General features: G+C 41.7%; 2 protein-coding genes across 9 annotated transcripts in view; one reads left to right on the forward strand and one right to left on the reverse strand.

Annotated features, from left to right (window-relative positions):
- Nucleotides 1-15,108: 15,108 nt before the first annotated feature.
- mapk10 (mitogen-activated protein kinase 10) lies at nt 15,109-39,855 on the forward strand (the record flags this gene model as incomplete). Of its 6 annotated transcripts, XM_080756161.1 has the most annotated exons (13): nt 15,112-15,177; nt 16,662-16,831; nt 20,855-20,984; nt 21,628-21,686; nt 21,853-21,991; nt 24,750-24,915; nt 26,103-26,174; nt 30,545-30,727; nt 31,978-32,102; nt 32,997-33,023; nt 35,707-35,770; nt 36,123-36,200; nt 39,713-39,855. In XM_080756161.1, the coding sequence occupies 13 exons, from the start codon at nt 15,112-15,114 to the stop codon at nt 39,853-39,855; spliced, it is 1,422 nt and encodes a 473-aa protein (XP_080612287.1). The 6 variants fall into 6 exon arrangements, with proteins under 6 accessions (XP_080612288.1, XP_080612287.1, XP_080612289.1 ...); XM_080756162.1 differs by lacking the exon at nt 32,997-33,023 and having other exon boundaries at nt 15,109-15,177; nt 31,978-32,129; XM_080756163.1 differs by lacking the exons at nt 26,103-26,174; nt 32,997-33,023 and adding an exon at nt 28,843-28,914 and having other exon boundaries at nt 31,978-32,129.
- An 11,849-nt stretch (nt 39,856-51,704) lies between these two features.
- arhgap24 (Rho GTPase activating protein 24) overlaps nt 51,705-72,089 on the reverse strand; it is an 89,919-nt gene continuing 69,534 nt past the window's right edge. For all 3 annotated transcript variants that reach the window (XM_080756151.1, XM_080756153.1, XM_080756152.1), the window contains 7 exons: nt 70,748-70,870; nt 64,904-65,111; nt 60,624-60,756; nt 56,565-56,638; nt 56,358-56,479; nt 54,092-55,376; nt 51,705-53,911 (listed from right to left, as the gene is read on the reverse strand). In XM_080756151.1, coding sequence (XP_080612277.1) covers nt 53,647-53,911; nt 54,092-55,376; nt 56,358-56,479; nt 56,565-56,638; nt 60,624-60,756; nt 64,904-65,111; nt 70,748-70,870 — 2,210 coding nt within the window. In that variant the 3' untranslated portion in view covers nt 51,705-53,646. The remainder of the gene's footprint in view (nt 53,912-54,091; nt 55,377-56,357; nt 56,480-56,564; nt 56,639-60,623; nt 60,757-64,903; nt 65,112-70,747; nt 70,871-72,089) is intronic.

A 72,089-nucleotide genomic window follows, 5' to 3' on the forward strand; every position in this document is an offset into this window, starting at 1 on the left:
CCATCCCAGGAGTCAGGAAGCAATTCACTGCTGAGTACTTCCTTCCTCTTGGAGTGCCATTCTTCCATTTTTTACTCAGCCTTCGCCATCTAGTGGCTAACAAACAGCATTGCATTCAGTGTATTATATAAACAGTAGCCTACCAGTTGCTCATGGTAGCCCTCTGTCGTGACTCGTGAGAACCCATGTCCTTGTGTGTGTGTGTGTGTGTGTGTGTGTGTGTGTGTGTGTGTGTGTGTGTGTGTGTGTGTGTGTGTGTGTAAGCAAACAATTAAAACATTATTGATGTTGTTGCTGTTAACTATCAGTCAATTCTGTTAACTTTCTGTAAGAAGAACGGTTCCATTTGATCTTCTTGAAATTTTGTTATGATGTAATTAATTTAGATTTTTACTATTCCATGTCTGGGTTAATGGATTGCTCTGGTGTGTGTGCACTGTGCACATAGGCTACTGTTTGAGGATTGCTCCCATGTGATGTGTAAAGTAGGCCTAGCTAATTTTGGCATTGGTTCCTGCAGTGGTGTCCAGCTAAATGTTTGTCAGAATAGGATACACACACACACTCTCAGACACCTGCCTTTACACTCAGAGTTGTGATTGTATAGCTAGGACTAGGTCTAGATAGATTTGGGTCCAACAAGAGATAAAGTCGTATCAAATGGGTGTCAGTGGCCTAACGCATATATCAAACTGGAGGTCCATGAAAACTAAACCGGTTCAGAGGAATCACTGCATTGATTGCATTCGTGTTCACATTCTGCGCGGGACGATGTAGGATCAGAGAGAGGCTTCTCCCTTCCCTCCCAATCCCCATCCAATCCACACAGATCTCTACCTCTTCCCAGGCTTTGACGTCAGATGTGCTCCCTTTTCGGTTGTCATGGCGACATATTTCCCTAACCCCCTCCCTCCCTCTCCTCCAGTATAGCTCCCACAATGGTCCAGCCAGCCAGCATCTTGCAGCACAATGGTTGCACTTGCAAGGTGGTGAAGCGCAGCGCAGCGGGGAGTGATTCAGCATCGCTGCTAGCCTCGGCTCCTCTCCCCATCCGTTTTTTTGTTTCCTTGTCGCCGTTAAATTTTTGTTTTGGATTTATTCTCCATCTTTTTTTTGGCTTTTTTTTCCCTTTCAAACTCAAGAAGACAAGACATTTTTTTGTTTGTTTTAAACATGTTTCCCGTCGGAATGTTTTGAACGTGCAGGACTAGTAGGACTGTCACCCCTGTCACCGGACTCCGGATCGTAACCAGCTGGCACGGAATGGTAGGTCCGTGGATGCGGATGCGGTAGCCTGCCGGAGGAGGGTGGGGTGATGAATATTGATTACAAGTAAGGTTAATGAAGTCGACTTGACAGTTGAAAGGGACAGCAGCAATAATAAACCCCATTTTGATAACTCCACCAGGCACCAGCGCGTCGAGTAGATTATTATATTATATTATAGGTTATTGCAACAAGGACTGCATGCGAGGACATTTTAGGGTGGCGTTGAACTGTCTTGACCCGGCGGATAGTGTTATTCTGTCAGCCAGGTTAATATATAGCCTACTCTATCCATCCTATAAAGACAACGCTAGTCGGCTATTTCCGTCTATTTCCCGACATGTTTCATCCAGGACATCGAATAGCCTATCATCATGATGATGATGAGACAATTAATTTGGATTTTTAAAAACAGTCCGGGTTCGTTAGCCTATTTCACTTTGGGAAATTGGGTTTTGTCGATAGCCTATCCTCAACAAAATGAAACGTAACACATTCGTTTCGCTGCTCCCCTGAATTTTACTTATTCATTGATTTTTAGGCCTATAACGTTCCTGATGTTATGAAGCCTGGCGTTATAAGCAATCTGCATATTATTAGATTCAAAACATAGCCAAGCCAGCCTTACGACCCTTTATAGTTTGTCCATAAACTGAACATGCCGCCATCGTTTCCATCAAGGTCTTCTTCATCCCTTCTCCTCCCCCTCACAAGTCAGCTGCGTATCTTGAACATGCAGTCTTTATTTCTCCCATGCAGTCTCATCTCACCTTAAATTAAATAGAGGAAGAAAATAGAGGAAGATATAGCCTACTTATCCTCATAGTCGTTGCATAAATGTATAGGCCTATAGCAGTATAGGCCTACATGACTCCTAAAATAAACGAACCAATTTAATTCATTCATAATTATTGTCAACATTGTTTAATATTGGTGATAAGACTGCATGATGGGCCTGCAAAGAAAAGTAAAGTTTGCATGGTTTATAGGTTAAAGGTCTTGTGCAAGGCTATACCTCATCAAAATCAAATGAAACTAAATTAGATTTTGGGATCAAGCTGCCTTTAAAATTATTTAATAGGAGGTAGAAGTTAACACACTGCAGATCAGGCCTAAATACCCAGTGCTGCTAATGCACCACCATAATGGAACAACGAACAACCACAGGAAATTCAAATGCTAAGGAAGGAAGAGCCATGTTAAGTCTTTGGCAATTGCTTGATTGTCTATAAATTATGTTCAACATGCATAGGAAAGACAGACTGTTAAGTTATTATGTCGATTTCACATAGCCTATATGTAAACAGGACCACTGTGAACAGAACAGACTGCGTTCTGTTTAGCTGCATGATTAAAACATGTTTGCAAATTTCCACATTGTCACACTTTTTATGTGGCAGTGGTTCTCAAATATTTCCATGTCAAGGACTCCCAAATAAATTCTTATTTCTTTCATTAGAAAATATTTTGTGCCAGGGACCTCCATCAGAGTCAGAGAAGATGTTTGTTGTTCGATTAGATCTCGTAGCACAGGTCTCCACCAGGTCAAGTACATTTGTGATGTGTAAGACAGTAAGAGTATTATAAACAATGTGTTTTTGGGGGCAAAAAAAAGTGACCTGACAAAGATGTGACTGATACATCGAAAGGTCTCTTTTATACTTGCACCCTGATAATAAAATGAGTTGCTCCAGTGCCTTCCTTCCACCTGCAACCTGTCCTGCCTCTTACATGCACCAGACTGGTCTGCCATATAGGCTTGATGCGTGGTTGGAACTCCCTTCTGCTTAAACATTTTACACATATGTGCATGCAGTTATAGGTAAAAACACAAATCGGACTGTTATAGCGCTACCATGAGGCTGATTTGAAAAATAATTGGCATTTCTTCTTCAGCCATAGTGGGAATGTGTGCGCAAAACTTCACAGAAATCGTGCGCTGTGTTCATGATTTGAGGTATTTTTTTCAAAACGGACCAATCCTGCCAACTTTGGAAAGCAATCAGGATGGAATATGGGAAATCGGACAGATCCGTGTTGATCACATGACTATAGAGATCGTGTGTACCGATTTGCGTGATGTACTTTATACAATCTGGTGGTGGCGCTACAGGCCGTTCTGGAAAATTTGGGTCAGAGATTCAGAATTGGCATCCAGGGAGTGTGAGTGTGTGAGTGTGTGTGTGTGTGTGTGTGTGTGTGTGTGTGTGTGTGTGCACAGTTTGGCAGTGCCGGAGATTAGCTGTACATGGACGAAGTGCAAAACATATCTTCCCATGCGTTCGGCCTGGTGGAGACAATTAAGCAGGCATCCCTATTTGAAAAATAGCCGTAACAAGCTCATGACATTGGCGATTTTCTCTATATTTGATTAAGTACAAAATAGGGCTTACATGGTTAAGCTGTTCCTCGTTTTGCTGGGAACCCCCTGGAACTGCTTCAAGGTCCCCTGCAGGCTCCCCAGACCCCACTTTCATGGATACATGCCCAAAGTCATTCACAAATAAACCAGTCAGTATGTGAGAAGTGTGATGCCTTGAAGGCAGGAAGGTTTTCATGGTGTTTGTCACCAACCCCTTTGTTAAAAGAAAAGGAAAAAAAGAAACTGTGACCTTGCGTGTTAATTGACTGAGCAGCAGCCTTCCATAACCCTGAAGCTGCAGCAGCAACAAACACCCTTGACAAAGCTTGAGCAAATATATGTTTTCCTCCTCCTACTCCTTCTCCTCCTCATCTTCATTCACACCCTCCTCATTTTGAATTTATCATCAGTTGTGTGTTGCAGAAAATAATTAATTGCCTGGTGGTAAAGTGTTAAAGTATTTCAGCATAATTGTACAATATCTAGTCTTCAGAGGTTTATACAAAACATCTGTTGATCACTGGTATTGATTTCAAGGTAGGCTGCTTGTTTACCAAAGCGTCATCAATGAAAAAGGTCAGAGGTAGAGTGTTCTCTGACAGTAGCTACAGTAAGGCCTGTTTTGGCTGGGAATCAGGATTATGGGATAATCATCGCAATATTAATGCTGATTTGTTATATAACACAATAATATAATTGTGGAATTGGAGTGCAATACATGAATAATGCATTTCTTTTTTGCCATGTTAGGCTGAAAGAGTGAGAGTACCGTAGGCAGCAGTACAACATTGATGTGCTGCTGTGTAATTGTTCGAGAAGTTATATAAAATGTCTTGGAGCACAGTGACAACCTTTCAACTCACACCACTTACTAACAATCAAGACCTCAATTTTAAGAACATTATCATGAAATTAACCACATTAACCCTGGTGTCCCTATTCGGGGCATGTCATTATGTGAGATGTATTATATAAAATTGATCCCATATGGGGTCATGGTTGTCAACATACTGGATGTCTGTATCCAGGTATATAATGGATGCAGTAACTGTGTGGTGTTTTCTTTTACAGTTATATAAAACAACAGTTCTCATTAGAGATGGATGAGTATACAGGGTCAGGGACTGATAATCCTGGCATATTATAGCATGTCTATACTCACTATCTTCAGTACACTGACCATAATATCACCATAGTCCTTTGAATATGTATTCAGTGGTGGTGGACAAAGTACTCAACCCCAGTACTTGACTCAAAGTATAGATACTCCTATAATACTCAACTACAAATTTGCAGTGTCAAAAGTTGAAAAAAAAGAAAGAAAGGAAAAAGGACATGTGGTGGAGTCAAAAGTAATATCTGTCTTTGAAATGTAGTGGAGTGAAAGTCATGAATACAAAAGTACAGTACTCAAGTAAATGTACTTAGTGACTGTCTGACCACCACTGATACATGTTTTGACCTTCCGCGTAATAATCACAGCAATGGTATGAACAGTTTGGTAGGCACCAAAAGAAAGGAATATAGGGTTGGAGCAAAGAGTGTGTGTGGTCCAGGAATAATAGTAAGTAACATGTAAGATATGTAGAAAGGCGTCATTTAACACTTTTGTATACGTAACATAGACTGTAAAAAATATGGACAAAGCGTTCCCCGGGTCTAACATGAATTGTAAATCGCCATCTTTCTAGATCCGTTTGGGCCCAGCTGGCCCATTGGCTGGCCCAGACAACGAGGCGGGACTTCCCCCCTTCTTCTCCGTTGGTTTTTATTTTGACTCGAGTGGGTGGGGGATCCCGATCATAGACTGCAACGGTAGCCACGCCCCTCAGAACATACGCGACTTTATGGTCATTTCTTTAATAAATGGGACCATAATTTTCCAAAAAGAATATTATGACATTAGAAATGAGACTTTAAAGGTAGAGTAAGTGATTTCACTCAAAAAACCTTAGGTTTCGTTTTTGGCTGTGGGACCTAAGCCTTCGTCCAATCAGGATAGAGAGTCAAAAACGAAACCTAAGGTTTTTTGACCCCCAGGGGTTAACTGGGGACAGGGAGGAACTCCTTATATGGTCAGCACACTCTATAGTAGAGAGGATTATCACAACAAAACAAAAAAATAAGTGATATTTGAATTAAGTGAAATCACTTACTCTACCTTTAAACTAGTGACTGGAAGCAGAAAGTATTCATGACCATGTTTATTAAGGTAATAGTCTAGGTGAAGTTGGGCCCAAATACATGGACTTCTATGGGGCTATGGGTTTTTTTGGGCCCAATGACAGCGCCACAACAGGCCATTATATGAACTTTCAGGAAATCCCGATCTCCTCAGTGGCTTCACAAAATATCTGTCTGACTGCTCCCCTGATACGTAATGACCACCACCAAGGATTATGTGAGTTTGAATCCACTGTGGTGCATCCGGCTTTGTCGAGTATCAATACGAACACAATTGGCCCGCGCTATAACAGGCCAATGTGAAAAGGGTGGGATATATTCCTCAGCCTAGTAGGACTGTCTGTGAATTGAGGCTTTTGATTCACATAATGCATGAGGCAGCAGGAGGTTAATTGCTTTACTGATAACTCTGATACTGATACTAAAATAATTATCTGCAAGGAATTACCTGACAGGAAGTAGCTCATAACATGTCTACGGTGGACTTTTATGAAACAAACACTATAAATAGAAAGAGGATAATTCAAGCTTTCCGTACAGCTGCAATGTTGGTGAGTTTGACGTTGTTTAATACAATTAGATAGGACTTTTCTGTTTGGATAAATGGGCTGTCAATGGGAAGTTGCACCTAGTTAGCACCTTGCTGGCAAGATGGCCACGGTCTGCATAAGGTCACGAGCAGGACACGGGTGTGTGTGTGTCTTGCAACGACGGGTCGCGTGCACGTGTGTGCGTGTGTGTCAGACCACACGAGCTAATAACAAAACAAATAACAAAACTCTATGGCAATGACAGGGACTATAGGTGTGTGTTTGTGTTGTGTGTGTGTGTGTGTGTGTGTGTGTGTGTGTGTGTGTGTGTGTGTGTGTGTGTGTGTGTGTGTGTGTGTGTGTGTGTGTGTGTGTCTCAGAGAGATGTCTGAGTCCGAGGAATACACAGAACCCCACAGGGAATACTTTGCGGACCACTTGGGGGTCTGCAGGGGACTACATGCCTAATAATGATATGAATGTTGTGACCATCCCAACTTCCCAGGCTCATCCCTTAACAACTCCCTCCCCCAGCCCCAGACTGAGTACACCAAAATACATACCACAATAACAATCAAAATTAACAATTATTTTGTAAAATTGATACAAATCGATTCATTTGTTCAACTGTTGCACCTATGCTACTGTATACAGCTGGCCAACCTTTGTTGATGCTCGGGTGCTACAGTGTTCTTTAGCTTTCACATTGGAGACTGGGTTAAGAATTAAGTCTACAGTCTGGCTATACTCAATAATGTAATGTTCATTAGCTTTCTTTCATGTGCACTTTCCAATGTATCAACAATGGACGTTGATAACTCTCAGCTTTTCAGATCTTAGTTTCGACTATAGTGCCTATAATGTCTCCGCCACAGTTTCCGCCTAAGGCCGGCGGAAACTATATATTTCACTCCTGTCCGTCCTCCGTGTGTGTGTGTGTGTGTGTGTGTGTGTGTGCGCGCATCTGTGAACAGTTCTCCGGCACTGTTCAGCAGGAAACTTTGCGCGCAGTGCCGCGCACACTCCCAGCAGGCTAGGAAGAGCCTCTGCTCTAAATGTTTCAAATTGGCCTCAAGGTGGCGCTTCACATTTTAGCCCAGAACTTCTAGTAGCATACAATCCAATATTTTCCTCAGTATTCCTTGGCTCACTTTCTGGCTGACAAAAGTTTCTGCCATTAATTCTCCTACAGATTTTGTCCATAACTCACACAAATCTGTACATTTTATCCCCTGGTCAAATTATCAAGATGTATCTGTCAGATGTTTCTTATTCCATATTGGCTACGATTGGCCTTCAAAGCTCTGTTCTGTTGAAGATGAAGTTGTAACATCCTACACAACGATGTTTGGCCCGATTAGCTGTATAGCCTAAACTCTATCATATCATTATGATGTTAATACACTCTTTCAGGTTTGATTATACAAAATGCATGCAAACTAAATTAATTTCTGAAATGAACGCATAATACGACATGCAACTGTTACCCTAGGCTGCAATACTGCTTACTGCGATGGACAAACCCAGCCTAGTCAGTCGCATGTATAGTCTGCATAGTTACATAAATGGATTTGATCTGATGTATGGCTTTCATTTCTCTGTAGTCTGTTGAGGGCTGGACGTTAAGCTTGTGCTGCTAATACAAATTCAAGCAGAGTTGCTTTGCAAAAAGCATCACATCTGTAAAGAGAATTAAGAGTCACCCAGGGTCAAACAATTTAGCAACATCCGAAGCCATCAAAGGATTTATCAGTCAGGGAGTATTAATCCTGGACTAATGACAATTCTGAAAATCTACCTTGTATTGAAGTGCAGATACAGTGCTGACCTATTGTGATTGGTTTTGTATGACTGTCTAACCATTCCTTAGTTTATTGGGAAAATGTGATCATCTATCATTGTGCCAATGAGTAGATAGCAATCGTGATATTTTTGTCATCATGCCACAGTCCGGGTATTTTAGTCCAATAAAAGTATGATTGCTTATGCTTACCAAAGCAAGCTACTGTACCTTATAGTGGTAGTTTTAGAATAGATAGCAATTTGTGTATTGATTCTTTACAACAAAAACAACTACACATATACACCATCAAAACATTTTTAAATGTGCATCTTTGTTTGTGAGCAGTCTGTAAGAAGCTGGGCCAGAAAAGGGCTGAATAGTCTCAGCACGATGCCTGCAACTCCCATTGTGTAATTTGTGTTCCTCAATTTGTTGTTGATTAAGAGGTGCTGCAGACTAGATACTAGATAAATGAACGCAAAAATCCTCTGCCACTGTGCACGGCATGTTAAGTTAACCATCCAACCAGTCTGGAAACTGCAATGTCAGCAAGTTTTCATCTCACGAATCCTTTATTATGTAAGCAAAAACAAAGGATGGAACAGAGGAAGACAGAAAGCTCATGCTTTGTGTTATTTTCACTCATAAACAAACAAATCAACAGATCTCGGTGGCCATTCTGGTTGCCACGGCATGTAGATGCGGCAGCAACTCAGAGTGTCAGTGTTGTTGTGTGTTGTTTTTCCTGACCGGGCCTACAGCGTGAAGCCCTTCCCTTCCCATCCCCTGAGCCCAGATGGGAGGCTGTGCCGCGGTTGGCTCGGCCTCAGACTGCACACTAAGGGAAGGCTGCATAGTGCATACTGCAGGAGAGCTGCTGAACCAGGCACTCACAATGGAATGCTGAGTGAGGGGGAGGGGAGAGAGGGTTGCAGTCAGGGTGGAAGCTGGGACCTGGGATGGTGGGATGGGGTGGCTGAGAGAGGATCTGTGGTCCGTGGATGAAGAGAGGGATGAATGAATGAGCAAATAAATAATGAGAATGTAGCTGGGGACGTTCTTTGACATTCATGTAATAATGTGTTGCTGAACTCGAGTCTAGCTGCCTCAAGTGTGTGTGTGTGTGTGTGTGTGTGTGTGTGTGTGTGTGTGTGTGTGTGTGTGTGTGTGTGTGTGTGTGTGTGTCACTCGGCAATGTAGAGAGAGAAGAGCTCGGAGGGATGTGAGCAGAGAAGATATGGAAAACATGGAGCTTACAGAATTTATATCAGACATTTGCAGTACATACTGTAGTTGGAATAGACAGTGAGTGTGCTTTCCCTCTGCTTTTCTAGCACTTTATCAGCTTATTCACGGTCTAAGAACAACATTATGCAAGATGTGTACGATCAATTGACATGCTGATAGATAAGTTGTCTCACAAAATGTTCTGATGTTTCCGTTATGCTTAACAGGATGGAAGTGCTGAAAATGCAAAGAAACTGCATGTAGCTCTCTGTAGCATTTGGTTGTGGAAGAGTTGTCTGTCTTGCAGAGACTCATGTAGCTGTCTACAGTCTGGCTATACTCAACAGCTGGATACAGTAAAATGCTGATTCATACTTCATTGTACGACGAGTATAAATTACAGTGGTTTTTAGTAAACCTGAAATAGTGTATAGTATGGTACTACTCTAATCAACTGACTGCCAAACCCCAGAGTGGTTGACTTGACAAAGATATTGACGCAAATATTCTAATCGACAAACTGTGTTAGTCGCAGTAGTCTGCTAAATATGTGCAGAATGCACTCTAATGCAGGCAAATGACAGAACGGCTTTTCTATAAAGGCATACCATAGGCTACTTAATTACCATACATATCAATTTAGGCTTCGATCTCTGCATCTTTGGACTAGGAATACTGCTCTTTTAATCTATCAAGAATAGAGTATAGAATAGATTCAGACCAGATGGACTGCAGGATCACCTCTTAATCAGCAGATGTCTTGTACATTGGACGCAATGCTTCTAGTAAACATATCATGGAGGAGAACTGGTTTAGGTCACTGTGATATTTTAGCCCATGCTATGAGTTATCGTGGCCAGCAGGGCGCTGGTGTAACGCAGTCCTGTTCCCGTGCTCCCTGGTGTTTACTTCTTTGACTTAGCAAGGACACAATCTGAATAGCAAGTAACCAGGATCCTACTATCCTACTCTCTCTCTCTCTCTCTCTCTCTCTCTCTCTCTCTCTCTCTCTCTCTCTCTCTCTCTCTCCCTCTCTCTCACACTCTCTCTCTCTCACTCTCTCTTTCTCTGATCACTCTATCCCTCTCGCTCTTTCCTTTCACAGACATGCTACTCAGCAATGGCAGGCCTATACACTTAAAGATTAATGGGCCTCTCTATTAGTAATAGGGTTTGACTTGATCCTGGACCATTAAAAGGTCCTTCATCCTTTTTTTGTTACTTCATTCTCACTCAGTTTATTTATTTTACTCCAACCATACAAAAGCTGTTGTCTTGTGTGTGTGTGTGTGTGTGTGTGTGTGTGTGTGTGTGTGTGTGTGTGTGTGTGTGTGTGTGTGTGTGTGTGTGTGTGTGTGTGTGTGTGTGAGATTAGGTAGCAGTTTACTCCATGTACATATACCTCAGTATGCTGCTGACATGGCAGTTTCCTTCACATGTCTTCATTATTTTCTGAATATCATCCATTTCTTACTTTGGTTGCAAAAGAGTTTCATAATGTGATGAGTAATTGAGCACTATAATAACCATCCAAAACCAAATGAGGATTTGGGGGCAGTATCATTTCATATTTGATCTAATAATGTGATTATATAAAAATAAATCCTCCATCTGGCCAGATTATGAAGAAATCCCATTTAATCATGGGGACTGTGGCAGAGGGGTGATAATCCCAGCGATTGACCTGTCATGCTGGTGATATAGGCATTGTCCATAATGACTACATTTTGATTAACTTCACGTTCTTTTCTTTTACACAGATTCCTGCACTAGGTAGGAGTTAGTGGTGTGCTTGCTATGACACACCCACCTTTGCCACCGACAAATAACAATCAAGCTGAGTTGTGTTTTGAAAAGCCATTTTTGCTTCTTATTCACCTGCTAAGATATGAGATGGTCAGGTACAGTATCGCTACTGTAGGTTATGGAAGATTACATAAAGTAGTATGAAGATAGAAATTATAGGCGCTACAGTATGAATGAACTACATATGCACGGACACTCACAGTACAGCAGGAAAATGCCCTGGATGGCATCTATACACAAGAATGCTACAAATAGCACTTGATGGGTGGACTGTATCAGAACCGTGGCCCTCCACGGAGGCTTTCCACAGGTCAAGGGTCAGAGAGAGAAGGATGAGGCTAGCAGGGCACTGCAGTGTCAGACACCCAGAACATAACATTGAGTGAACTGACACTATGGGCCAACACAGGACGCACGTCAAGCACCTATTGTATTGGTGGGGAAATACATGTATAGGCTCCCCACCTACGTAGACCCATTTCATGTAGACCCATGCACTTCAGTGTGACAGTGCAGGAGCTAGCAACACTGCAGGGCTCCGGACCCTCATGTTGGATAATATTGGGAGTGGAGGGCAGCCATCCAGGAGTCCTATAAATTGGTGGCTATAGTCCACACTCTCGCATCTCATCGCATAATATAATCTATGAAGTTTGTATCTTATTTAGAGAGAATAGAAATTGGTGAATAGCTGTATTAGCTGTAGCCAGAACAGTCTCTTTTCTCATGTTGTTGATGTTACACTTTTTTGACGATGGCACCATGGACAATGTACAAACTCACAGCTCATATAGTCATACGACGCATTGTGAACTTTCTGGCAATTCGCCTTTTCCCCTTTTTTGCGGGACACCAGGTTGTAAATTACTATTCTAATTTGTAATTTCTTACTCAGCTTGTCCTGATTAGACACCATGCAATCAGAATGATGCATTGTGGTGCAGACTAGACTACCAGACCAGCACTTAAACTCAGTCAGCAGGTTTTAGTTCAGGGAGGGATAAACGAGCCACCTGGTGTGTTGTAATGATAAGACTGAATCAACATTAGGAGGGAATGAAACTATAGGTCTGCAGGTCACTGACACATTATACACAATTCTAGCTGTTATTGCTTGAAATATATTTATTGTGAAACATCTTAATGTAGCTAAGTGTAACACAGGTAGTGCAGCGGTGACTGACACTGGCAGCCGTCGAAAAATAGAGTTCTCAACAGGCCCGAAAATTAACTAATTAGCACAAATTATACGCCCTATACCCGGACCGATTTTTTTAAATTTATTTTTATGTCCATAATGGGCATTCCCAGACCTGTCGTTTCACCGCGACCTCGCTTCTCGCCCTCAGGACGTCTTACTGGTACTAATTATGGTGAATTCATTTTCATAAAACAATATTGGTAAATTGGTGGAGGAAATGGCAACACCTGTCCTTAATGGTTTGTGTTACTCTAGAGACTGCTGATCACTGTACTCCAAAACACAGTGGTGGATGAAGCAATCAGATTTTTAACAATAATATACTAATCCAAATAAAGGTGGCTGCACACTGGGCCCGTTTTTCGGAGAAACGCAGCTAAAAATACAAAACCGTTAAAAAATAGCCCTTCTACAAGCTCACAGTGCATTGCATTGCAGTGTTATGAGAGCTGTATTTTCTATTTGATGTGTATGTCAAAATCAACCAAACTTTTCCAATAATGGTAGTGGAGTAAAAAGTACAATATTTGTCACACATGACATAACTGAGCAACATGATACCAGTTACAACTGAACACTAGTGGTGTGCAAAGACGATGAACTCAGCATTTTACAATGTCATATCTCATAGTCATACTCAGAGATCAAATGTATCATGTAGGGGTGCCCACACTTTTTTGACTTGAGAGCTACTTTCAAAATGACCGGCTCAACAAGATCTACCCACCTAAAGAATTATTAAACCATTGCTGAAAATAGTTTAAATATGTACCTGAGGTGGCATTGGAATTTGGAATACCGACTATTTGTAATGCTACTGACCTTTGTGCACAGCGAAAACAAAATATTGCATTGTGGGTTTGAGCTGAAAGCCAAAATGTCAATTAAATATTCTTTAGGGGCATGTCATGTGATCTACCTGCACAGCCTTTGTAATCTACTGGTAGATCGCGATCTACCTTTTGGGCGCCCCTGCCAGTGAGTACAGTATTTGGTCATTACTGTATAGTCTTCAATCTAGTACAGCAGATGTTGACCTGTGTAGCGTTTTTATTCCATCTTCATGGTGTGTAATTCCATCAGTCCATAACATTGTGAACCATTAGCATAAACAGATGTAATGTAGCAGGTCCTGGAAAAATATATCAATACAGCTGGAATAAATATATTAATCTGAACAGAAATAGAGCTGTAGGAAGTGCAAATTTTACATAATTCACATTCAGTTTCTGTTTGTTTTGTGAAGTGGACAAATTGAGATCACCCTGGGAGAGGGCAGTCCAGGGATGGTTCAGGGGTAATTCAAATCATTCCAGTTAATAATCTTGTAAGACAAACAATGTACAAGTTTCAATATCTTATGTCCACACATGGGACTGTGTGGAGTCAATGTTGACCTGCTGGATTAACAGCAAATATTGAGCTATGTGCTGGCGTGGTGGTGGCTGTAATGTTAGCCATGCCAAACATACAGCTGTGGTTCAACATTCTCTTGGAGGCTTGCAGAGTGAACTGACTTTTAGCAAGCATACTGTACATACATTTATGCAGCCAAATAGCCTACTCTACTGTATACCTATGACATTCTCTTTGGCCCACAACAATACGGCCCCATTTACACTGGCAGCTAACTCTAGCCTGAATCCAGCCTGAATCACATCTAGCTGTGTCACATCCAGAGTATTTGTCACAGATCCATTTGGTTCCATTTGTACACTCTCAAAGTTACAGAACTATAAAGGGTTCATTTGGTTCCAAACTATCATTTAGCTGGGGACCCCCTGGAACTCCCTCAAGTACCCCTGGGGTTCTCCCCACTTTGAGAACCACTGGACTAATGAATATGGCATAAACAAGGGCTTTAGAGAAAGTTGAGAGAAGGGAATGTAGACAAACAAGCAGTCATACACTGTCACACATGCTCAAAATAGAGACACCAGGGTCAGGAGGAAGAGGTACTTAGGCTTCATTCAGACTGCAGTCACATCCAGTCAAATCTGATCTTTTGGCCCATTCACACTGCATTTGCAAGTGACCAGATCTGATCTGCGTGTTCAGACTGGCAGCCAAATCCAGCCTGAATCAGATCTGTGGCACATCCAGATTGGAATCTGATTTGTTTAAATATAGCCTGTACTTTTCAACCACAGCAATTGGTTGAAATTTTGGTATTTGTTAAAATAATTAAGAATTGGAATGAACTTAAATTAAAATGTATTATTGCATTTTGTAAGTAAGAAATAATAAGTGTATGAAAAATGATGTGCCAAATATTGTGTAATAGTGTGTCACTTAATGACAACCAATGCAGGTTATAGTATTTGCACACACGCACGCACACGCACACGCACCCACACCCACACACACACACACACACACACACACACACACACACACACACACACACACACACACACACACACACACACACACACACACACAGTTAAGGTCAATCCAATTCAACTGAGGTCTTTCTAAAAACCTAAATTAATTTCTAGTTCAATCGTTTGGTAAAAAAAAAAGCAAGAAAATAAGATCACATAAATTAACGATCCGTCGGAATGACTTCCAGAAATGGCAGAATGAACAAAGACAAATGACCACACCGTTGCAACTAGTCCAATTACTGTTCCTGGTGGCTGTTAATCTAGACCAGTGATTCTGAAACTTTTTCATTCATTTCAAGAACTCCCACAATTTGATATGCAAAACGTGTGTTCTCCTGTGCTTCTGTCTTGTCTTGCAGGTATTTATGGGTAGACATTTCTTATATAACTGCAGCCAACCAATCCTGGATGTGAAGATAGCCTTTTGTCAGGTGTGTGTTCCGTACAGGTAAAAAAGGTACAGTATACACTCCCTTCCATTCCCCTTCCATTGTTATGTGTTCATGAGGTTGACACTAACGGTTGCCACGCTGCCTGTGGCAAGTAAATAAAATGTTCGGGCAAGTGTAGTTTGCAACATGCTTTCAGGTTGCCCGAACAGGCAAGTACTGTATGTTTGAGTGTGGAAGCAATCGTCTTTAGTTTGCCTAAACACTTGAAGATGACCTTTGGGCAAGTACAGGGAACATGACTTGTATTCACCCGATGGGCAAGTGCCTCTGAGACCTTATAGTGTCAACCTCTGTATATGAACAAAAGCAACCTTTATTTATAAAAAGAAAGTGTCACAAAATTATTTAATTTGTCGGTGTGCTTATGGCAAAAAAAAAAAGGTTCTTACTTCAGAAAAGAGTATTCAGGATGATGTAACCATATTAGATCAAAGAGTATTCAGGATGATGTAACCATATTAGATCGGGACTATACCCATACCCACAAAATGCATGATGGGAATAGACTATGATAATCATCAACAATGCACTGGAATCAATGTGCTTTAAAAGCATGTATGTTTCCCTTTAATTGATCTGTATTTGAATTGTGTACAGTATTGTGTACATACTGTAAGGATGTTTATATGAAGGGCGCATTCTATTAAGTCATGTGTGAGAGATGGTGTGCTGTTGGAATTGCATTATACTGCTCTGACTTGAGGTCATTCTAAAGTTATTCCGTTTCAGTTCATCACTGTATTTAACTGCATATTTTGGCAATCACAAATTTGAACTTGATATTGCAATAAATAATGGATAATGCTATTAGAAGCACTACCTGGTTATTACAGAATAAGTATAATAAATAAAAGTGTTGCACCTCTGTATGTCCTGTCAATTGTCTTGTTCCCAGGACCATGCTCTCATTTTGATCATTGTTTACACATAAATAGTTTTTATCTGTCTCTGTCGTTTGTTTTTTATTGATTATATTGGAGTAACAGGTAATTAAAGCAGCTATAAGTAATACTATATCACAATTTGAATTACATTTCATTTTTATTTATTTGTTTTTAGGGGCCTGTTGAGAGTCTTTCTGACCCATTTGAGATTTTGAAGTTGATTATCTTTGCCAGTGAAGCTCTCAGAAGGTTCCCTGACTCCCTTGACTTTTCCTAAATATTTGATTCAAATCATCTCTGTTTAGACATAATTATACCATCTGCCTATTCGTTTTCAGTCAAAATGACCCCTGCCACCCTTCCTTACCCCACGGGAGTGGATTTCACACCTCCAGTCAGAAATTAGAAGTACATAGAAATCTGTTTGTGCATCTGTTTTGTGCACGGTTATGGCCTTACCTCTATATTACTGCACAAAGTGATACCATTTTATGCTATTCAATGAAATGTAAACCAGCTACTCCATTGTAGTATTAAGCTCTATTAATGCATGCCCTCCATTGTGTTTGCTTCATGCAGGGTTTTGGTAAACAAGTGGATGTGTCGTACATCGCCAAGCATTACAACATGAGTAAAAGCAAAGTGGACAACCAGTTCTACAGTGTGGAAGTGGGAGACTCCACCTTCACAGTACTGAAACGGTACCAGAACCTAAAGCCCATTGGCTCTGGGGCTCAGGGGATCGTCTGGTAAGAATTCAACACTGAATGATGTTTGCTGTTGTTTTGTCCCTCATCATATCATCTTATGATTGTTGTTTATCTCATCATCATGGAGAAAATGTGAGAAATTATCCTCTAGTTAGCTTAATCTTAAAATAACGTGTGGGTGGATGATCCTAACAATTATAGCACTTGGATTCACCAGTGTCACCTGGCTTTCAGATGAGTGGAAACACGTACACATACATGGGTGGGGCATGCATTCCCAACTAGCATCGTTCCCGACTTGCATCGCTTCCAACTATAGGTGGTAAAAACAATAATGCAAATAACGGCCCAATATGATCCGAGTACCTCTGTTAGAAATGACTATGAGCCCATATCTTGCTGCTTTCCACCTCTCCTCTCTCATCATAACTCCTTCCTCAGCCGCCCGTCACGTTCTTCTCATGGCCTCATTCCATCTCCTAGTCCCTTCCAAAGTAATTGTATACATTTGCAAAAGAGCTTAGACAAGCTATGACTGCTAATGTGTGGGTCAGGTCTGTTTGCGGGACGTCGGCGTGTTGGATGGCAGGGAGAGAGAGAGAGAACCAAATCTAATTGAGCCTCCTCTGCTCCTGATCTCTGCTCGGTGCTGCCCTCGGTTATACGCAAAGCTGTCATTCTGTGTCATATGTGATGCTATTATAGGACGACATGAACTAAATAAACCTCACTGACTGACATAGGCTACTGTACATGCATTTAGATGGAAAGAGGCCTCTTAACTACTTACGCACTATATACAAAAGTACATTATTGTACATTTGTACAATGAATAAGCAAAAAAGGTATTGTTAATGGTGGACACTCTGAAAATCAGAAAAAGAAAAATAATTAAGGAGTAACACTGTACATACTGTAGATGCAATCTTGCAGTAGCAGACTGCCAGGGGAAACGGGGTCTGATAGGATGTGCTGCTAGACTAATATGTTTTTTTATGCTGTTGTTTTTCAGTTTAAACAAAAGCCTTAGAATCCTAGAATAAACTACTCATAATATGTCCTTTGCTGGAGGTGTGAGATACCCTCCAGGGTTTTTCTAAGCTTTCTATCCACCCTCTATTCTTAGTAAAAAAATATGGACCTTTGTTACAACAACTGCTTTCGTCCATCTCTATTTTCTACAGTCTATGGTCAATCTCTTTCTACAGTCCATGTGGCATGCCATCCAGCCGTCCATCTACACCAAATCTCTGCCAAAAACAGACAATCTACAATATGTAGAAAGTAGAAACGCCTATATCTATTCTACGTCTGAGCATAGACATTGTACCACCCCGCCTGGCTCTGATTGACCTACCGATACTGCCAGCCTTTACCAGACTTTCCTCCGAGGTGGATAGCTACTGTACATGCGGTAGACTATATAGGATAGTCTGCCGCGAGGTTACTCCGTGGTGGGAAATAATACAAGTACGATATAATACAAGAGAATGACGCGCGACATGTCTATGCTCGGACGTAGAATAGAAACACAGCGCTGGGTTCCAAGTCGTTATCAACATTCAAATACGTATATGTCCTTAAATCTTTTCAGATTTCAATTATTTTATAGTTTACAATTGGCATTTAATAATCTGTAATAATAAATGAATGAAAATGTCCCTGCATCTAACTGTCCTCATTGCAGTACAATCTATCAGGCCCTGCCACAAAAAAATTGTTAACAGCCAAGGCCCAAGATATGATGCAAAGGTTTAACATACATAAACATCATTATGCCTCATGTCATGCTTCCCTTATATGTAACGTAAAGCCCAAGAAACGTCCAACAGAAACGGTAAACAGTACTTGTGTCTTTGAAACTGCCGAGACTTAATCTGGTAAAGTTGACCCCACACAATCAGCACATAATCGGCATGCCTCTGAAGGCTTGGTCAAGGCGAGCGGCTTCATGAAGCTGTTTAAGATGGAGGGATGCGTTAAGGAGTTCACCTGCTACTGACATCATCTCTCACTACTAGGCTTGGAGAGCTGGGAGGATTTACCCAAATCCCTATTGGCTCAATGCTTTTCCAGGGTTCTGCTGTTTCCATGGCCACACAGCATCTCATCTCTCCATAGAGACAAGGAGCTGCACTGTATTCTATACTGTATCCTCCTCTCCCACACGCACCCACCCACACACGCACGCACGCACGCACACACACACACACACGCACGCACGCACGCACGCACGCACGCACGCACGCATGCACGCACACACGCACACACACACACACACATTCCAGTCACAGCATAAAAATAAGTTCAAACCTTTACCAGGTTGAATTCGCCAGAAGATTTGCAGATTTTCCTGAGTTATCGATTGTGGAAGGCATCGGTCTTCTTCATATCCCGTGTTGTGACTCGCCAGCATTCTGATCCATACAACAGCACTGACTTCACATTGCTGCTGTAAAGTCTGATTTTGGTTCTTAGTGTGTACAGTTTGGACTCCCAAATATATTGGAGCGTGGACATGACCCTTGACATGGCCTCAATATCTCAATAGAAACGTGTGCTTTCTCAGAGTGACAAATGCGCCCTGAAAGAGCTGCCGGTAAGAACAGTTGAGCCCAGCATCATGCAATAATGGGTGTGTGCGGATGCATATCCGAATTGGGGTCCCAGAGATATTGAAATGGTTTTAAACGGGGGTCTCTGGCCTAACGCATATCAAACTGCCAGTCCTTGAACTAAAAAGGGTTGAGAATCACTGCTCTATCTACGCTACTTTAGTACTTCCTTTGGAGAGGCAAGTAAATTAGTGTCATGACTCTCCGTGACTTCCTGTTCCATATCTTTGTGAAACAGACTGAAAGGATTCTGTTCTGACACTTTCCTCTAGATGAAAGCAATGAGCACTGCGGGAATTCAGCTGTGAAAATATAGTGAAGGAAATCGCGACTTTCCCTTTGCCTTACATACATACGGCAAGCAATAGCTCAGGATAGGGCAGGTCGATAATTATAATGTCTGGTTTGCAATTCACAAGAGGGTGGTAGTATCTCTGTTCTCCCTGAAATTGCAAAGTGTTCCATTTACTCTACCTGTAACATCAGCAATAACGAGACGGCCTGCATCAAGGCGTTCAAACTACAGTCCCTTATCGTTTCTAGTCCTCTGGCAGCACTTGGGGATTGAGAGAAACAGTTGTTCTCTAATCGCCCGTAGCTAGAAAACATTTCGTACTAAGTTGTTATATCAACAGTAGTAAAGTAAAATACAGTATTAAGTATACTGTATTTTACTGTAATTACCCTGCTGTGTACTCTCACACTAGGGTCTAGAAATTGCACTCAATTCTTCAATTCAAAACTTCTATTATTAATATTACATAATTAATACTATTCATTTTAATGGTCTTTATAGCACTGCCTGGTGGTTATTGATACACTCCAACTATTACTACTATATTACAGAGTGGGTTTACACATAGAAATTATGTCAGGTCATACTACAGTATCTTGAAGTTCTTAAAAAAAACACAAATCAGGCATTGGGTATAATAACATTTCTATGTTTTCTATAGTCCAAAAGAAGAGATAAGGAGTTAAATGGGGGGAGAAATTAATTGGCATAACAACTAAATTGGGGAGAAAAAGTGGTAAAAGTAAAACGCTAAAAAGAATACATCCATACGTCCTTTTGGTTATATTTGTACACTCTCAGAATTTTTTATTTTACCGTGTAGATGAGTTAGCTGCACTTGTGATCATGTCATCTTGAAGGTTGTTAACGCAATGACAGACACCGTTATCTCTCTCTCTGAATGTCAGAGGGAGACATATTAAGATATATTAAGCTTGACATATATTTTTTTATCCCATCATCGCTATGTTCTTGGCCCCTCTGCTTTATGCATTGTGAGTACTAAAATTGCAGGTGTCTTTACTCTGTACGGCAGCTGTAGTTTTTCACCCTCAGTGTCACACTAAAGGTTCTCTCTCACACTCCCTGGCTGATTCATTATGTTGTCCTCCTGCCTTCTCTTCTCTTCTCCATGTTGTTGTTGTGTTGCAGTGCAGGCTATGACGCCGTCCTGGACAGAAACGTCGCCATCAAGAAGTTGAGTCGGCCATTCCAGAACCAGACCCACGCCAAGAGGGCGTACCGAGAGTTGGTGCTCATGAAATGTGTCAATCACAAAAATGTAAGTGACTGTGTGGAAGACCGGCGAATGAGTCAATAGATGACCTAAAATAATAGACTTCAGTCTCTACACGGTAAACGCTACACTCAACTAGAGAGGATAATCTCACAACTTTTGTTGCTTAAACGGAGTGGAAACTCACAAAATGTGTGAGTTTAAATTCTTAAAACCAAATCAAATAGATAAAAAATAGCCTATTTATAAGGCCATAATGCATTATGTTGCAATACTGCGTTGTGAGCTTGTAAATCTGCTGTTTCAACTGAATGTAACATTCAGTTGAATGATTGATTGTTCTAAATCTTTGCTGAATGTCTGCCTATTATGACATGCTCAGTTCAAAAAAAGGCAGAACCAATCATTCATTATTGGGACGGTGATATGATTGGTTTTCAAAGCCGTAGACATTATAAGTTTGTTAATAGCTGTTCTCCAGCCCCTGTTTCACTAGGAAATATGTCACTAAATGTTCATGAAAAAGCCATTCGGAGAGTCAGGTGTAAGGACATTTGGGGGTGGGTGCACTTGTTCTGAGAAAAAGGTTCTCTTTCATTTGCAGTGTCTGTGCATTTGTGCATTTGTATCCATACTGTATGTGTACTGTATGCTGAACCTTTTCCTTCTGTCTCCTCCTCTCTTACAGATCATCAGTTTATTAAATGTTTTCACACAACAGAAATCATTAGAGGAATTCCAGGATGTGTAAGTACATAAACTAAATAAACAAACAAGATTAAATCTTTTTTTAAATATTTGATATGTAATGTCATTCTATGAGCGTTGATGTGTTCATAACTCTTGGATTATATTATCATGCAGAGAAATTAGAGTCTGTCTGTCTGTCTGTCTGTCCTCTCCTCTCTACTAGGTACCTAGTGATGGAGCTGATGGATGCTAACCTCTGCCAGGTGATTCAGATGGAGTTAGACCATGAGAGGATGTCCTACCTCCTGTACCAGATGCTCTGTGGAATCAAACATCTGCACGCAGCTGGCATCATTCACAGGGTAGGATACATATATAAACTAGGGATGTGCTGATGAGACATTTTGGCCGATATCGATATTCGATGTAATTAATTGCTTTTATGGCCTGTGAAGTTGCCCGAACGGCCAAGGCTCCAAGAACAGTCAGAAATGCAGTGTAAGGGTCTTTATTTTCCCCCTGAACTCCTCCACCAAAGTCCAGTACAGGTTCAACAGTGCGAAAACAGGACAATAACAATAATACTGAAAAATGACTAAACTAAATAAACACTTGAGCAAACACTACTGAACAAAACCAAACTGGATTAAGAGCTCTCTTCAGGCTGTACCTTGATCACACAAGGCCCTGTAGCTCTCCCTCAGGGATGTTACCTGTGTTACTGATCACACAAGGCCCTGTAGCTCTCCCTCAGGGATGTTACCTGTGTTACTGATCACACAAGGCCCTGACGCCCTGTAGCTCTCCCTCAGGGATGTTACCTGTGTCATTGCCCACATCTAACTAACTAGCCTGTTCCTGCAGCCTCCTTTAAATAGGAGTGGATCCTACCACAGGACATCGAATCAATTAACAACATTTCTTCTCAAATACTTCCATAAATAACACCTTGAATACAAAGTAACCTACACATTCTCAATAATGCGTTACAATTAAACAAGTATAAATCTGCATGAAACTCAATGACAATTTCTCAAAGCATAAGAAACACCCCTCTCCTGCATAGCACATGGCCACTTCCTCATCAAGGGAAATGCCAGGAGAGAAAATTTGCAAGCAATCAGCGAACATGTAAATACCAACACACCAGTTTAAAACATTAGTCCTTTCATGTTATAGAGAGCAGTTTTATGTATATATAGGGCACGGGTTGCCCTGTGACATGGCCGATAACCGATATTACCGATGTCGATATGATATCATTCTGTATTGAAAAGGTTGACAAAATAATTTTGTCCATTTTGAAAAATACATGTAACATGTCTGTCTGCACTGCAGGCTTAGGCAAGTCAGATTTAACTTAAATACCTTTATATTTAATATTGTGAGCTTGTAGATCTGTTCAAGCTGTTACTTTGGGCTTGTTTATCTGTAAAGACAGACCGATTAATCGGACGGATTAATTAATCGGTCTGATTGATTAATCAAACCGATGCCGATTAATCTAAACTCAAATGGTCCGATACCGATGTGTTTGCCGATTAATCTCCCATCACTAATATAAACACTGGAGGTATTCATTTCTAGTCCATCCATTCCCAACCTGTGGGCCGTGAGGATATTGTAAGTGCGCTCCCAAACAATTAGCAAAACACTAAAATAATAATAATGTAATCTCTCAAGACAGATTATTGAGCTATAAGATTGATAATAATTTGACATTTTGTATAAACGAATGTCTTGTTGTGAATGATGTCCATTGTGACACTGATAATTAGGAACTTAAAAGTGTACAGTGTTAGTTCCACTGATACAAGCCGGTAACACAATCAATTGATTGATCATAATTTGTGCAAAAATCAGTGCTATTGAACACCCTTTATGTCTGTGTGTTGGTTTAAAAAAACATTGAACCAATGAAGTCACAAAACGCACTTCGGACAAAACATCTTAACTCCATTGGACCCTCAAACTGTCTGCTAAAGCAGTTACTGTACCTCCACCACCTCTCCCCCTCTCGTGCAAGTAATTGACAATATATAGGGCTATGCGCACCGGGAATGTGGTCAGTTTGTTGAGTGTGGTGGGCGGTGACGTCACAGAGTGCGTTCAGTGTGCCTTATTTACGAACGACCAGTTACAACACACCATTCACACTGAGCAACCCTACCTCAACGACCAGTTACAACACACCATTCACACTGAGCAACCCTACCTCAACGACCAGTTACAACACACCATTCACACTGAGCAACCCTACCTCAACGACCAGTTACAACACACCATTCACACTGAGCAACCCTACCCTCAGGGTAGGGTTGATCAGTACAACACACCATTCACACTGAGCAACCCTACCCTCAGGGTAGGGTTGCTCAGTACAACACACCATTCACACTGATCAACCCTACCTCAACGACCAGTTACAACACACCATTCACACTGAGCAACCGTACCCTCAGGGTAGGGTTGCTCAGTACAACACACCATTCACACTGATCAACCCTACCTCAACGACCAGTTACAACACACCATTCACACTGAGCAACCGTACCCTCAGGGTAGGGTTGCTCAGTACAACACACCATTCACACTGATCAACCCTACCTCAACGACCAGTTACAACACACCATTCACACTGAGCAACCCTACCCTCAGGGTAGGGTTGCTCAGTACAACACACCATTCACACTGATCAACCCTACCTCAACGACCAGTTACAACACACCATTCACACTGAGCAACCCTACCCTCAGGGTAGGGTTGCTCAGTGCGTGCACTCGGCACACCCGGTGCGCCGCGCACTGGATTTTAGAACGACAACGCACTGAGTGCACTGAATAAACGAACGACAAGAGAGCACACCAGTGCGTTCAGGGCGCATTTCCGAACGCGCCCATAAAGTCACAGCACCAACTTCGATGAGTCAGTATTGCTTTGTTTTCTAAATATAAGGTTTTCTTCGTTTCCTGAAATTTCTATATTTTTTATTTCCTGAAAAATGAACATTTTGGAGGTAGGTGGTTTCTTCCCGACAGCAGAGATATCAAGAAAAGTTTGGGAACCGCTGTTCTAATCCAACTAATGAGCCCTAAATGTGCATTTCAATTTCCTCCCAAGGACCTAAAACCAAGCAATATAGTAGTGAAGTCAGACTGTACCCTGAAAATCTTGGACTTTGGCCTAGCCAGGACCGCCGGCACAAGTTTCATGATGACCCCCTATGTGGTGACCAGATACTACAGAGCCCCAGAAGTCATTTTGGGAATGGGATACAAGGAGAATGGTGAGTGTGGAGTGAGTACTGTACATACTGTAATATTCATGTCATACTGTGCATATTTGTCACTGTTAAGCAGAAACCTTGTATCTCCATCCATCCGCTTTTATGATTTTTCCCCTCCGTAAATACCCTATTAATATATTGTGTTGTGATGCCATTTGGGACCTCAGCACTGCCTGCGGGACATGTTAAATTACCCACCTCTCATTTAGTAGTTTGTCTTGCTCAAGTTTATTATAGTTAACTACATTTTAAACATAAATAAAAAATAAAATCATTTGTGTTAACTTAACTAAATAAAAACTATAATAAAAAAAACTAAAACGATAACTAACTGAAACTGTATTGTGTGTTTACAAAACTAATGAAAACAAACTGAAATTATAGACAAAATACCAATTTTTCTGGTTACCACTAGTACCCGAATATACAATTTTAAATGGTATTTTGTTGAGTTTTTATTACACAATAGGACTACTTAAGGTGGTTGCACACTGGACAAGTTTTTCGGAAAAAGAAACGCTGCTAAAAATCCGAAAAACTCGCTCAGTGTGCAGGGACCTTAACTCTGACCTTTTTTAATCCTGCACCTGACCCAAAATATGAATACATCTAAAACTGACACTAAAACTACCGTAATACAAATTTTAACTCAAATTAAAGCGATTTTAAATTAAAACTAACTGATTTCTTCTTTTTTTTTGTCAAAACTAACTAAAACTAAACTATAATGAAAAATCCCAAACTATTATATTACCATGGTCCTGCTTTGACAACAATGTTAATGGATGGATGTGCGAGGCTCAGGCTTTCTCTTTTCTTCTGCTGCATTTCCTTCTGTCTAAACAGTATCTCCTTGTGTGTTTACGCACACACACACACACACACACACACACACACACACACACACACACACACACACACACACACACACACACACACACACACACACACACACACACACACACACACACACACACACACACACACACACACACACACACACACACACACCTGTGCTTTTCATAATAATATCATCCTTCTGAATAATGCTTTTCTCCCACACTGAATAACAGAGACTGTCTACTCACTGTTTCATCCCTTAGTGGAGTAGACCTTTATCTAACACCGTATTAACTTTTCCTGCGTTGTCTCTCTCTCCCTTTTCTCACTCACCTCCGTGTGTGCAGTGGATATATGGTCGGTGGGGTGCATTATGGGAGAAATGGTGCGCCACAAAATCCTCTTCCCTGGACGGGACTGTATCCTTAACAGACAGCTTTGATAATATGTGACTTTATCTGATGGCAACTGTTTTTTTTTTTTTTTTTTTACTTGTTAATCTCCGAAGCCCGAGAAATGTACAAAAGCATTGCAAAAATGTCAAATACTTTTCTAAACATCTTAATCTTAATAATTTGAACGATCAAAATAGGGACATCTGGGTTAGAGGTTAGGCAGTAATTTCAGCATAGAGAAATATGTTTTTTAAATTTACAATAACAGAACAATAATTAGCATGGGGACTGGATTAGCAACGCGGTGCCTCAGGCGTGCAGGGCATGGTGTTCTTGCTACATTAGTTACTTACTTACTGGTCAGGGTGGAGCTAAGAAGGATATAAATGTGTTCTCCCGTTAGCGTTGTGCCCTCCTCTGCTGTCAAGTGGCAGCTGGTCACTCCATGTGTACCATAGGAGGTGGTTGTCTACCCTGCACCCTCCCCCTGGTCTATGGTGGGGGCTGGTCACTCCATGTGTTAGGAGGTGGTTGTCTACTAGTCTGCACCCTCCCCCTGGTCTATGGTGGGGGCTGGTCACTCCATGTGTTAGGAGGTGGTTGTCTACTCTGCACCCTCCCCCTGGTCTATGGTGGGGGCTGGTCACTCCATGTGTTAGGAGGTGGTTGTCTACTAGTCTGCACCCTCCCCCTGGTCTATGGTGGGGGCTGGTCACTCCATGTGTTAGGAGGTGGTTGTCTACTCTGCACCCTCCCCCTGGTCTATGGTGGGGGCTGGTCACTCCATGTGTTAGGAGGTGGTTGTCTACTCTGCACCCTCCCCCTGGTCTATGGTGGGGGCTGGTCACTCCATGTGTTAGGAGGTGGTTGTCTACTAGTCTGCACCCTCCCCCTGGTCTATGGTGGGGGCTGGCAAGCAGTGGCTGGCAACCCCACTGTGGTATTAGCTCCCTTTTCAGCAGTTATCGAGAAATGATCTTATTTTAAGATATTTCTTTCCATACAGTATTTTGTTTAAGAAACCGATATTGTCTAAATATGGACTAGTAGTCTATGTAAATATCTGACTGTTGCCCTATATTTAATGGTACACTGTCACACAGTGTTTTCTTCTTACATACATATTTTAGGACTGGTGCTGTAAAAGAGGATAAACAAGGTCCGATTATGGTTTTAAAAAAATAAAATAAAATAAAATAAAACAATCTAAAAGGATTGTGGATCATCATTGGTTCTGCACAACGATAGATACTGTCGTCTCTATTCAAGATGGTTTGGCATGAACAGAAAGAGGAAAGCTAGATGGCATTCCAACCATCCATGATATAATGTGACAGATGAAATTAACCACGAAACAACAGCATTGCTGTGGAAATTAAGTGACAGGGTGAATTGGAGAAATGCATCATCTGGGCAAGGCAACACAGAATTATGATGTTTTTGTACATAATCATTGCAAATTAATTATAATTAATTACTAGTTGCCTTTTACATTTGTTTTATCACCCTTTGGAGTGGGTACAATAATTTCGAATGATTCTGTCAGTACTGTTACTGTACCATAAGTTCACTGTCCCAACACTGAGGTGTATAGCTGTAGTTACTCTAACCCAAACAAACTCACACTTGGCTGACTTTGTAACATCTCTTTCAGCATCTACTTCTACTGATCTTTTAATCACGCAATAACATGCATCATACATTAACATTCAGGCATGCAGTCAGTCTATTGAATTCCCTGTTTTGTTGTGTGTGGGCGAAGCAACAGTTGTTGCCTCCGATCCATTGTTGCCGTTCTTTTGGCAGGAGGAGCTCATTTCCCTTTCTCGAGCTCCTTCCTTTGCTCGCGCACTATGAATATTAATGGTCCGTTGTGCTAATTAGAGCATCTGCAGAGAGCTGCCTATGTGTGGGATGTACAATATACCTTGAGGTAGAAACACTGCTCTGTGTGTGTGTGTGTGTGTGTGTGTGTGTGTGTGTGTCCTCCTCAATTTGTTAAAAATGGAGTGCCGTGATTCTTTCCACTCTAAACATGATCATCAGGTATTATTATTATATAGAATTTAGAACTTCTATTATATAGAAGAATTGTAAGTGTACAGTATTTGTTAAAATTAGGTTTTTTATGTGGACATGCCCACCAGTTCATTAAGTATGCCTGGTTTGCCTGGTGGGTGGTGATGGGTGATGCTCCACCTGAACTGAAGCCGCACCAACAGCTTTGTATGATAATTGATAAAGGGGGAGGGGTTAGGGGAGGGGGATGATATTGTGATGTCACTATATCACTGTTCTTTTTCATTGGCACGTTTGACTGTCAAGGTTTCAGCCTCCATGGAAGAAACCCTAAATACAAAGGGAAGACATCATTGCACATAACCCCACCTAGATGAAGAACTGCTACCTCATAAACACATGGGGGGGGGAAATGGAAAAAATCACGGCACTCCATCTTTAAATTACCACCTTGAATTCACAATACACCTAATATCACTGTCATAATGTGAAGGACCGCGCCTACGTCTTTGCATTGACCATGCCCATGAACCCAAACGAACAGATTTTTGGCCTGACTTCAAAGAACAGGTCACAAATGTGTAGTGTTGACAATATGCCTGTGTGTGTGTGTGTGTGTGTGTGTGTGTGTGTGTGTGTGTGTGTGTGTGTGTGTGCATGTGCACGAATCCAGTGGACATGTGGTCAGTTGGATGCATCTTTGGAGAGGTGATAAGAGGAACAGTGCTGTTCCCTGGAACTGACCGTATCCTTATGCCTGTCCCCAAACTACACTCCAGTGGTTCTCAAACTGGGGTCCTTCATGATTTATCTGATTACCCCCTAGAACCCTGTAAGGTTCTAGGGGGTTCTATGGGGTTATCAGGTAAATCATTGGTCTGTGGCCTATACCAAACTGGGGGTCTTGAACCACATACAAGAGTTGAATTTACACCGGGAACTTTGCTTGTACAGTATGACTCCCTCTTTTGTTCACAGTGCACACCCGGTTTTCCCCTATTCCACCAGAGGGATGTAAAATCATATCAAAAAGTATACCATCTGAATCAGAACCTCAGATCAGCAGGAATTCTAACTGGGTGAATCCAGCAAAGTGCTTCACAACCATGGATAAAACATCCTGTATATAAGAACCCCCCTCCCTCTCTGTCTACATAATGTGTTTCTCTCTCTCTCTCTCGTGTGCACAGCCAAAGTGCAATGGAGACTAAGGGAGAGGTGGCAGTGTGTGACTGACGTTCCAGTAAGATGAGGTAATGGGGGGGCTCGCTGGCAGTGCTGGCAGCCTCCCACCTCTACTGGCAGTGTCTGTGAGAAGGCAGGATGGGAATAGTGAAGGATGTTTGAATGGGATGAAGGGGTGTATGAGTACACAAGTGCGCACACGCGCACAGCCGTACAAGCCAACATGCACGCGCACGCACACGCACAGACACACACACACGCATGCATGCACGTTCTTGAATGCAACTGTCTTGAATCAATTTAAATAGACACGCAAACGTGGACAAATGGATTGATGGACGGACACGCACTCTGTCACTCAGTTTCCGTGCAATGCAAGCGCGCACACAAAATGATTGTCTATCCATGGGTCCTGCTTTGTTGTAAGATGCTAATCACTCACATTAGTCTACTGTGTGCAGCTGAATTCATCTCTCATTTGTGAGACTATCAGTGGGTTCATCGTTGGGACATCTTTGAGCTTTTGGCCAAACACAGGATGTGACATCTTTAAACAAGACACATGCAGGATGTCTGGCATTTTATAGCACTTTAACCCAGTGGTTTTCCACCCTTTTCATATCAAGGTCCATTATTCACTCAGCATTTCCACGGACCACCATTTCATGACATTTAGCATGACCCAAAACTAAAATCATTGGATAAGATTTTGTCCACAATCCCATGCTGTATTGATGTTGGTACAATTAGGAGAGATTACAGGCAAACATTGATCAAAATAACAATGATTCTACATTCTCTAATTGTGTAAGACAGGGGTAATATATTTAGATTTATAATATGCAACTCCAGCACCACTATTCCAAAGGCCTCAGGTAACTTTTTAAACTATTTTCAACAATGTCCTCTTGACAGTTGAGACTGATTTCAGGACACTGTTGTGGCGCCAGCTAGCCTACTTTAAAAATGCTAGCCTACTTTAGAAATGTAAAAAATTGCATCACGTACAAAAATGTTTTGTACGTGATGCGGTTGGTAATGTGGCTGTCATGTAATGACATTAAATAACATATACTGCACTCATATCAGAATAAATCTGTGGTATTTTATGTTGATGTGCCACTGAAAATGTGAGTGCATTATAGGCAGCTGTGTGTATGTTTTTTCTTTAACCGCACCCCTCGCTCCAGACATTGACCAATGGAACAAGGTGATTGAGCAGCTAGGTACACCCACACCTGAATTCATGAAGAAGTTGCAACCCACCGTGAGGAACTATGTGGAGAACCGGCCAAAGTACGCTGGTCTTACCTTCCCAAAACTATTCCCTGACTGTCTGTTCCCTGCTGACTCCGAACACAACAAACTCAAAGGTGAGAACCTGTAAAACTGCTTGGCACAGTACCATTTTGAGGTACTTTTACTAATTGAGCTTGTAGATCTGCTATTTTGGAAAAAAGCAAAGGTACTCACCTTTGAAAAATGTGAGTACTTTTAATCCAATTTAACACTAATGGTGTGTATTGATCTTAACCATACTAATCATACTAAATGTAGAGCCTAAAATTATTATACTTTTCTACGTACTACGAGTACTTGAACCATATTGCAGATGTATTGATGCCTTAATTCTTCTGTGCATATGGTTATGTGGTTTTGTGATCGAGACTTATTCAATAATTCAAGCATGGAGCTTGTGAGATATATAGCCACAATGCAGAATCAGTTATGATAATAATCCAATGTACTGGATGGGAAAACTGAAATAGATTGAGAACAATATTGTGTGTTAACTGAACTACCTAGGGAATAGGTTGAGCCAAAACACCTCCCTGACTCATTTGCGATTAGAGGGATGTTTATTATGGTAGGCAGCCCATTTCTAAATGTGGAAAATCCAACCAAGAAGATAATGAATACCGTATGCTCCACTGCGCTCGCATCAAAGCCTTTATGTGGTAAAACTCTCAGCTAGGAATCACTTGTATTCTGGCTGCCTGCGCCGCATGCTGGGATCTCGGTGGTAAAGAGGAAACACACCCACTGAGAGAGAGAGAGGGAGGCGGGGGAGGAATGGAGATATCACAAGGTATCATTTTGTATTGAAGACCTACAGTATCAGGCTATGTATTTCATGAGTCGAATGTAAGGAAGAGTTAGTGTGGAGAGAGAGGGGTTCCAGAAGAGAGAGGGGGGTCCCAAATCCCTGCGTGGCCAGGGGAGATATTTTCTATCCTAGTAGGAGTAGGAATGCCACCTCCAACCACAGATGTGCTAACGTACGTTGCTGTCGTGCAGAAACCCCTCAGTCTATTTTTGTCCTACACAAACACAAATTCCTATTGACAATAAATGGAGAATTTATGCCATGTATCTGAGCAAATCGGCATTATACCTACACAATGTAGACGAGCAAATTGGCTATTTCGGTCCTACACAAGTAAATTCCCATTAACAATGAAGCAATAGGTTGCACATATGAGGTTTCCATCCGACAGAGATGATATGTTATATATAGTATTATTAACATTAACTTATATAGGCTACTACGCCATACAGATTGGTAGAAATAATTAATTAAATGTATCCTTTTTCTGTTTTGTTTCTGTTTTTCCAACCGCAGCCAGCCAGGCCAGAGACCTGCTGTCTAAGATGTTGATCATTGACCCTGCTAAGCGGATCTCTGTGGATGAGGCCTTACAGCACCCTTACATCAACGTGTGGTACGATCCCGCTGAGGTGGAGGCGGTGAGTTGCCCTGTTGCTTTTGTGGGGGTGTGTCAGTATTTATTGATGCTCGGAGTGCATTTGTACAGGTTTTTTCAGCCAGCCATATTGACAATAAATAGTCGGCTAATCACAGTCGTGTTGTCAATGATACTATTAAGGTTCTGTTCCATAGTACAGTCTTTTGAGCCAACATTATACAATGGCAGCACCAATTGACTCGGTTTGACCTGAACAACAGGTTAACACCTACAATTTTACCCTACTATTTCATGTCAAAATGGCTGCTGTGAAAAAAAAGTCTTGTAGGTGGATGACCACATATCAAATTCACTCTCTTACCCTGATCTTCGTTTGTTTAAAGCTTTGGTGACCCCTAGACAGCATTTACACACTCAAATAATCAGTGTTCATTTGAATACCCGTTTATGAGAATTAACCATTAACTGGTAAGCTGATGGCAGCCATTATCCATAAATATATTCTTGCAACATAGTAACACGATAGCGTTATCATGTTTGCTGACTTATACAGTATAGATGTACCAGGGAAATAACAAACCTTGTGTACTGTAACAGGTGTTGTACAGGGGAGACATCTAGTGGCTAGTGCCCCTTTAACTTCTGAGTGCACACCAAAATACTACCTTCAGGGTAGTTCACATTCTGATTCATAATTATGGAAACCAAGCATGATGTCTCAGTTCTGTTGTTGTAGTTAACCTTCCTCCAAATACCAGCGACTACTTACTAAGCTAGCTAAGGATGTGGGTGATTGGTTATTATATATATAAATGCATTTCCATGTTAGCACTTAAGGCTATGTGATGTATTTTGGCCATCAATGGCATTTCTCCTTCAACACATTTTCTGCTGTTTTTCCCCCCTCCCTTAATATCATTTCATGCTGATGAAGGCAAGAGATCTCGTCCAAATATCCATGGTAAATAGCCACCGCCCGACATCAAGGAAATATCTCATTCTGTGTGCATAAGTCACATAGAGGATAAACACAGTTTATGTGCTTTATGTTAAAGGAAAATGTGTCATATTGTCATCCTAAATCCCATGGTTTTGATGTGAGGAGATTGTGGTGTATATCTCTGCGAAATGTTGACATTGCAAAACAATGATGTCAAATGCATCATTTCACAATATTGACCATGTAGAATGTAAGTGTTTATAATATGCTTTTTGCACCAGAAAGTCACTGCCTTGACATATACGTGACAAATACATAAAAGATATAGGGCATTCTTTTGCCACACTTTAAAAATGATCTCCTCACTGACTAGAACAATGCCCTTTAGGTTGGAAATCAGCTAATTTCCCTTCAAGTGATTATTGCCATTAATAGAAGCCCTGCTATATTTTGCATGTATTCAGGAAATACTATGTAGAATTGTAGATTAATGATTCAGAATGCATGCAACTTTTCTTGAACACAATGGGCTATATGCACACAGAATAACTCTTCCTACTTCCATACTTTGGGGCCGCTTCCCTACTTCCTTCACGGGTGTTACCGATGATACTTATTAAGGCTCTGTTCCATTTAGGAGTGGTTCTCAAATGTTTTATTTTCAAGGACCCCCATAACTCTGAGAGTGTACAAAATGTACATACACACATTTGTACACTCTCAGAGTTACACACCCGTACGGAGCCATTTGGAACTCACTCAAAGGACACTTTGAGACCCACTGGTGTAGCAGAGTGAGCCAACGTGCACGATAGCAGCACCCTGACTCTGTTTGGCCAAAATGGAACAGCCTTAATTTGTATTATTATGTAACACCTGTGAAGGAAGTAGGGAAGGGGCCCAAGTTCTTTCCAAAATGGCGTGCATGCTTATATAGCCCATTGGCCCGTGTTCGGGGAGGGTGATATTTGTCGCTGCACGTACTCTGACGGGCTGGGGCGGCACCTGTCAGCGGGGAGCGTTGTACGGGAGGAGTAGGACGGAGGCTCAGGGACAAATTAGCCATTGGGCCAGTGGGGCCCTTGGCTCTCAGGGGCCCTTCGGGGAAATTGGACTGCACGGTACTTGGTTTGAAGACCTGAAAAAGGGCGTCTGGGGCCCTTCATTGGTCATGATGGCAGTGACAAATGTGTGTGGGGAGGAATTACGGTAATTGGCATAATGACTAAAACTGGGGGGGACCCTGTACCCTAAACAGACAGACATACATACAGTATAGGGACAGACATTGCTGATCCTTGAAGTGGTTGTACCACTTAAAAAAATATCAAAAATAAGAGTCCATACACTGGATCATGCTCTCACAGATAAATTAGATTATGGTAGTTATAATGAACAAATAATTAGATACCGTAGTTCATTATTTTAAGGACCACAGTGGCAATAAGCTCAAGAGCTTTGTTATGTTTCATCTTTTTGACAGATAACAGTGATTGTCTGAGGAAGAGCTAGAGGCATAACAAAGGCATACCACCTTTGGTGGTATTATAATAAATTACCTATGGGAACGTGATGCAGTGTGCCGACTGCAGAGTGCCGACTCTATTTTTCTATTTATGGGAATCCAACATCCACTGAGACTGAGGCAGATTCAGAAGAGCTAGACTGGATAGACATTCAAACTAGACTGAGGCAGGGACAGCACTGGGCCAGGTTCAGAATGACTAGCTTTGGACAGCACAACAACACTGGGACAATTGGACAGGTTCAGAATGACCAGACTGGGACAGGGACAAACAGTCACACTAGACTGTGACAGGGATACAATAACCAGACTAGGACAAGGAAAAACCCAATAGACGTCAAAATAGGACATGAGCAGGTGGTTGGACACCTGGTCAGAGTTATGAGGTTTTGAGTTGCTTCATTGTTGGCTATGTGTGTGTGTGTGTGTGTGTGTGTGTGTGTGTGTGTGTGTGTGTGTGTGTGTGTGTGTGTGTGTGTGTGTGTGTGTGTGTGTGTGTGTGTGTGTGTGTGTGTGTGTGTGTGTGTGTGTGTGTGTGTGTGTGTGTGTGTGTGTGTGTGTGTGTGTGTGTAAAGATATCAAGGGTGGGCCTGTTTCCTGTCAAGCTACTATATCTATCAATAAAAAAAGGCAAAAAAGCCCCAAAAATATCTTAAAAGAAAAAATATATATATCAAGAGTGATTTTAATGAACAAATACAGTGTATTAAAGCTCGATATGTCATTTGTATGATAAATAATCAAGGCTATTAACTGCTCATTTTATTTCATTCACCTCAAATTGTTTTCATTCTAATTAAGTTCTTACAGCGTCAGAGTGCTCTACTGCCACTGAATGTGACATTTTGTCATCCCTACAGTATTAGTAGGTTGTGAATGAATAAATGAAATCTTTTCATTTAGCATATTCTGAGGATGATGCATTGTGACTGCACCCAGTCACAGTACTTCCACAGTGGTTGTAACGTTTTGAACAAAGCAGTTTTGTGTAACGGGGTTGTTCATTTTTGGATGCCTTTAAAGAACATTCTGGGACTACAGTATTTAGTTGTCTAGTTGTCTATCAGTGTCACGAATTTCATTTTTTTTGTACTATTTGAAACAACTAAGTTTAATCTGTGACGTGTGGTTCGTCAACCAAGCCAAATCTAAATGTGTTCTATATTCTATTCTCTCCAGCCTCCACCTGCGATCTATGACAAAGCGCTTGACGAGAGAGAACATTCCATTGATGAATGGAAAGGTAATGTTGGCAAACTTGGCATGGGAAAACTCATTATATTAGGTGGTTATATTAGTTCAAACACGGGGATATGTTATGCACAGTTTGCACACCCAACTTTGTGCATCGAGTAGGGATGGAGCTCGAAACCCGATACACGAAAAGACCCGATAACAAGCTTATTGAGTACCCGGTATCAATAAGCTTTGGACTTATCAAGCCTGTTATCGAGCATAGTGGCCCATATGACGTCATGTTTAAACAATCAAGACAAGAGGCGATCAAGAAATACATTTGAGTCAAATGGAATTTGTTCTTGTTCCATTCACACTCCTCTGTTACTATGTTTGAATGCTTTTCTTTTCCTTGACAGAACTAATATACAAAGAGGTGATGAACTTTGAGGAGAGAACGAAGAATGGCGTCGTGAAGGGACAGCCTTCACCTTCAGGTACTCTCACTACATAGCCCTAATCGCTCTGTAAGTGAACCTACTATAATAACTTGGAGTTATTACTCTTGTAACCAAAGAAAAAACACTGTCCATTGCCCATATGTCTCTGTCCTTTTCATCTTGTTTGTTTGATTGCAAATTTGTGCAACGCTATAATGTATGTAAGGTTAATTTACACACTGCATTACAATAGCAATGTTTTGAACATTTGTGCCTATAGCTATTGAACTTGTCGTCGTAGTAAATTGTAAATAAATAAATTAAATTATTCATGTTTATCTAGCTCTGGTCCATAGCCCTAATGCCCTTTGCTGCCGTTGCATTAAGGCTCTGCCACGCTTCTGGCCTGAAACGCATGAAACGCAGACCAGCCTCTCCTCTGTAGCGGAAATATTACAAAAAACATTTTACCTACTCACCAATACAAAGGCGGTTTGTGTAATTAGAAAGCCTACTTTCCTTAGTGGACGCACTCTGAGTTACAGACGAGAGGCTGGTCTGCATTTATGCAAGCGTAGAACAGTTCCATAGCTCTAATGAAGGCATTAGAGCTATGGACCAGAGCTAATGTTTATCTATGTTTCGACATTTCATGATTTAAGGTTGGGGTCCTGGATCAAGTACAGTATACTGTCTGTGCTGTAGTTGGTCTGCTCTTAATGGCATTATTCCACCAGTTTTGGAAAGTGAGTGTAATTCTCACACTTTGCCACATGAGTGCAGTATTGGTCATAGTGGAGTGAATCACTGCTTTAATGGGCCACACAGAATCCAGTGCTGATAACAGCTTCTTAGTGCCTAACATTTGAGTGTTGACTCAGGAAAGGGAATATGTGTTGCTAGTGTGCTTCACCTTTGTTCCTATGCAGCCATTCATGGGAACTGTTGAATGTTGCTCGTGTGTTCAGTTTAGGTTAGATTATCCACAAGAGAAGATAGTTTTGCTCAGGTCAATGCACAGGCCTACATTCAAGACAAGACAATATATAGGTTCTTTTGATGAATCTATTATATCTCTGTCTCTCTCTTTCTCCATCATTTGTAATCAAGCACATGCTGAGACTACTCAACACAGTACTGTAATGCAATGTTTTTCAGGATATTGCAGTGCTGCACTCTGTACTGTACTGATAATTTGTAAAAAGCTGAAAAGTGACTCAGGCCTACATGACTTAAGTCACATGCAGTGCAGCGTAGTATTGCCGCGCAGTGAGTCAATCCAATGTATTGCAGTGCAAAGGCTGGCAGTATGATTTTAGAGTGGTTGTTCAGTAACAAGGGTCTCTTTTGTCTGCTGCTCATTGCTTTTGTTTCATCACTTCCAATTTCACTTGTTTATCCTGTATGCGTTCTCTCTCCTCATTGGATGAAATTGGTATGCCAAATGTTCTATTTAGGCCTACTGAAGTTCTGGAGAGACCACTGTGACTGAACAAACAATGCACTTAAAGCAATCAAATAGGAGACAAAGATACAAGTGATCTTCCTGGGCCGAGAGAGAGCGCGAGTGCATTTCCTTCTGCTTGAGCCACCGCACAGTACACAGGGACGGCTCTAGGGGGGCGGGCAAGGGAGGGCTTTAGCCCCCCTCCAAACAAGCCAAATTGACTGACTTCTATATGTAAACCAAGATTCATTAGCCCCCCCCCTCTAAATAGCCAGCCCCTCCATAGCACCCCCAGTCACAATTTTCTGGAGCCATCAGTGACAGTACGTTAGAGCCCAACCGATGACAAGATTTTTGGATGATTCTAAACAATACAGTGGTGCTCATCGGACCCGAACCTTAAAGCCTGATTCATACTTCACCGCAAGACAGCGCCCAGACAAAAATAGACGACCTACAAGCTCATAACGGGTCGACTCGTGTGTCAGGGTATATTAATTAAGTGCAGACAGCAGAGCAGCATCCAAACAAACAGGCAATTGGTTCAAATCAAAAGTCAAAAGGTTTTAGTTAAATTTCAACTAATCAACTGAGCAGACCCAAACCCTAAACAACAACAATATACCTTATACAGAGCACAAACACAAAATTCACAAACCACACTGGAACAACAAACTAACAGATACACTGGAAACAGGTGAACATGAAACATTACACAGGCTTTGAACTTCCCATTGCAATTAGAACTGCCGACTCACCCCCAATCTTCCGCTGTAGTCTAAAGACTCACCTCTCCAGACCATAGACTGTAAACTCCAGACGCACCTCTTCAAACTAGCACTTGTCGTAGCACTTGCCCTAGCCTCAACGACTTTGCAGGCTTATGCGAACACTGAAAATGTAATTTAGAATTTCGATAGCACCATCAGAATCAACTTTGTTGTCACATGACGGTTTTACAAGTAAAAGAGTGGCTGAAATTTGTTTTTGTGGGAAAACAGGGACAAAACAGGTAACAATTACAATGGAAGACAGGAAACACAAGGCCGTTACTACAAAATAAACACAGGAACATGACAGTAAACTACAACCTGAATACACCACAGAAAACCGGAAACAAAAAAAGATCACTACAAAATAAAACACAAAGTGACAAATCCTGATAGTTTTGAGCTTGCAGGTCGGCTATAATTAACGCGGTGCTGGCGTGGGATGGTGCATAAATTAGGCAGAGTTACATCACTGTTTGTAGCTGTTATTGGTGTTTTCTGTTGTTATCTATCGTGGTTTGTTCATTGTTCTGCCGTCTGGTACCGTGTAACTCCTTCAGTGGTGTAAAATAAAGTAACTACATTTACTTATAAGTACTGTACTTAAGTACCATTTTCAATACTTTTACTTCTACCATGCACACTACAACTCAGAGGCAAATATAATTATAATTATTTGAAAAATTATTATTTACTAGTTACTTTGTAGATTTAGATTATTATTACAAAACATACATATAATCACTTCATTTCAGCTATTTGTAAATGGCTAAGTTTTCAACCACTTTCATATCAAGGACCAATATTTATTCTGCATTTGAGCCACGGACCACCATTTAATGAGATTTAGCCTCTCAGACCCAAAACTTTGAATATTTTGTTATTGTTGTGTTTTGTTATTGTTGTGTATAAGAATCTTATCTAGCAATAATCTTATCATAAGATTATCTCCACAATTCCATCAGCTGTATTGATGTGGTATAGGGAGATAACAGGCAAACGTTAAATCACAATTATTATTCTAATTCCCTAATTATATAAACTTCTTAATTCAGTTTAATGCACATGCTAAACAATAATTTAACTCTTGAGAGTGTGAAATCAAACCAAATGGACCCGCAAGGATCCATTTGGTTTCATAATCATTATATCAGTTACAGATCTATAAGGGTCCACTTATGGCTCCCTAACTATCCATCTTTTAGCTGGGGACCACCTGAAACCCCCTCAAGGACTACTGGTGGCCCCCGGGCCACTGGTTGAAAATCACTGACTTACAGTAAAACATGCGAGTATCCTTTTTTTTCCCACCACTGAACCCCCCGTGCTGCCGTTGTATTCCCTTAGCACAGGTGCAGCCGTGAACAGCAGCGAGAGCCTCCCTCCCTCGTCCTCCGTCAACGACATCTCATCCATGTCCACCGACCAGACCCTGGCCTCTGACACCGACAGCAGCCTGGAGACCTCCGCAGGACCCCTGGGGTGTTGCAGGTGACTAGCCGCCTGCCTGCGCAACCCCACGTTCTTCCGAAGGTGAAGAAAGAAAGAACCCCCCCATACATAGGAAACCAACCTACTGCTACTATACCCCAACAAAAGAAAAATGACTGACGGAAATACGACAACAACAACTAAAAATACAAATAAATGATCCGAAAATATGAAAATGGGTATGTCGAGAACAAAAACGGACTTAAGGAAACGTGTAGAATAACGAAATCTGACGAAAATCTAAAGCCTGCGCATTTTCATTCAAAAAAGAAACAAAAAATGGTACTGACGCTCAATTAAATGAGCTGAGATATATGTTTATGAACTTCTAGTTGCTTTGCTTATATCTCCCCACCCCTATTGTACATGGCATCAACAATGCTTAAAACTGGCATCTTTCTGTAAAGTGTATATTGACTGGCTGCTGGTCTTCTAATCCCCTACACAAGCATCTATGCTTCAGTCAATGTGACAAGGTGGGCTGCCATTTTATTCACCAACACTGTAAACTTCCATTCACTTTCATCCCCCAACCCCGTCTCTATAGGGATGACCCCAGAGGCTCTCCTTCCTGTCCCCATCCAACACATGTCACCCCTAATGTGAGGTTGCCATATTTGTGTGTTTGTGTGTGACTATTCCATCCACCAGGGTATGTATTTTGCTCTGAAGCAGACCCTGTCTTACTTGTAAATAATGTAATTGTGTACAGCTGAGGGGCGCAGAGTGGGACCGATGGCCAGTACACTGGGAGTTCTCTGATGAGCGCACCTTGCCACATCGTTGCTTTCCACCTTAGTTGCCCCTGCGTGTAGCTATAGATCTGCATGTCTAGATGAAACTATGCTAATCTCACTGTATGCTAAAATAAGTCTGTAATCTGCAGACCTTTGTTTATATACAATGTAATGTAAATAAGCTCCAAACACGGGGGGTTCTGGTCAGAGGATAGGGTGTGTGTGTGTGTGTGTGTGTGTGTGTGTGTGTGTGTGTGTGTGTGTGTGTGTGTGTGTGTGTGTGTGTGTGTGTGTGTGTGTGTGTGTGTGTGTGTGTGTGTGTGTGTGTGTGTGAGCGAGGCATAGACACTTTGCTCTGTAAATGTTAGGGCTGGGATCAAGCCTTTTAGGGTCAGTGCACTCACAAATCACACTTCACTGCATTGCGTTCGGTGCTCTTCTGGATGAGGCTTGATTCGAGTGTAATGTCCCTGACTCCATTTTACTTAGTTTGTGTGATCTATCCTTCCACATCCCTCCACCCCAGTCCACAGGCCCATCGCTCCCACAGACACTGTCAAATCCTGAGTGTTCATTTAACCATTTCCCTATTTTGGGCAAGAAATTGACGATCTACAAGCTCACAACGTGGCACCATGCAACCCATTTTGAGCTTGTGGATAGGGTATTTCTGTTCTGCCACACAATAACATTGTGTGATAAAGTATATCAAATAGGACTCAAGTGGTTAAAGGGACTTGAAAGCCTAGGCCAATTTTATACTTTGTTTCCTGTGCAGGTGGAAAAACTACAGATGGATAAAAACATAGAGGGCTGACCTTACACTGGTACACTGCGATTTGCACATTAAATCTAAACCATTATTAATTATATTAGCTGCAGCTGCATTGCTTACTGTACAACAAAGTGTGCTACATTTCAGCATCCCGTGTCTTTACCTTTCTGTAGTTTTTAACATACAGGCAAACAAACTACAAATCGTCCCACTTTTCCTCTGAGAGTGTACACTATCTACTTGCCATCTCTGTGTTACAGTAAAGCTGTGGTAAGTGATATTTTTGGGTTATTTGTTAAAACGGTAAAGATCTATGTTGCAAGGTGGGACAACAATGTCATCCACAAAGAGTGTTTCATTGCAACACTAGTCTATACTATATCAATGAATATAGCTATATAACACTAATAATAAAACACTTATATAACCTTTAAATGAACACTGATGATTTTACTGTGTAGACACATGAGCCTGGTCTGTTTATAAGTTATTGTGGCATTACTAGAAGAAGACTATACAAGGAAATATTTTACGAAAAACTAGATGTGATAATGTCGGTATAGAGAAGGCAGTGAGCCACACCGTTTACCTCATACCATGTTTTGTTCCAATGTAAACATCAAACACACTTCACTGAATGACGACTCATGCAATGTTTGTGTTAAATCAAAAGGGAATTGGATATACAGACTACCTAACAGTCAGTTGCGTTGAAAAGATGTATTGTATATTTTAATTTATTTATTTTGATAGACGCGGAAAGCTGAATTATGGCAAGTGCCTTTTGGAATGATACAGATTTTGTTTTCCCTCTCACTGTATACAGAATTTATCCATTTTAGTCGTGGTACTGAAGCTTGAAGCTACTGATAGAGCCCATTGTGTGAGACACTAAGGAGGTGCGACTATTGGATCATGGCTAATTTAGACTTTGTCGTAAGACTGCGCTGCTTGCCGATAATCACTTAATTTGGGGCGAGTTACATGGCTGCACAACAAAGTTTAAATAACAGATCACAAGTTTACAGTGAAAATGTACATGGCCTTTTTAAGCTGTGTTTACCAATCTCCTCTTTCAGAGTAACATGCCTGGTCAAGTGGTCAAAGCCGTAATCGTGAAGGTTTAATATCTGATTTATACTTGGTTGCGTGCTGGTGTCATAAACTCGCACCACCCCAATATTCTTTCAATGTTTTCGTTATTGAGTGGTGCAGCCACTCCAAGGAACAGCAATGTGTGTCCCTATGTCTGTTTAGAGTACCAACAGGTGACAAAGTGGCACTGTTGAGCTTCACACTGTGCACAGCTGCATGACATCTTATCCAATTTCCAAATAATCAATCATCTTCGAATTATTACAAAACATTTTATGTTACTCATACTTTTAATCAGGTAGCGGCCACCATTTACGATACTCCTGTCAATTAGCAAATGGAACACATGACCCATGTTGGATTAGTTTTAGTTTTTGTACTTCTATTCTGTCATTCATTCATTCTATTGTTTCTCCACACACGTGTAGTGTTGATGTTTTTATTGGGCACAGCTGATGAGAGTTATATACAGAGGTCATGATATTTGTGTTGTATACAAGTAGAAAGTAGAAACGTTGTGAGCTACTGTATGTCTTTTACCCACACCTTGAGTGCAATCACTATGCATAATTTGCATAATAACTAGGACCAGATTGTTTCACGGATTCACGGAATGGCCGTGATCTGCTCTTGTTTTATATAATTTCACAGTGATCACCAATGTGGTTGATTCCGAATCAAGATTGAAAACAGTTTAATCAAATCAGCATTAGGCTATGTGTTTAACAAAAGAAAATGTGTTCAAACAACATTGAACATTGAATTGAATCAACCCTTAAACTTATGGAAATAGCTTGTACTGTATGTTGTAGCATGGCTTGTGTTGAGTACGTGACTCAGAATAAAAGGTACTATACTAATCACTATACAATATTGTTCCACACAATGAGGGATGTTTCCACTATACAGTCTTTGCAGATCGAGGCCTCACAGATACAGTAAGACTGTTCCATAGACCTTTCGTTGACATATTTAGGCTACACTACTTGGACAGTCCTGTACTGTTTGCATCGGTGTCTGTGTGATCTTCAAAACTGCCGCTTGCAGTTGAGTGGGTTTGACTTTTTGCATGAACTACGCCTATAATATACCATGTACATACAGGATCGTAACCCCAAACCTACACCTATAGTACATGATATTTAATAACTACATTTAGTTAACTACACTTTCTTTGCCAGTGGCTTATGTAGAGTGAAACATACAAAGATTATGGCCACGGAGCTAACGGGGGTTACTGAGGGCGGTCTCTCCAGAATGAGCTATAGCTTGTCTTTGTGTTCAGGGTCTGTTCAGGGCATTCTTTAAAAAAAACAGGGTGGAACTTTCATGACTACGATTTTCTTACCGCTGGTTTTAGAGTGATATTAGTGGGCTCCAGTACTGCAGATTCTCCCAATGTACTGTTGTAGTTTTTCTACTGGGAATTTTTAACCATACCAATGAAATTAATTTGTACCTTGAAGTAATGAACTCTCAATAAGCATAATTATTCCGGTCGTCAATGCAAAAAGTTTAAAACGCCTCTTTCTTTCTTTGTCTCATTTTCCTGAATATCCTTCCAGAGAGTTTTGTTTTTCTAAAAGGTGCTCTTTAGACCTTTTTTTATTCCAAATGGAGTCTTCATTAATCTTATACAAAGAAATCGTGGTGTCAGCACTGAATGTAGAAAAGAGTGGTTTTTCTATGATGCTTGTCAAAGCTGGTCAGCTTTGTTATCTGTGTGTGTGTGTGTGTGTGTGTGTGTGTGTGTGTGTGTGTGTGTGTGTGTGTGTGTGTGTGTGTGTGTGTGTGTGTGTGTGTGTGTGTGTGTGTGTGTGTGTGTGTGCGTGCGTGTGTGCGTGTGTGACTGTGCGTGTGCGTGTGCATTCATTACAATCTGTCTGTCTATAAGGCTGAATTGTATATGATCTGGGTTCTTGTCAAAAAGGCAGTTTCCACACATGTGCTCAGATTATAAGTTTGTTTATATTTTTGCCTTTAAGAACCAGACCTGAGTATTGTGTGATGGATTTTAAGGGAGTTAATGGAGAGGTTTTGGTAAAGAGCCATAATACTCTTTGTGTACTCTGTGTAATTGTGTGATAGCTTAATGGGTTGCAGTAGGCCTACTGTGTGTAACTGGAAATAGGAGGGGTGTGTGTATTCATGTACGGTCACACTAACATTAGAATTAGAATGGTGTTGATGCCCCCCCCCCCCCCCCACAACCCTGTATAAAAATGTATGCTTAAAACAAAGTTGTCCAAAAGACAGGTTGCAGTTTTGTGACTATTCAAACCACATTTTGTCTCGTTTCACTCCTAATTTGACCATTGGGGACGTAAGCTGATTTATTTAGGATTCAGGATGATCACATTCATACTGTACGTCACTGTCTCTCAACATCAGGTACGGCCCGGGGACCACCGGGGGTCCGACTGGACCCCCTGGTGTATCAGGGGCACTGTAACAGTGCTTTAACAGTGTAGATTGGGGTTCCAGAGCAACCAAAAAAAAACAACAAGTTGAGAATGACTGAAGTAAACTATACTGCAACCTTATTGTCAAATCTTGGTCAAATCTTTAGTAAAATAGCTCTGGTCAATTAGCCTTAAGCCCGCAACAGCTTAGAGCTACTCTTGGACCCCTAGTGGTCCCTGTACTGATGTCGAGGACCAGTGCTATGAGTAACTACTGTATATTTGCTATTATGTTCTTTTCTGCATCACTCAAAAACTGTCAGACAGTCAAATCCATCAAATCAAATGTGGTTTCAGGAAGCGGCTTCAGACAGTACTAGTGATGGCTGACGTTTTTTCTTTTCTCTCTCTCAATTTGTTCTCTCCTGATGGATGTCATATTGTAAATGGCAAACAATGCAAAATGCAATAAACACTTTAGTGCAGTCAGACAGGGAGGCAGGCTACTTTGTACTGCAAGGGCCATGAGGTGAAGCTGATATTTATTGTTTAGAGGGGGTTTTTTTTATGTGGAAAAACTAAACTCTAAAATGGATGAAAAGCCAGTTTGGTTCTTCAGAATCAGGTGGTGTTGTATTCCTTAATCCTTTGATTGGTTCTTCTCTCTTTTTTTGACTGTGCTGTTTGTTTCAAGAAATTATTCTGTTGACATTGTTCAGGTTGAAAATAAATTTAAGAAATGTATCCGTTTCACGCTGATGGTCTCAAGCTTCAGGATATAGCATTCCAATCACAAAAATGCTAAAGAAAAAATAAAGTTTAAAAAATTAAATAAATATTGGAAGCTGTTACTGTAAACACTCAACATTTTAAAGGAACTGTGTATGTATAAAACATAAAAATAAATAAAAATAAAAATATATGTATGTGATTGAAAATAAACAAAATCTTTGACCTTGGAGTGTTTCTTTAAATTTTTATCCTGGGTTGTTTGTTTAATGATTATACAATACAGCTTTTTTTTGGCCAATAGCATGGAAGGAATAGGGCATAGCAGTGCAATGGTGGTCATTTTCACTGGTTGCACAGATAGAAAGGCCATTCATTTTCCCTGTAGAGATTTCTGAAAAAATGTATATATCGATTCTTTTAAGCCTGGAACCAAGCCATCCAGGCTCCTGGTGAATCATGACTATAGGGATGGAGCTCGAAACCCGATAACCCGTAAAACCCGAAAACAAGCTGATTGAGTACCCAGCCGGTATCAATAAGCCGGTTTATCAAGCCTGTTACCAAGCATATATGTAGGTGCATGCCTCATGTCGCTGGCCTATAGCTGGTCCAGGCGCCTACATACCACATATGTAGGTGCATGCCTGTCGAGTCCCAATCCTGATGACCTTTGCTGTGTGTCATTCCTTGTCCCTCTCTACCCGTTTCCCGTCTCTCTCCATTATGTCCTATCAATAGAGGTAGAAATGTCCAAAACATATCTTAAAGAAATTGAAAAATAAAGTGACGGCACACACGTTAACCAGTTAACTGTTTCTTCAATAATATTTTCCAAAAGTAAACAGGTCAATTGCCTTCCATCTGTTAGAAAAGTACTGTATTTGAAGGCCCTGGTAGTGCAAGTGATATTTTTTGGTTACTAATACTATGCATTTTCTGTTTATAAAGCGCTGATGATACATGGAGATTTACAGTACTACTCATCTATCAATCTATAAATGCACCATAAGTGTCTGTCTGTCTGTCTGTGTGTGTGTAGGCCTAATCCACGTAACTCGAGAACCCCCCCCCCCCATCGACACACGCGTTCCACACCACCGCAGGGGGTGCAGTGGCCAGTATCGAGTCGTTAGTGAACATAATCGATGCTATAACATTGTAGATCGGCTATAATTATATGTTCACAAATTAAATTTCTTTCTGATATTAAATTAAATGAATGACATTCCTGGAGGTGTAGGCAGAAATGCTGTGTTGTTTTTCCATAAAGCATCCAATGAACACGTATGTCTTACTAGATCACACTATAATCAGTATAGCGGCTCTTAATTGGTGATGTTGGTTGGAGGGGCTGCCTAAGAAATCTTATGCTACGGGCCAATATATACGATAGTATATGCTGATTGATTGATTGATTTATTAACATTTTGCAGAATTACAGTACAACTCAATACAAAAACATGCTATCCATTGTTCACCCTATACTACAGCATGTTCACAGAATACTGGTCTCTACAGCAACAACAGCATCAGCATCACATTCCACAACAACCCAGTACCCATGCAGTGCTACTCAGAAAATCTATTACACTATGCTACCCAACTAGTTCAACCTGCAGCAATAGCATCATATTCCATTCCAGATATCAAAGTACAACAATGACACTACTACAGGCCTATACTTTGCTACAGAAAATGCTCCACAACAGAAGTGCATGCCCACAACAAACACTCCACTGAACATTGTTTGTATTTGTATGTACAGATAGCTGCTCTTATACTGTCATTAATAATAACAGTACACATGCACGCACGCATGCACGCACGCACACACGCACGCGCGTAACTGGCCAAACGGGCCGTTTGCGCCAGTTGCGTTGCGCGCGCGTCGGTGCCGTTTCGAAACAAGCAACTTGCAAGGCACACACACATGCACGCACGCACGTGCGCACGCACACGGCACCGAAACAACACTAACGCCAGGACTCCACTGGGCGCGTTTGGGCGCGTTGCGTCTCCGACGCGTGCGTCCAAAAACGAACCGGTTCAATTTTAATGGTGACGCACGCACGCGGCACGCACGCACAACGCGGGCAGTGGAGCCACCCTTCATTGATTAAAAAGGGAACATTCTGTGACGGTGACGCTGACGCGACGCAGACGCGCCCAGTGGAGCCCTGGAGTAACACACGCACACAAACACAGCCTCTCTCTCTCTCTCTCTCTCTCTCTCTTCCCCAAGTTCCCAACTCAATGAGAGCTCGAGCCACTTTCAATGTGATTAAACCAGCGATTATGTTTCTTAACTTTGTGAGATGAATGAAGCAGACCACTCTACCTTTCTGTGGGTCCGGTGTGCGGTCACCGGTCAGCTGTCTGCCCCAAGCAAGAATTTCAAACTCACAAAACGTATTCTTCGTATCCTTTCCTTTTGTTATATGATCCAAAATGGACGATATGCTCCCAGTCTCTTAAATTCATTTCCCCCTCCACGGACACGGGACAAAACGGATTATAAAGTAAATAATACATTTATTTCATTTAAAATACTTCCACCCGCCATTCTTTCACATCATAAACAACCACACACGAGCAGGTGCTGTGATTGTAAACCAAGCAGGCGTGTCTTGGCAGCTGTCAATAATTCAACGCAATGAAAGCCAATGGAAGCATTTTGGGCTGTAAAAAATTAGCCCGTTTTGACCTATTTTGTGTTTTTCTTGTAACTATTTGATCCTGTTGCTGCTTTAGATTATACCAGAATATAAAAGTATCTATTCTAAAACATTTTAATAATAATTTCTCATCTTTACTCCATAAGATATAGGGGGGCTCAGCCCCCCTCTATAATGCACTATACACATGCCCTAAAATCAGTGGCGGAAACTCCGTGGGTTCAGAGGCGCGATTGAACCCCCTGGCATTTTGGCAAAGGCGCGACTGAACCCACTGCATTTTGGCAAAATATATCTATATGCACTGCAGTAAATTATGCACCCACTGACTGTCCACTGAAATGTCCCCTCCCCAGTGGTCATGTTGTCATGCACATACCTTTACGAGGGGTTACAACTACAAGATAGGTGTTGGGCCGCCGCGCATGCCGCATTCAAATGCTAATAAGGTGGCTTTTGTTCGAAAAAACAAAACTCGTTTTTTTTCCACCACTGGGGGGGGGGGGGGGGGGGGAGGGGGCGTGGCTGCTTGAACCCCCTGCCGTTATAAGAACTTTCCGCCTCTGCCTAAAATTATATGAATGTTATAATTTTAATGCATTATTACTATTTTGACTATGAGAATTACTGAATTTTGACTACCCTGAAAAAGTATTTTACAAATCATTCCGACTAGTATGTCTGAGTGCTGTACTTTAGTTATACATGCAGTGTAATGAGTTGATTATATAATGCAGGGATACTCAAATAGATTTACCTGTGGGCCACATTACAAAAATAGCAAGGGGCCAGGGGCCAGTAGATAAAATTACGACATTAATGATACTTGATAACTTCTCTCTTTCAATTGCTTTATTTTCGCAAAATGTATCAAAGTACAATGTGCATGCACACAATATGTAAATAAATAAATGTGTTACATTTTCTTGCATAAACACAAAGAGCTGTTTCCATAACTGCACAAATTATTGCACATAACATGAGTAGCTGTTATAATAACATAATAACATAACATGAGTAGCTCTTTGCCTGCCTGCCTGCCTGTCTGTCTGTCTGTCCATGAGTAGTTATTTGTCTGTCTGTCAATGAGTAGCTGTCTTACTGTCTGCCTGTCTATGAGTAGCTGTCTGCCTGCCTGTCTATGAGTAGCTGTCTGTCTGTCTGCCTGCCTGCCTGCCTGTCCAATTGTCCATGAGTAGCTGTCTGTCTGCCTGTCTGAGTAGCTGTCTGCCTGCCTAATTGTCCATGAGTAGCTGTCTGTCTGCCTGTCTATGAGTAGCTGTCTCATGCCTGCCTGCCTAATTGTCCATGAGTAGCTGTCTGTCTACCTGTCTATGAGTAGATGTCTGCCTTCCTGCCTGTCCAATTGTCCATGAGTAGCTGTCTGTCTGTCTATGAGTAGCTGTCTGCCTTCCTGCCTGTCCAATTGTCCATGAGTAGCTGTCTGTCTGTCTATGAGTAGCTGTCTGCCTTCCTGCCTGTCCAATTGTCCATGAGTAGCTGTCTGCCTGCCTGTCCAATTCTCCATGAGTAGCTGTCTGTCTGCCTGTCTATGAGTAGCTGTCTGACTGCCTGCCTGTCCAATTCTCCATGAGTAGCTGTCTGTCTGTCTGCCTGTCTATGAGTAGCTGTCTGCCTGCCTGCCAGCCAGCAAGTTGGTTAACAGAAAATAAATTGTTATGGCTGAGTAAAATAAAATACAATAAACACAATTTGCCTGAAAATAGATTACCCAGCTATGACCTTTTTCATGAAAAAAAATGAGTAGTGATATCATATGGCTGACTGAGTAAAATAAAACAATCTACCTGAAAATAGATAGCTATAAGTGAAGAGCAATTTCCGCAATTACCATTTCCGCAATTTCCGCAATTTCCATTTCCGCAATTTCCTCAATTTCCATTTCCACCATTTCCGCAATTTCCGCAATTACCATTTCCGCATTTCCGCAATTTCCGCAATTTCCGCAATTTCCATTTCCACCATTTCCGCAATTTCCATTTCCACTATTAATGGCAGCTGGGTTTCATCATTCAAATAAAATAGAATTCTGTCCGTTTAGCTATAAAATTATGTCAGGGAATAGGGATACACAGTATATGTCTTTCATTTGCATTGCATCTCCCCCCCCCCCCCCCAAGCTTTTATTTTCGTTCGAGTAATAGTACAACTCTAATAGTATTACTTATAATAATGTAATTAAAGATAACTTCATTCAGATTTATTTATTTTTATTTCATTTTCCAGATTTTTTATTCTTCTTTTTTTTAGATTTTCATTGGTGGGCCAGTCATAATGGTCCCGCGGGCCTGATGTGGCCCGCGAGCCTGAGGTTGAGTATCACTGATATAATGCATGCATTGTACTGTATGTTTATAATTCATTATAGACATCATGGACTTTGAAATTGTTACCATATAGGGTTAAATCAAAGTTCTATAAAGGGCTGGGCTATTCAAGCGAAGTCAATGACAAAGTGATACACAAACGTGCATATTTACTCATAATTCAGACAACTTTATTATTTTCCTGTGGGAAGCATCGTGTCATGAAAACATTCCACTGCCCCAGTCTTCTGTCCATAACCTGCTCCTTATATTAGGGAGGAATCAGAGATCACGCCGACACTGTCAGCTTGCATCAAGTGTATCAGGGGCATCATTTGGAGTCTCAGGGGAGTGTTCATGTACATTTAACCCAACATTACATTATTTTAAGCATATTTTTCCTCAACTCTTAATAATCTTTTCCACAGATTAATCTGATCAACGCTGTGTGCATCTCAATCCATGCCCGTCCATCATCTATACATGTGACATTTGACAGAAAACACGTGTCTATAACAGACACGTGTTTTCTTGTGTGCAACCATACATTCCGTAACCACTTTCAACCTGGCATCACTATTTTGAGGCATGCCATTATAGTCAGAACATTTTCAAAATGTTCTCTTTTCCCCTGCAAAATAACAAAGATAGTGGAAGTACAAACCTCGCGTTGCAACGTCTTGAGTTGTTAGCTTGTACATCCATCTTCGCTATTTTTTAATTGTTTGAACTGTTTGACACCCCATATTTATTTATTAAATAGTCCATTATCGCCCGATTAATTAATCCAGGCTCCCCTGTGTGGTAGTTGTCCAGGCACTTTATTTTCACGGGTCGGTAGACAGCACATTTCAGAGGTTCGGTTTGAAGCCAAATTCTTTCAGTGTTCAGTGTTTGAGTCAGTCATCCTATGCGAGTGACAATGTTGTGCGAGGAACAATACATTACCGTAGGTTTAATTAAGACTGGTGCAAGGCCTAAATAGGTCCTCCTCTCCACAGGAAAGTGACCTAGCAGCATATTTGAGCCACTAGAACAGCTAGTGTGTGTGTGTGTGTGTGTGTGTGTGTGTGTGTACGAACGTGCGTATAGTGTGCGCTCATGCACATGAGTGTACGTATGTGCATGTGTGTTTGACAAAAGACTATAGCCACAGCTTTAGACTCATGTCGTTCCACTTGTACCCATTCATATCTCATCTGCAGACAACATTTGAAAGCTACATAAATACATAATCAAAGTTACTTAGACATTCACAAATTGTACTCTGACCTCCCTGGACTATGAAATGCGCGCGCGTACACACACACACACACACACACACACACACACACACACACACACACACACACACCTCTTCCTGTTGCATGTACTGCATGTACAATTGTATCTAGCTGTTGATCCAACTCATACGTTCTGACACATCTGATGTTCACAGTAGCCACACACACACACACACACACACACACACACACACACACACACACACACACACACACACACACACACACACACACACACACAGAGCCTCATATTCTGGCCTTTCCCTTTGACATACTGCAGTAGCAGCAGATTCAAACTAAGAGCCTATTGGCTAGCCACAAAGGTAAGATTTATATCTCCAGTGTCTCCATCCCTGGTTGGCGACAGACCTCCAAAAGCTAAACCGCATCAGAGTCTCTGTCATTTTGCTGCCATGATCGGTTGCTGAATACTCTCCATAGTTTTTGAGTTAGCCGTTGACCCGCTTGGACCAACACTTGGATTGTACACAGATTGTAATGAATGCACACGCACACGCACAGTCACACACACGCACAGTCACACACACACACACACACACACACACACACACACACACACACACACACACACACAGAAATGTCTTGTATGTGACGCAAGGATAACACCACAGAGTGGTGATGACTAGTGGATTACAGGACTGTGTCTTCCAGCAGGCATCCCGGTCTGCTTTCCACTGTGCACATTGCAATACTCCATCAAAGCTACGCTTCCCAAAGCATTCACAGAATGACTACACCTACAGTGCTCTTTTTGGGGGAGAATGTACACAGCCATCGGAATACAATATTGAAATCACAACAGAAATAGAGGCAACAACATATTCATCCCAATGAATTCCAACTGGGAACTCTCAGAAATTTAGTTTACAAGCTATAAAACATCCTCGATTTAACACAGGCCAAATCTTTCTGAATCATGCTTAAAGCAGTGTCTAGTCTACAATGATCTATAAAATATTTACATTACAGGTCTTTCTTTTTTTTGGTCATGGACTGAAGGTAACGGCACAGAAGCATAGACACATATACAGTATATATTCACCAATTTTGGATAATGCACATGAAATGTTCAGTACCACATTGTAGAAATTAAACAAACCTGTAAGTGCAAGGAAAAGCCTTGATATAAAATAAAATATCATATATTGATAACTCTGCTTAAATATCATACATACATTAAAATATTACTTTAGATCTTTCTTTTTTTTTCCTTTTTGTTTTTACATACTTATGCTGCCATATGTTCTTCAGCATTGTTTCCCTCTATGTACAAAGGCAGATACAGACTTACATGGAACAATAAGTTGGTTACATATTTGGTTGGATCTCAAAAGTGAAATGGGGGGTGGGGAGTGTTTTTCCACGTCTTTCAGGGTTTTCAGGTCCAGAGCTTGTATCATAAGTCTTTTTTTTAAAGATTAAGAGTCTGTTCACTTCACTTTACAAATGAGTGAGTGCAAGTTTTCTGATGTAACCATACCACATTCTGAGTATGTAGAAGATCGTTAGGTTCAAGATCACCTCCGGTGACATCTATAGTTTCACAGGTGACTTGACTCGTCTTCAGTTCCCAAAGGTGCCTATATTCTTCTCCTCAGTCACGTAGAATCCCCTGCAATGACAGAAACTAAAACCAACTTGGATCCCCTTTTACATTCACAGCACATCATCTCCAGTGTTCCCTCTCATTCCATTATAACATTATATACGCAGCCCACATCACTGCATTCTGGCCGGCAATGGTCCTTCTACTGGATCCAGATGGTATTGTTACGTTCTGGCCGACGGTTGTCAGTGGCCGCTCCAGTGCCAGACGTGGTGAGGCCACCGAACGTGGAGAAGAACTGCTCCATCTCCTTCTGCAGCGTCTGGTTGCGTCGCTCGGCATCGTCTTTGGCGCGCTCTGCATTTCGTAGCTTGATCTCCACCATGGTGTACTTCTTCCTCTCCTGGTCAAGCTCCTCGTGGATGTTCACCATCTCTGTCTCCAGCTCCAGGTTACGCTGCTCCAGGCTGGAAAGGCAGTCAGTGGACATTAAGAAGGTGTCAAGTGGAAAGGTGACAGTTCATCAATCAATGCGTCTACTTTCTGTTCGACAAGCAAAAGCAGATGAGGCTAATTTTGTCCAAAATGGCTATTTCTGAAAACATTTATGAAATTATGCGTTCTATTCTATACTATTCTATCCTTACCTCTTTATCCTGGCCTCGTACTCTGTCTTCTGTTTGTGCATCTCCTGTTTAAGGCTGGAGACTAAGCTGTGGAGAGCGCTGTGACCACTAGTCCCATTACTGACCGGGAAGCCATCACTGTTATCACTACTACTGGTTCCTCCACTGCTTCTCCCTCGTCCAACACCACCTCCGTCTCCACTGCCATTCCCTCCTCCTCCTCCTCCTCCTCCTCCTCCTCCTCCTCCGGACTGACCGAGGTCACTGTCGTGGCCCGGTCCGTCCAGCTCTTCGTAGTGACTGCCGTAGAAGTCCTGCTCGGGGCAGGTGGTGGTGGAGGAGCGGCAGGACGTGGAGTTGTCCGGCAGCGAGATCTCACAGGAGGAGGTGGACCAGGTGGCGCTGTCCACACTCTGCTTGTCCTCACAGCCACTGTTCAGACAGTTGGCCGTCACGTGGTGGTTCTGCTGCTGGAGGTTGTGCTGGTTGAGGTGGACGTTGTCGTAGGTGGACAGGCGGTTCTGATCCCCGTGGTGGTGGGAGCCGTCTCGCGCCTTGTTGTTGTCGCGCAGTGTCACATAGCCGTTCGGCACCCAGAGCCCACCGCGGCCGTTCAGAGTGCCATTCATCACATCCGTGCTGGAAACGCCCATGCGAACGCCGTTCCCTACCCCTCCCCCGCCTCCAGTGGTCACCCCACCGGTTCCCATTTTCGTGCCCGAGCCTTTAAGGGTCCCGTTGCGTCGCGCCTGCAGGCTCGCCCCGCCTCCGGGCAGAGTCTGGCTCCTCTCGTGGTTGGGGTCCGAGGAGGAGGGGGGAGAAGAGGAGCTGAAGGAGCCATTCGTAACGATGCCACTGCCTTTACTAAAGGCGGGGTTCTTCTTCACAGTTGTAGGAGGGCTACGGGTAAGGTCAAACTCTCCCGCGAGGAGGCCGCCGCCACGGGGGCTGGCGGAGCGCGGGGAGGAGCTGCTGTTGTCGCCGCTGCCGTGCTGCCGGTGAGGAGGGGAATCGGGCTGCCGGTGAGGAGGGGACTCGGGCTGCCGGTGAAGAGGGGACTCGGGCTGCCGGTGAGGAGGGGACTCGGGCGCTTCCCAGACACACTGTCGGACTATCTGAGTGTTGTTGTTCTCTGCGTTCTGGTTTTGTCCCACGGTGATCGTAGCGGTGTCGGCGTGTCGCCGTGGCAACTCGATGTTGTTGTTGAGAAGCTCCTGCGTGGCGGGGCCGTTGTCCTCGTCTCTTGGAAACAGCACGTCATGACGACCAATCAAAACGGCCATCAGCTGCTGGACCAGAACCGTACCTGTACAACATGAGCCCAACACAAACATCCGCTTACACAAAGAACTGTTCATCTGGTTCACATCTGTAGCGTTTAGAATCCAAGAAGATTTAGTTGTATTCATGGCTGTTGAGTTATCAAGTTGTTATATTTATGCAATAATGTACAATATCATATAATAAATAGTTTTACATTTGGTTGTATTTTAAGTTTTTAACAGTTTTTTCTTATACTGTCTTGTAAAATGTTTTCATATTATGTAATGTATTTTATGTGTGGACCCCAGGAAAAGTAGCTGCTACTAAGGTAGTAGCTAATGGGGATCTAAATAAACAATAAATAAACCACTTTATTTACTTCTTTGTGTGACAGAACAGGCAATCTAAATGTTCATAACGCAGTCATGTGACACAGTGTGAGCTTGTAGACTGGCTAGTTTCTCCATTTGGAAAAGGTTTATATTTCCTTGCAAAATGTTTGCATTAACCACTTTGAAAGTGGTTAATGATAACATCATACAGTATGCCATGTCAAATATTATTCTCTATTATACAACAGGTCGTTTCGAGGAAGCAATCTGATTGGTTGAAACGGCTTCTAGCCGTGGATCAAACCACCACCTAATCAAAACAAAGAATTCAGCTGTTCTGTTTTACCAGAGCGCAATCAAACTCGGTGGCTAGGCTAGCTAGTTTCTTGGGACATTTGTGGTCGTAGTGACTACATCTGTCATTAAAACATTTTTCTTAGTTTTAAGGGTAACTGTTGTATAATTGCAATATTACACTTGAGGGTGTGGTTTAACGTGATTATTGCCACGACAGTTATGTGGTAAGGAACGAGACGAAGTCGAGTTCCGCAAGCACTGAAGCACTGAAGTGGCAATAATCACGTTAAACCACACCCTCAAGTGTAATATTGCAATTATACAACAGTTACCCTTACACTCTTGTGTAATATTGCTTAATTTCACAGACCAGACTACAAGGCATACATACGGACCTTCCATAATTGCTACTGGATCCTCAACCTTTGGCCTCAAGATATTTGGCCCAAATACGGTGGCCAGGTTTTGGACGCTCATTTTATTCACTCCGGAGCATGACTGGACTTCATCTAAAAATCTGTGAAACAGAAAAGAAGATATTTAGATGCTTAGTTTTTGTAATGTTTATCCTTGAGTAGAACTTGAACTTAAACTTTATGTACCTGCAGATGTACTTCAGAAGATTGTAATTTACAGGAGGTAGACCTTCCACAAGTTGTTTCAGTTCCTTTATGCCCTGGTGAAAACAATGTAATTTTGATCGATTAGCATTGTGATTTACAGCTTAAAACACACATGACATCACAATTAATGTCGGGGGTTAGTGTCCAACAATGTGTCCTTTCACATTCATATCACACATGGCTGCTAATATGGACCTTTGGTTCAAGACAGGCTCTCATGTCTGTTGATATACTGATCAATAATCCTTGTCAAGCGCCAATCGATCATACCTCTATAGTAGTGTTCATCTTGGACAACTGCCATATTCCTTCATAACACTAGCATCTATCCTTGCAACCTGACGGTTTTATGCCAAACATGATCCCAAAATAGGGACAAAGTGACAAAATAATCAAGCTTAGACACATATTCAATCCGTAGCTCACATGATTACTAGAAATTGATCTCATTCTGTGGCACCGTGTGGTTTTCAAACCTGTCGAGTCTGGCATTGCAGTTCATAGTGAAGCAAGAAGAAAAGTGATCGTGTTTTGTTCGCTCCACGTTCGACTCAATTCCCTCTCCGGTGCAGCAGCTCTCAGAGTCCTGTGGACACACTGAGCCCCTGGACATTTAAAAGGCAGGGCATCTCTAGGCTGAACTCAGCTGTCGATGTGTGCAGCTACAGTGTTTCACCTCCATGAATCCATCATCAAGCACATAAAAACCTTTTTACTACTGATGCCGGAATAATTCATGTGGAACTTAGTTCACAGATTCACAATTACAAGAGAAGCATTTAACACATGCTCGTATCCAGAGTGACTTACGAGGGTGAAATCTGGGTAAATGGTATGAAGCCTAGTCAACAAATGACTGATGGTAAACGGTCACATAAGTAGAGTGACAATAATACAGTGTAACGTCTCAACGCAACTACGATACCAAGCACCTGTCACTCTAAACCAGGGGTTCTCAACGTTTTTGGCCGGGGACCCCCAGAGATGCTTTGGCAGTGTCTCGGGAGCCCCGCTCCGCCCCCTCCCGGCCCCCAATATAAATCGACTGCTACAATAACCTTAATAATAGAGACAATATACACCATAAATAAATACTGAAACCAGATAATCATTAGGGAAGGTGTATATGTGTACTATACTGTATGTAAACTCTCCATTTTCCCCCAAAATAAATTGGCGACCTCCAGAGGGGTCGCGACCCACGGGTTGAGAAACCCTGCTCTAAACAAGATGCTTTGTAGTCGAGCAAAACAACTACAATGCATTGCAACAGTGGTTACAACAGTGGAATCTAGACGTGCGTGCGCACACACACACACACACACACACACACACACACACACACACACACACACACACACACACACACACACACACACACACACACACACACACACACACACACACACACACACACACACACACACACACACACACACACAGATGCCTTGACCCTATGAATAAATGAACACAGTTTCTGAGGGTAAGGTGAAAGTGAGCAGGTTTGAAGCAGAAACCTGGTCTCCTGTGAAGCATGTCTTATCGTGTGAGTCTGTGACAGAAATCCAATCACCATGCTGCAAATACAGACAGGCACAACACGGCCATTGTACTGGACCACTGGGCTCTGAGAGACCAGTTTTGGGATGTAGAAACGCAAGGGATTCTTTTCAGCATTGATATTCGTCTGTTGACATACTACAAAAGGTCCTTACAATCGGCAAGTGTTATTTTTGGGGAAAATTAAATGCCCCAAAAGTAGGCTATATTAACTGTTGTTTGATTCATGTGTAAATCCAGACAGAATGCAAATATTACGCATCAACTATTATTACATTTGTTGATGTGAAATATTTCCTGGCGACTATTTCATATTGTTAGTTTAGTTTAGTTTAGATAGTTTATTTATTTTCGTGTCATGCACACCAATTGTGCCCAACCCTAATGGGTTTATAAGACACCATTTGCAATTACAGCATGTTTTACATTACATAATTTATGCATTTTACAGCATGTTTACATGACATAATTCCTTATATTACACCTCAGATGTATACAATATAACGATATTAGTAATATGATAATTTAAATTGAATTTAAAGTTAATATATCCGTAGGCGACACTTTTGTTTGTTAACACTGTAAATGAAGTAACCTGACGCTGCCAGATCCAAAAAGCTTGCTACACAAATTTGTTTCACAGCTTATTTGGATCTGGGATCGCGGAAGCAAATTCGATGACGGGGCTGTTCCTTTTTTTCAAGATACATGGTAGATGATTGGATGGGAGCGTCTGTCTATCACCGTGTGGGCGTGCAAACACAACCAATCATATCTGTAACTGTCCCAGCATTGGGTATTTTGTATTTTGTATTTCTATTTTTCTATTTCTATTTTTCTATTGTATTTTATTACTTACCTTTCGGCAAACGTATATGTGAACATTATGTAGGTTTATTTGGGTACATATAGATGCATGGTGATACAGTGCCATCTACTGTGCTCTGTGTTTGTGGTCTATCTGGTTCCTGGGCAGGTCGAATTAGGCTCACCTGCTCTAAATCACCTCTAATCACCTCATTTAAAGCACCTGTGGGTCTCGGGCATGTCAGATCAGAACAAACAGAGCAGAGCTACAGAGAGGAGCTCTCTCATGTCAGAGTCTGACATGACCTGACAAAGAAAAGATAAGAGAAATTAATATAATATGAAAGAACTTAACTGAACTCCTAGATAATCTGTGCAGAAGGCGCATACGGTACGTTCCCAATTGTTTTGTTTCTGTAAGTTTTATTGCTATTTGTTTACATTTCATTGTGTTTGTACATATTGTGTTTAGATAATAAGGACATTCATATTTAATTGTTTCATGATATTTAAAAGTGTATATTATGTGATTTATTTACAGTTTTTCACGGTCATCACTGAGGAGAAATAAAAAGCCTTAAGTGAGATCAGTTGGAACGGTGTCATTTTTCTGCTGGATGGAGCCGCTAAAGTGAAAACGTGTGCGCCTTCTGCTATTCTTTAGGAGCTACTATAAATTCTCTTGTATTACTTATTAGAGGACACTCTGTTTTAACTTGAGCAGAGCTCCTCGTACCCCTGCAACTCAGGTTGTTCTCACTATAACTGCTCCCAAACCGTCTTTATCCGTGGCAGAAAAATGACACCGTTCCAACTGATCTCACTTAAGGCTTTTTATTTCTCCTCAGTGATGACCGTGAAAAACTGTAAATAAATCACATAATATACACTTTTAAATATCATGAAACAATTAAATATGAATGTCCTTATTATCTAAACACAATATGTACAAACACAATGAAATGTAAACAAATAGCAATAAAACTTACAGAAACAAAACAATTGGGAACGTACCGTATGCGCCTTCTGCACAGATTATCTAGGAGTTCAGTTAAGTTCTTTCATATTATATTAATTTCTCTTATCTTTTCTTTGTCAGGTCATGTCAGACTCTGACATGAGAGAGCTCCTCTCTGTAGCTCTGCTCTGTTTGTTCTGATCTGACATGCCCGAGACCCACAGGTGCTTTAAATGAGGTGATTAGAGGTGATTTAGAGCAGGTGAGCCTAATTCGACCTGCCCAGGAACCAGATAGACCACAAACACAGAGCACAGTAGATGGCACTGTATCACCATGCATCTATATGTACCCAAATAAACCTACATAATGTTCACATATACGTTTGCCGAAAGGTAAGTAATAAAATACAATAGAAAAATAGAAATAGAAAAATAGAAATACAAAATACAAAATACCCAATGCTGGGACAGTTACAATATCGACGTGTCTATATACCGTCACATCCGCTTTTGCACATATCCCGCCTTTAGCTCACGCTGATTGGTTCGGTACGAAGCAGATCTGACTCAGGGCTCAACTCCGTCAGAGATCCCAGATGAGTGTTGTGTTGGGGAATATGTTTCCCCAATACCGCCCTCATCTGGCAGCGTCAGGTTATAAATGAAGGTGAATGGTCAACAATGGTCGAACTGGTCTATTGAATGGCTTACAGATGCATCGTCCTTGCTGAGGAGTTTGGTGCAGTTCAGGAACTCTTCATATTTGGAGAACGGGATGACGGGTTCCGGCAGCTCTCTGAGATATAGCTTCAGTAAAGATGCTACAGTATGGACATCTGTGTTACTGAGAGAGAGAGAGAGAGAGAGAGAGAGAGAGAGAGAGAGAGAGAGAGAGAGAGAGAGAGAGAGAGAGAGAGAGAGAGAGAGATAAGTGGATATTAGGATGAATGGCAGCAACACAACATGGAGTCACTGGACACTACACGTACTGTAAGCTCAGGCAGTTAAAAAGAATCACACCCGTGTGAACTGAGTAGTGGAACTCCCCTCTCCCTCCTCTCTCTCATTAGAAGGCAACAGTACAGCACGTGCAGCACTATCTCTCTCTCTGTTTCTGGCACAACAGTGCCCCTACTGGTACTAATAGTCATACTGGTGCTCAGACATTAACGTCACATAGGCGGACACATAGGTGAACCAACACATAGGTAGGTGAACACGGACATTGCTGTTCCTTGGAGTGGTTGCACCACTCAAAAAGAGAGAGAAAATAGCTGATCTACAGTTCTACACACTCACAATCGTCGAGATGCGACTAAAGATTTCGCATACAAGATGACATGCCCAAAATGCGTACGCCAGGTTTGAAAGTGATTGAAGGGACAGAGGACGAGGCGAGCGTGAATTTAGTGCCCGTTATAAATTACGGTGAATCCATCCCGCTCATAAATCAGTGCGAAGGGGGAGAGGTGGGGACATGTGGTGCAACTCATATGGACGTGACACCTGCCGTCGTCACAGATCCTGTGATCCTGGGCTTTACTGGAAAGACCCAAGGGAATGATGCAACATGAGGCACGTTGGGACCACCACCCCAAAACACGTCTTGTTTCGTCGATGTCGGGTGGTATCCTCATTATGATCTTTTTTATTACTTTATTATTACTTTATTTTTTATTTACTTTCCACAGATGACAGGACCTTTTTTATGATCAACATGACCAATAACACAGCATCATCAACCGTATCGTATGTACATTATATATATATATAAAAAATTACTTTAATCCAAATATTCATCTTTTTAATAGACATTTCTCCAATTGCCAAGCTGAGTGAACCATACATGTGCTGGAGACAAATCAATTTTAAGGAGTCAAACGAAATGTAGTGCCTCAATGAAGTGCTTGTCAGGGTGGGTGGTGGGTGGAAACCACTGAAAAATAAAACAACAACAAAAGAAAATGGAAATATGGAGATGCTAGGTTTCTGGCCGACAACAATGATTTATGGGGCTTGGGTTGAGGGTGCAGGAGGGGGGCTGGGTGGGTCTGGGGGGGGGGGCAGAAAGGAGGCGTAAAAGGGAGGAGGTTGGATGTGACCGTTGAGGCTCCATCATTCATGATCCCACCTGTCACGCTGACTTATGGGTGAAGGTGTGTCACGTCGCAAAACACAGCTCAGCTGTATATTAAGACAGAAATCAACAGCCACTGCATGCTACGTTAAGAGTGTACACAGAGAGGTCCTGTCAGCTCTTAAGCCTAGACAGTTTTAGACCAAAGATGCACGGTGAGACAAAACCATTTTAGAACATTGCAGAGACAACATTGAGGCAGTCTGAATGATCCTGTTGCAGTGTGGACTGATGCCGGCTGATTGAGGCTCATGAGATTGTACCCTTCTGAAGATACAAAGCTTCAGGGCGTCTCACGTGATTTATCTGTTCATCTGTCGCTCTTGCCCCTTAGGTTATGTCCCAATTGACTTCACGAGTACACATTTAATCTATGTAGTGTTTAGGAAAACAAGACAACATTGATATTTATTCATCTGTATTACTTGTATTTACACACACTGCAAGGCACGACCAATTTCTTCTTAGATAATAATAGACTAGATGAAAACATCAATATATCAAACGTTATCATTTCTGGTGTTCAAATTCGCCAGCAAAAAACAGACGGTGGATTCTGTTGGTTCAACGATCTCGATCTGTGCACCCTTCCACCTCCCCTCCCCGGTAGAACACAGCAGAGAACACTCACCACATTTGGAGCGACAACCCTCTCTACACTGTTATTGGTTAGCGAACTTCTACAGTATGCCACTTTTCCTGGCTTGGCTTGCTTTGTCCCAGAGGCAATGTTTGCGCCGAAATCGAAGTCGAACAAGATCAGTGGAGCTCCGGAGACTCAGGACACACTGTCGTAGCCTGGCTAATAACCCAGACTCAAATCACACTGTAATCCGCCGGCAGGCAATTATTTTTTGCCAACGGCTGATTCGGTCTGGCTTATTAGCCAGGCTAACACTGTCGTGCATGGAGTGAATTGTTGCAGGCAGGATAAATCAGCCATCCACAGTACTCACGAGAAAAGCCTCTGTCTGGATTGCACGTTACATAAAAGAAGACTAATCGCCGGAAATAAAAGCCTGCAAATCTGGCCCAAATATTCTGCTGACGTCTGTCTCGTGCTACTGAGCCCTGTGGCACAATTAGTTTAATGCACAGTACAGACAGAAATAGATACGGCATGTATGGTTACTGTTATTGTCTTCTGCTGTACTCAGCAGGATAATTGGCTTGGCTTATGTTCGAGTTTGACACACCAATTGGCATATCGTTGCTGTCGGGTAGAAACCTTGCATCTCAACCTTTTCCCCCCTAAATGAATACCCTACTTCATCATACAAGAGTGTCAAACAAAAATAGCAGATTGCAATGCATTGTGAGCTTGTAATCGGCTGTTTTGGGCTTTTATTGATACTAGTATAGAGAATGACAGGAAACCAAGAGAGAGACGGCTCGGGGAGTGACACGCAGCAAGGATCGTCAATAGGATACCTAATATATCTATATAAGAATAATGTTACAAACATGATACAGTATAGCTACTGTAGATAAAACTTGATTGTAACAGAGGGATTTTGTATTCAGAGCCTGTATTGAATAAAAACACAGCTTTACTTTTGAAAAAAAAGGAAAATGATACACCAGATGGTGTCTGTAACCATGGAGATACTCCAGGTAGACTCTCCCCCCACATTGTATTCTTCGCCACGTGATCCCCAGCATCCCTATTGTGTGTGTGGGTGGGGGGGGGGGACCAAAAATGCATCGTGAGCTTGTAGATCAGCTATTTTTGGTGAATATAGTTGATGTAGAGTTTACCAAGTCGAGAAGGTTCAAGTGGTTAAATGTCATGTCCTCCTGTCCAGACACAGCGGACCAGTGCGGAGCGAATAACATATCTGAGCCCTGATAATTAACAGTATCTGTATGGAATTAGAGGCTTAACAGGTTAAAGCTGGGGGATATGGTTTGGTTTAGAGGTGGGGTTATATTACACTATGTAATGTAAACTCCTCTAGGGTCTCTTATCTTATGGGCTTCAGTGCAATACATTTTCCTTTTTTTGTTTTTGCGTATTTCATCATCCACAGACATTTTCCACAAGATATGGCCTAGGATGATCGTCAACAATGATATCAATGTTGCTATGCAGGTATAGACATTGTGGCTGTTGAAAGACCTACAGTGTGATAGAAATATGTCCTCTTCTACCAGTGTAGTATTTATTATATTGTCACTGGCGAGCAGAAACCTTGTCTATCCATATTTCAACTTTGAATGTTTTTCTTAAATCAATACCCTACATTGTCGTACAAGACTGTCACGCAAAAGTAGCTTAAACCGTCGATCTATAAGTTGACAACGCGAAGCAACGCGTTGTGACCTTGTACTCGATTTTTGCTATTTTTTACAATTACTTTGACACTTTCTGAAAAAGTCACAGTTTGTATAAACGTTTTAGCCTGTGAACCAAAACAGAAATTCTCCCGGGACCCAAACTAGTGAAAATAGCTCATCTACAAACTCACAACGCGTTGCTTCGCGCCACCCATGTGAGCTTGCAGATTCGATCGGGACAACCCTAAAATCTAGGAAACTAAGGGGACCCATAACCCAGTGTTTGGGAACCAGTGCTGTAGGTGTTTTCCACCCGACAGCGATGATATGGACATTTTTGTCTGACTTCCAGTATCTAGGCCTAAACGTGACAATAAATTAACAGACTGAACTAGGCCAAGCTTTCCTGTGTGTTTTCGTACCAGTCAAGGGAGGGTTTTTGTGTTTTGGTGCCAGTCAAAGGAGGGTTTTTGTGTTTTGGTGCCAGTCAAAGGAGGGTTTTTGTGTTTTGGTGCCAGTCAAAGGAGGGTTTTTGTGTTTTCGTGCCAGTCAAAGGAGGGTTTTTGTGTTTTCGTACCAGTCAAAGGAGGGTTTCTCCCCGCAGTCGAAGGCGTCCTGCAGGTCTTTCACCAGGTTGGCCTGCCCCGGCAGCCTAAACAGACCCTCCTCCTGGAGCCCCCACTGGCGGATGAAGTCCACACACTGCTCTACCAGCATTGGAGCCAGCTTGTTCCCAAAGCGACGCTCATAGCGCACGGTTTCCTCCAGTTTCTGGCCAAAGATACCTGAGACACATAACACACACAAAGTTAATTCACTCATATCATCTCCAGTCTGGAGGTTATTATCTGGAGTCAGACTCCAGGTAATACTGTACCTGGTCAATTGCAATACATGTTTCCACTTTTACTCTAATACAGCGGTTCTCAAACTTTTTAATTTTGAGGACCCCATTTACTCTCAGGACAGACATTACACCCATAAGGGTCCATTTGGTTACATTTGTACTCTCAGAATTACAGACCTGTATGGATACATTTTCTGATCAAAGCCTCAGAGCACCTGCTGCACTGCTTGATTTACTGCTGTATCCAACATGACAGCCATGAAAACACACACACAATGTCATTTACAGCTAAACATTGCTCTCAAAAACGTTTTTGAAAACATTTGAAGCGAGAAATAGACGATGCAGTACCCGAAAATGGATTCTATTTGATCAACTCACTTCCTTGTTTTCTGACTGTGCTGCAGCTGGACAGATGGCCTTTCATTAAGGAAATAACTCATTTTGTTGTGTTGGGTCAATTTATTTATGCATTAACATACACTCTTTAGTATCAACATCTTTTATTCACTAAAAAAGGTAACAGATTGTATCTTCAATTTAATTTGTATTTTATTGTTAGTGACTGCGACTGCATCAACCAATCACAGAGGCCACATCAAGGGGAGCAGAGCCCAGAACAACAATCTCTCATTTGGAGATTCAAAAGGAAAAGAAGAAAGAAAGAAGAAATCTGCATATTTTAAAGAATTCAAAAGGCTTTAGTGTGCTTTGTGTACAACTTTCAGTACATGAAAGGCTGGTTGTATTTATTTTTTTGGAAATGAATGCCCCTCCTTCGTCATACATGAGTAGTGAAAATAGCAGATCTACAAGCTCACAACATGTTGCAATGCGACGTCTTGTGAGCTTGCAGATTGGCTATTTTCCCAGCAACTAAATGTAGGCTATACACCCACAATCACCATAGTAGGCTAACTCAGTAACATCCTCAAGTGCTCAACACCGGAGGGTGTACAACATGTAACCAAATGGACCCTTTAAGGGTGCATTTGGTCACATTTGTACACGCCACAGAGTTCATGGAACGCCGGGGATTTGACTGTGAATGATTAAATCTGTAACTTCCTGCTGAGCTCCTCGTGAGTTTTGTCTGCGTCAGTCAGTCGTGGCAGAAACGGGCTAATTCCCGTCTGCAGGTCCGGGCTCTCATGTGGATTTGCGGGGGTCTCAGGTGGGATGGTGTACCAGAAAGGGGATTATGTCCAGCCTTCCTGACAGATTTGAAAGCACATTCTTTTCCGGACACCAGATAAAGACGGACTGAGGCTACTCGCGTGCACGCACACACGTGCGCGCGTACCAGCCTCCATATGCTGAACTGTTTGGGAAAGAAATTGCAAACTTAAATAGAAAAGAAATAAAACAAGAAATGACCCAAGTCATTATATATCCATATATCCATTCTCTTGCATATTGTACCTTATAGTGGGGCTTTCTGTATATTTGCAGTCTCTAGTTATGGTGTGATGGGGAGAGGAGAGCGGGCTTAGTGTCCCATTGGCCGTGGGGCTTGTGTCCCATTGGCTGTGGGGCTAGTGTCCCATTGGCTGTATAGTCAAGTCAAGTCAAGTTTATATAGCACATTTCATGCTTAATTAAAAATCACACTCGTGTGAAGTGAGGGGCGCTCTTATCATCATACATCATCATACAGCACATTCCATGCTCAACCAATCAAATCATCACAAATATCATTCCGGCCAATCACAATTTGCTCCTCACTTTTGTCTTCAATGTTTGTGTTTACACACTTTTGTCTTCAATGTTTGTGTTCACACTAGGGGCTCCATCTTGCGCCACCCTTATCCATATTTCCCTTATTCCTTATCCCTTATTCCCTACGTATTTGCCATTTTCTACTATTTTGATAAACATTTTAACATAGTTCAACTAGCCGATCTACATCGAGAAATTGTGAGCTTGTAGATCGGCTATTTGAATGATTTTAAAAGGTTTTTTTAAATAGTAAAAAATGGCAAATTGGTTTAGGCATAATTAAGGGTTAAGGGGTGGCGCAAGATATAGCCCAAACACTCCAAGCTGGATATAGCGCCCCTCAAAAAGGGGGAAAATATACTGTACAGTGGTATTTTGGTAGATACCGTACTGTATTGTGAAATGTCATTACAGTTGCATCCCCCTTTGACTCTTGCATTTGTAGTCAACAGAGAAAAAATATGTTTTGTGCAAAACATACAGTATACTAAGGTCCTCTTTGTTCAACACACCAAACAGATCAAGTAGTGCCATGCTTCAACAAACAATTACATTTTGATGCAGGTAGTTTATATATATAAATTATATGTATAAATTATAATCACACAGTAATGTGCTGCACTCACCCCTCTTAAAGATTACACAACTTTGAATTTTCCGGTAGAGGCGTCTATTAATAAAACTCTGATAAGACAGAATACTGGAGGCGCACATTTTAAAGTCTCTGTATTCCAACATTTTAAAATGTTTTAGTTTAAAGTTGTCTGACAGTTGTGGCCTTGCGTCAAAGAAAGCGCAGATGCATCAGCCTAAAGGCATGTCAGATCATCTTCTGTTTCCACAAAAGGGGGAAAAAAGCAGGGTCTTGAGGTGTTTACTTTCCTCTTGGTCCATCAAATACAACTATTTTATATGTCATGGTTTTAGGGTCTCTTCATAGTTATTTTCTTCCATGGTGACTATATGTTCACAGATATATCCAAAAAGAACCCAAGGAGAACTGAACAATGAGAAAGAGACGTGTAACAAAAACTAAAAAGGTAAAAAAGAAAACGGGTCAACTCTCTAGACGTCCTAATCATGAGTCTAGGAATGTCTCAGGTCACATGTAGCATTGCATGTGTGCACTTGCCAGAACTGTGTGTGTGTGTGTGTGTGTGTGTGTGTGTGTGTGTGTGTGTGTGTGTGTGTGTGTGTGTGTGTGTGTGTGTGTGTGTGTGTGTGTGTGTGCACACACAAAAAGCCCATATGGTACTTGTAACCCAGTGTGAATGACCTAGTTCCATTGAGTTGTGACTTTGATATCTGATGTGAAAGTGACAGTTCTTCACCACCAGCAATTAACACAGTCCTTCAACACTCTCAAGTTCAGTCAGTCACACACACACTCACACACACACACACACACACACACACACACACACACGCACGCACCTGCACACGCACACTCACACGTGTAGAGCCATGCCATAATTAAAAAGACAAGACTATTTCACATCACAGCCAAAAGAATACAATGAATTCGAAATGTAAATATACTGTAGGATACACAGAACTGTACATACAGCGCTGTATGAGGAGTTGCAGTGCAATCTGTCTACACGTCATTATTGCTGTCAGGCTTAACTATATATGCTATGTACCTTTTTCAAGAACTAGAAAATAATGTTCACGTAAAACCTAGTACGAATATCTCCCAAAAAAACAAACAAACCATTAAAGGACCACTTCACCACTTCTCAACCTACCTCCATATAATTGGTCCTCACTAATGTTCATGATAAAATGCCACAATCTTTTTCTACTCGGTCTGTGTCTCATATAGGAGGGCTGTTCAGAAACCCGTCCACCAGTGACATCATCGATGGGGAATCCAAGCTAATAGAATCTGCACTTTCTCTTCCTGAAAAGTTGAAATGGAAGCCATCGTTCTCACGATAATAGTCGACGAAATCAACACTGTATGAGACACAGACTAGAGTAGAAACAAAATGTGGTATTTTGTCATGAACATTAGTGAGGACCAATTATATGAAGATACGTTGAAAAGTGGTCTTTTAATTAGGCTGGGGAGATGAACGACAAGCCACCACTCTATGCGCCGTCTTCTGCACTAAAGTACAATACAAACATACTGTAATAAGTGAGTGAGTGAGTAACTTGCCAATGGAATAAATGTTGTAATGTCGCTAAACCAAGTGAAAGTAAGTTTAGTATACGGTATCATTACTTCATTTAATGATCTATATACTGTGCCAAAGTGTGCCATTAATCACTAACCCCTACTGTATATACGTCATTGACTGGGCCCCCCAGGGTCTATACTTGGTCCCCTCTACTTCTAATCTCTTTGCCAACATCATCTGATCTAAAAGCTCACAGAGCTATGGCTATTTCCGGTGAATGTTTGCCTAGTCACCTTTTATGACATCCCCAGAAACACAATAACATAAATAAAGCATATAACACAAATGTTGTAGAATGCAACCATTTTGGAGGGAGAGACTTTCCCCACATTAGAGATTACCATCAGCAAGATCTCCAAGGATCCAAATGTCGAGACCACAGCTGCACATGTCTCTGGGGGCTCTTTTTGAATCTTCCCTTGTCCAAGTGTTGGTCCAAGCGGGTCAACGGCTAACTCAAAAACTATGGAGAGTATTCAGCAACCGATCATGGCAGCAAAATGACAGAGACTCTGATGCGGTTTAGCTTTTGGAGGTCTGTCGCCAACCAGGGATGGAGACACTGGAGATATAAATCTTACCTTTGGGGCTAGCCAATAGGCTCTTAGTTTGAATCTGCTGCTACTGCAGTATGTCAAAGGGAAAGACCAGAATATGAGGCTCTGTGTGTGTGTGTGTGTGTGTGTGTGTGTGTGTGTGTGTGTGTGTGTGTGTTATGTGCTACACCAAACCACTCCGGCATGGAGCCACATCTCTCCGGTGCTATCTTTGACAAATGACTCGTCCTTTTGAAGAGCAGTCAACTGCAATGGACATCAAGCTCTCTGCACTGCAAACAAAGAGGCCAACTCAGCGTCGTCTATTCACAGCGGCCCTGTCCTGGCTGCCCCGTCAGCTCTCACAGACGGGACATGTGCCCCGTTTCATGCACAACACACTGAACACAGGCCAACGGACGTCAGCCCACCCACTGCACTGCAGTCAATAGCATGTCACACACAGGAGCCCTACAGGCGACACCTACGTCATAGCCACATCATACCACATAAATCGGACCACCGACCTCCCAGTTTCAGGGCAGACACTCTAACCACAAGGCCACTGTCTGGTGCTAACGGTATAGTAAGTGATATGTTTTGGTTTAAACAAAAGGTTTTTTGTTTAAAGGTTAAATCACTTTATTCTAATAGTAATCATTGCTATAGAGTGCTTGTTCCATAACAGGGGTTTCCCTGCCTCTCCAGCTCCTTAATAAACAGAAAAGGTAGTTGTAAAAATGTCAGCCAATCAGGAGAGAGTAGCTATTTATGTGTTCCAGTTCCAATTTTGTCTGCTCATTTCTTTGTGTCATCACTTACAATTCCTGCACTTGTTTAATCTGTATCTTGACTGCCTTCTCTATCCTGATTGGATAAAATTGGTATCCCAGTTTCAGTCTCAAGCTGGAGAGACATGTACAGTCTCCTGTTACTGAACAAACACTAACTAGCAACAATATAGAGCTTTTTAACATTTATTTTAACCAACGAAAATCACTTACCCTACCGTTAAACCATGTAACTCTGAAAGTCAACAAAATGTAACCAAATGGACCCGACAGGGTCCACGTTTTTGGCACTCTCAAGAGTTAAAAGAACACTGAGAATTCTAAGGTGTATAGTATACTGACCTCCACCAAACGGTGCCCATATGACCCGGCGAATGGTTTTCACCCAATCCTCCATGTCATTCTGGGTGCTGGCCATGAGTAGGTAGGTCTCATGGTTGGCTGTCATTCGCTCTCTGTCAGCCCCTATAGAAACACAGAAAGATATACAGCAGTCAAATATACTGTATACTACTGTGGCATTTTAGTCTTTCTGGGGGCAAATCGAGAATAGTCATAATAATCCTACAGTTGATTGGAAAGATCAAAGAAGCGTTAGTAGAAGGGTATTATGCGAATGATTCAATGAAACGGTATTGCTTACTGTATTTAGGTGTGATATCCTTCGCTGGGTAATAAATGCTGTTATGACCAGCACGCACGCACGCACACACACACGCACGCGCACATGCACGCACGCACACGCACGCACACGCACACATATAAATGGTAGGCCTATACCCAAAACCTGATGTGTTTATGAAATGAGCAATAAAAAGACAATGGGGTATGGTTGTTTTTGTCACAATATGACAAAGTGGTTAATACAAAACAAGGTGACAATTCATTCTCTCAAATGATTCACCAACAAAACCGGCATCTAGTGTGGTTCAATTATTCATGTTTCTTGCTCTCCTCACTTCTGCATCCAACCCCCAGGGGTTTGGATCCATTGATTGTAGCCTAAGATGAGCATGCTGCCCACCATGTATGTGCTGTACACTGACTGTATGTAAGGAATACAGCACAAGATGACTACATCATTCCAGGCAAGGCCAGATCTCGTGTTCATTTCACAGAACTAAACGACTGCTCTTGCAACATAGTATTCTCACTGAAAACAACATGTAATGGGCAAAGAAGGAAAAAAAGGATTGTTGCATAAGTGGGCGGACAGACAGACTTCTTCAAAAATACAAATAATGTACCAATGTCAATGTGCAGTTTGAATTGGGAGCACTAAAAATGCGGCCACTTGGTGTCAAACCACAGTGATGAAAACAGTGACAGCAGGTCAGAGCACAGAGTCATCCACATCTAAATATCTGGTTGCAAAGGGGTGAAGAAGTCCCTTTAACTTGAGTATCACCTAATTTAATGACTGTAAAAGCAGTGATTATCAAACGTTTTAAGGACATGTCACATACAGTAAATGCAACTCCTTGCAACAAAACAGTTTTAAGGACATGTCACACCAATGCAACTCCTTGCAACAAAACAGTTTTAAGGACATGTCACACCAATGCAACTCCTTGCAACAAAACAGTTTTAAGGACATGTCACACCAATGCAACTCCTTGCAACAAAACAGTTTTAAGGACATGTCACACCAATGCAACTCCTTGCAACAAAACAGTTTTAAGGA

The sequence above is a fragment of the Protomyctophum bolini genome (assembly GCF_963924005.1).
Source record: "Protomyctophum bolini genome assembly, chromosome: 22".
Taxonomy (NCBI): domain Eukaryota; kingdom Metazoa; phylum Chordata; class Actinopteri; order Myctophiformes; family Myctophidae; genus Protomyctophum; species Protomyctophum bolini.